At 39.1% G+C, this 72089-nt stretch overlaps 1 protein-coding gene across 2 annotated transcripts; it reads left to right on the top strand.

Annotated features, from left to right (window-relative positions):
* Positions 1-28571: 28571 nt before the first annotated feature.
* Positions 28572-56405, top strand: TRA2B (transformer 2 beta homolog). Of its 2 annotated transcripts, none has more exons than XM_079921845.1 (9): positions 28572-28779; positions 40144-40277; positions 41324-41486; positions 43089-43277; positions 45910-46025; positions 46366-46449; positions 47613-47672; positions 48383-48453; positions 48912-56405. In XM_079921845.1, exons 1-9 carry the CDS (start codon positions 28744-28746, stop codon positions 48920-48922), a joined length of 864 nt encoding a protein of 287 aa, XP_079777971.1. In that variant the 5' UTR covers positions 28572-28743; the 3' UTR covers positions 48923-56405. The 2 variants fall into 2 exon arrangements, with proteins under 2 accessions (XP_079777971.1, XP_079777970.1); XM_079921844.1 differs by having other exon boundaries at positions 48380-48453; positions 48912-56404.
* Positions 56406-72089: the final 15684 nt, after the last annotated feature.

Here is a 72089-nt window from a genome sequence, read left to right as displayed (position 1 = left end):
TGGGCTTCAGTAGTTGTGGCACGCAGACTCCGTAGTTGTGGCTCACAGGCTCAGTAGTTGTGGCGCATGGGCTTAGCTGCTCCACAGTACACGGGATCTTCCCGGACCAGGACTCAAACCCTTGTGCCCTGCATTGGCAGGCGTATTCTTAACCACTGCACCACCAGGGAAGTCCCTAATTGACTCTTTAAAGGTCCTGTCTGTAAATACTGTCAATTCAGAGGTACTGGGGCTTAGGGCTTCAACATATGAATTTGGGAGGGGACACAATTCAACCCACAACATTGACTGTTGTAATTATTTCCTCATAACTGTACTATAACCTAAATAACATTCTCCTTGAAGAGAGAAACTCTTTATTCCTGTTTACCAACCGTGTTCTGAGACTAGTGCCTGGCACATTGCAAGTTTCCAATATCTATTTATTGAATAAATGAATGAAGTAGAAAAAACGAAATCTCTGTGCTCTCCATTCTCAGCTTTGGGGGTGGATAGTCCTGCCTGGACCCACCAGGAGATGGAGATGGAGGACCAAATGATATAGACCAGTATGAAAAAATAAGAGGAGTTGGACCAAAACCAGGACTGGCTCTCCTAACTACTCCCACGTTAATATTTCATTAAGATCCAAACCAGAAGAGGAATTCATCCATCTTGGCCCTTTTCCTTTAAACTAGCAAGGACACACCAATAAACCTATCAGCTTGAGAAAGCAGCCCCCAAAGCATCCATTTTTGTTGTACTTAACTGTACTAGACCCTCCTTGCTTTTTCTGGATTGTGCCCTTTTGGACCCAGTTCCCCTACAGGTGAGTCCATGTTGAGAGTAGCATTTGAATGGCAGGCATTGGAGATACTGCTCAAGAGTTTGACGTGCAAACACACACACAGGTAAAGGTTAACACGTCCCCTGTCAAATTTAATTAGGCATCTAGTATTTTTTGTTTTAAATTTTATTTTATTTATTTTTTTATATAGAAGGTTCTTATTAGTTATCGATTTTATACATATTAGTGTAATATCATATTTAGAAAGTAGTAGCACTTCCTTTTATATCTCATCTTCTTTTCTTTTTTTTTGAATTTCATTTTATTTATTTTTTTATACAGCAGGTTCTTATTAGTCATCAATTTTATACACATCAGTGTATACATGTCAATCCCAATCACCCAATTCATCACACCACCACCACCCCTGTCCCCGCCGCTTGTCCCGCTTGATGTCCATACATTTGTTCTCTACAACTGTGTCTCAATTTCTGCCCTGCAAACCAGTTCATCTGTACCATTTTTCTAGGCTCCACATATATGCATTAATATACGATATTTGTTTTTCTCTTTCTGACTTACTCACTCTATATGACAGTCTCTAGACCCATCCACATCTCAACAAATGACCCAATTTTATTCCTTTTTATGGCTGAGTAATATTCCATTGTATATATGTACCACTTCTTCTTTATCCATTCATCTGTCAATGGGCATTTATGTTGCTTCCATAACCTGGCTATTGTAAATAGCACTGCAATGAACATTGGGGTGCATGTGTCTTTTTGAATTATGGTTTTCTCTGGGTATATGCCCAGTAGTGGGATGGCTGGATCATATGGTAATTCTATTTTTAGTTTTTTACAGAACCTTCATACTGTTCTCCATAGTGGCTGTCTCAATTTACATTCCCACCAACAGGGCAAGAGGGTTCCCTTTTCTCCACACCCTCTCAAGCATTTGCTGTTTGTAGATTTTCTGATGATGCCCATTCTAACTGGTGTGAGGTGATACTTCATTGTAGTTTTTTTTTTTTTGCGGTATGCGGGCCTCTCACCATTGTGGCCTCTCCCATTGCAGAGCACAGGCTCCGGACGCACAGGCCCAGCAGCCATGGCTCACGGGCCCAGGTGCTCCGCAGCATGTGGGATCTTCCCGGACCGGGGCATGAACCCGCGTCCCCTGCATCAGCAGGTGGACTCTCAACCACTGTGCCACCAGGGAAGCCCCTCATTGTAGTTTTGATTTGCATTTCTCTAATAATTAGTGATGTTGAGCAGCTTTTCATGTGCTTCTTCACCATCTGTATGTCTTCTTTGAAGAAATGTCTATTTAGGTCTTCTGCCCATTTTTGGATTAGGTTGTTTGTTTTTTTAATATTGAGCTGCATGAGCTGTTTATATATTTTGGAGGTTAATCCTTTGTCCATTGATTCGTTTGCAAATATTTTCTCCCATTCTGAGGGTTGTCTTTTCATCTTGTTTGTAGTTTCCTTTGCTTTGCAAAAGTTTTAAGTTTCATTAGGTCCCATTTGTTTATTTTTGTTTTTATTTCCATTACTCTAGGAGGTGGATCAAAAAAGATCTTGCTGTGATTTATGTCAAAGTTTGCTCTTCCTATGTTTTCCTCTAAGAGTTTTATAGTGTCCGGTATTACATTTAGGTCTCTAATCCATTTTAACTTTATTTTTGTGTATGGTGTTAGGGAGTGTTCTAATTTCATTCTTTCCCATGTAGCTGTCCAGGTTTCCCAGCACCACTTATTGAAGAGACTGCCTTTTCTCCATTGTATATCCTTGCCTCCTTTGTCATAGATTAGTTGACCATAGGTGTGTGGGTTTATCTCTGGGCTTTCTATCCTGTTCCATTGATCTATATCTCTGTTTTTGTGCCAGTACCATATTGTCTTGATTACTGTAACTTTGTAGTATAGTCTGAAGTCAGGGAGGCTGATTCCTCCATCTCCGTTTTTTTCCCTCAAGACTGTTTTGGCTATTCGTGGTCTTTTGTGTCCCCATACAAATTTCATGATTTTTTGTTCTAGTTCTGTAAAAAAAGCCACTGGTAATTTGATAGGGATTGCATTGGATCTGTAGATTGCTTTGGGTAATATAGTCATTTTCACAATATTGAGTCTTCAATCCAAGAACATGGTATATCTCTCCATCTGTTTGTATCATCTTTAATTTTTTTCATCAGTGTCTTATAGTTTTCTGCATACAGGTCTTTTGTCTCCCTAGGTAGGTTTATTCCTAGGTATTTTATTCTTTTTGTTGCAGTGATAAATGGGAGTGTTTCCTTAATTTCTCTTTCAGATTTTTCATCATTATTGTATAGGAATGCAAGAGATTTCTGTGCATTAATTTTGTATCCTGCAGCTTTACCAAATTCATTGATTAGCTCTAGTAGTTTTCTGGTGACATCTTTAGGATTCTCTGTGTATAGTATCATGTCATCTGCAAACAGTGACAGCTTTACTTCTGCTTTTCCAATTTGTATTCCTTTTACTTCTTTTTCTTCTCTGATTGCCATAGTTAGGACTTCCAAAACTATGTTGAATAATAGTGGTGAGAGTAGAAAACCTTGTCTTGTTCCTGCTCTTAGAGGAAATGCTTTCAGTTTTTCACCTTTGAGAATGATGTTTGCTGTGGGTTTGTCATATATGGCCTTTATTATGTTGAGGTAGGTTCCCTCTATGCCCACTTTCTGGAGAGTTTTTATTATAAATCGGTGTTGAATTTTGTCAAAAACTTTTTCGGTGTTGAATTTTGTCAAAAGCTTTTTCTGCATCTATTGAGATGATTATATGGTTTTTATTCTTCAGTTTGTTAATATGGTGTATCACATTGATTGATTTGCGTATATTGAAGAATCATTGCATCACTGGGATAAATCCCATTTGATCATGGTGTATGATCCTTTTAATGTGTTGTTGGATTCTGTTTGCTAGTATTTTGTTGAGGATTTTGCATCTATATTCATCAGTGATATTGGTCTCTAATTTTCTTTTTCTGTAGTATCTTTGTCTGGTTTTGGTATCAGGGTGATGGTGGCCTCATAGAATGAGTTTGGGAGTGTTCCTTCCTCTGCAATTTTTTGAAAGAGTTTGAGAAGGATGGGTGTTAGCTCTTCTCTAAATGTTTGATAGAATTCACCTGTGAAGCCATATGGTCCTGGACTTTTGTTTGTTGGAAGATTTTTTTTTTTTTTTGCGGTACGCGGGCCTCTCACTGTTGTGGCCTCTCCCGTTGCGGAGCACAGGCTCCAGATGCGCAGGCTCAGTGGCCATGGCTCACGGGCCCAGCCGCTCCGCGGCATGTGGGATCTTCCCAGACCGGGGCACGAACCCGTGTCCCCTGCAACGGCAGGCAGACTCTCAACCACTGCACCACCAGGGAAGCCCTTGTTGGAAGATTTTTAACCACAGTTTCAATTTCATTACTTGTGATTCGTCTGTTCATATTTTCTATTTCTTCCTGTTTCAGTCTTGGAAGGTTATACCTTTCTAGGAATTTGTCCATTTCTTCCAGGTTGTCCATTTTATTGGCATAGAGTTGCTTGTAGTAGTCTCTTAGGATGCTTTGTATTTCTGCAGTGTCTGTTGTAACTTCTCCTTTTTCATTTCTAATTTTATTGATTTGAGTCCTCTCCCTCTTTTTCTTGATGAGTCTGGCTAATGGTTTATCAATTTTGTTAATCTTCTCAAAGAACCAGCTTTCAGTTTTATTGACCTTTGCTATTGTTTTCTTTGTTTCTGTTTCATTTATTTCTGTTCTGATTTTTATGATTTCTTTTCTTCTGCTAACTTTGGGTTTTGTTTCTTCTTCTTTCTCTAGTTCCTTTAGGTGTAAGGTTAGATTGTTTATTTGAAATTTCTCTTGTTTCTTGAGGTAGGCTTGTATTGCTATAAAATTCCCTCTTTGAACTGATTTTGCTGCCTCCCATAGGTTTTGGGTCGTCGTGTTTTCATAGTTATTTTTCTCTAGGTATTTTTTGATTTCCTCTTTGATTTACTCAGTGATCTCTTGGTTATTTAGTAACGCATTGTTTAGCCTCCATGTGTCTGTGTTTTTTTTCCCTGTAATTCGTTTCTAATCTCATAACGTTGTGGTCAGAAAAGATGCTTGATATGATTTCAATTTTCTTAAATTTACTGAGGCTTGAATTGTGACCCAAGGTGTGATCTATCCTGGGGAATGTTCCGTGCGCACTTGAGAAGAAAGTAATCTGCTGTTTTTGGATGGAATGTCCTATAAATATCAATAAAAACTATCTGTTCTATTGTATCATTTAAAGTTTCTGTTTCCTTATTTATTTTCATTTTCCATGATCTGTCCATTGGTGTAAGTGAGGTGTTAAAGTCCCCCACTATTATTGTGTTACTGTTGATTTCCTCTTTTATAGCTGTTAGCAGTTGCCTTATGTATTGAGGTGTTCCTATGTTGGGTGCATATGTATTTATAATTGTTATATCTTATTCTTGGATTGATCCCTTGATCATTATGTAGTGTCCCTCCTTGTCTCTTGTAACATCCTTTATTTTAAAGTCTATTTTATCTCATATGAGTATTGCTACTCCAGCTTTCTTTTGATTTCCATTTGCATGGAATATCTTTTTCCATCCCCTCACTTTCAGTCTGTATGTGTCCCTAGGTCTGAAGTGGGTCTCTTGTAGACAGCATATATATGGGTCTTGTTTTTGTATCCATTCAGCAAGCCTGTGTCTTTTGGTTGGAGCATTTAATCCATTCACGTTTAAGGTAATTATCGATATGTATGTTCCTATGACCATTTTCTTAATTGTTTTGGGTTTGTTTTTGTAAGTCCTTTTCTTCTCTTGTGTTTCCCACTTAAAGAAGTTCCTTTAGCATTTGTTGTAGAGCTGGTTTGGTGGTGCTAAATTCTCTTAGCTTTTGCTTGTCTGTAAAGCTTTTGATTTCTCCATCGAATCTGAATGAGATCCTTGCCAGATAGTCATCTTTGTTGTAGGTTCTTCCCTTTCATCACTTTTAGTATATCATGGCACTCCCTTCTGGCTTGTAGAGTTTCTGCTGAGAAATCAGCTCTTAACCTTATGGGAGTTCCTTTCTATGTTATTTGTCGTTTTTCCCTTGCTGCTTTCAATAATTTTTCTTTGTCTTTAATTTTTGTCAATTTGATTACTATGTGGCTTGGCGTGTTTCTCCTTGGATTTATCCTGCCTGGGACTCTCTGTGCTTCCTGGACTTGGGTGGCTATTTCCTTTCCCATGTTAGGGAAGTTTTCGACTATAATCTCTTCAAATATTTTCTTGGGTCTTTTCTCTCTCTGGTCTCCTTCTGGGACCCCTATAATGTGAATGTTGTTGCATTTAATGTTGTCCCAGAGGTCTCTTAGGCTGTCTTCATTTCTTTTCATTCTTTTTTCTTTATTCTGTTCTGTGGCAGTGAATTCCACCATTCTGTCTTCCAGGTCACTTATCTGTTCTTCTGCCTCAGTTATTCTGCTATTGATTCCTTCTAGTGTATTTTTCATTTCAGTTATTGTATTATTCATCTCTGTTTGTTTGTTCTTTAATTCTTCTAGGTTGTTATACATTTCTTGCATCTTCTTGATCTTTGCCTCCATTCTTTTTCTGAGGTCCTGGATCGTCTTCACTACCATTATTCTGAATTATTTCTCTGGAAGGTTGCCTATCTCCACTTCATTTAGTTGTTTTTCTGGGGTTTTATCTTGTTCCTTCAACTGGTACATAGCCCTCTGCCTTTTCATCTTGTCTATCTCTCTGTGAATGTGGTTTTTGTTCCACAGGCTGCAGGATTGTAGTTCTTCTTGCTTCTGCTGTCTGCCCTCTGGTGGATGAGGCTATCTAAGAGGCTTGAGCAAGTTTCCTGATGGGAGGGACTGGTGGTGGGCAGAGCTCAGTAAAACTTTAATCCACTTGTCTTCTGATGAGTGAGGCTGGGTTCCCTCCCTGTTGGTTGTTTGGCCTGCGGCAACCCAACACTGGAGCCTACTCGGGCTCTTTGGTGGGGCTAATGGTGGACTCTGGGACGGCTCACACCAAGGAGTACTTCCCAGAATCTCTGCCACCAGTGTCCTTGTCCTCCTGGTGAGACACAGCCACCCCCCACCTCTACAGCAGACCCTCCAACACTAGCAGGTAGGTCTGGTTCAGTCTCCTATGGGGTCACTGCTCCTTCCCCCTGGGTCCCGATGCACACACTACTTTGTGTGTGTCCTCCAAGAGTGGAGTCTCTGTTTCCCCCAGTACTGTCAGAGTCCTGCAATCAAATCCCACTAGCCTTCAAAGTCTGATTCTCCAGGAATTCCTCCTCCCATTGCCAGACCCCCAGGTTGGGAAGCCTGACGTGGGGCTCAGAACCTTCACTCCAGTGGGTGGACTTCTGTGGTGTAAGTGTTCTCCAGTCTCTGAGTCACCCACCCAGCAGTTATGGGATTTGATTTTATTGCGATTGTGCCCCTCCTACTGTCTCTTTGCAGCTTCTCCTTTGTCTTTGGATGTGGGGTATCTTTTTTGGTGAATTCCAGTGTCTTCCTTTCGATAATTGTTCAGCAGTTAGTTGTGATTCTGGTGTTCTCACAAGAGCGAGTGAGAGCACATCCTTCTACTCCGCCATCTTGGTTCCTCAATTAGGCATTTGTATTTTTATCTGCTAAATCTGGCAACCCTTCCTCAAATGCCCAAACACACCCTGAGCTCCAAGGTTACTGAACTAAGGACAAGAACTGGGAAGTAAAGCAATCAGGGCACTTCCTTAGCTAACTGTGACTCAGCCTTCTTCAACTCTGACACATCTGACCTGATTCCTTTAGCAGCCACCCCCCTGCTCTTATCCAGCCTCCTACTCTGGATGCTTAGCAGCAAGTCAGGATTAAGGAGACTAAAACAGAGCTCCTGACCTGCCTTGACCTGCTTCCCCCATGATCTTTCCCATTTCCGTGAATCACACCTTTATTCTTCTAGTTGCTCAAGCCAAAATGCTTAGGAGTCATTCTCTTCTCCCGCCTGGTAACCTCTGATATCTGGCCTATCAGAGAACCCTGTCAACTCTCTTTAAAACATATTAGGGAACTTCCCTGGTAGCGCAGTGGTTGAGAGTCCGCCTGCCGATGCAGGGGACGTGGGTTTGTGCCCCGGTCCGGGTGGATCCCACCTGCCGCGGAGCGGCTGGGCCCGTGAGCCATGGCCACTGGGCCTGTGCATCCGGAGCCTGTGCTCCGCAACAGGAGAGGCCACAACACTGAGAGGCCCGCGTACCGCAAAAAAAAAAAACCAAAAGAGACCACATATTAGGAATCTGACCACTCCCTGGTCTAAGCCACTATCATCTTGCCTGGTTTAGGGCAATGGCCTCGGCCTCATAAGAGGTCTCCCTGCTTTAGCCCTTGTCTCCTACAGTCACTTCACAAAACAGAAGCTAAAATGAACCTTTTAACACCAGGTCTTATCATGTCACAACTCTGCTCGAAACCTTTCAACGACTTCTCATCTCTTTCAGGAAAAACCAACAACTTCACTATCACCCTAATGCTGTATACAATCAACCCTCCTCGCATTACCTTTTTTTTTCCCTTTTAAAGTTAATGTCATACCTGGCTGTTGGTTTTTGAGATTTTACTTCTCTCTTGTCTCTGCTCTAGCCTCCCTTCAGACAAAATCCCTGTCCTCACAGAGCTTCTATCCTAGTGTGGAGAGACAGATGGAAACAGAAGAAATCAAGCAGGGAGGAGAGTCAGACAGTGGCAGGGTGGAGCAGAGTTGCAATTTTTTAAATTAATTAATTAATTTATTTTTGGCTGTGTTGGGTCTTTGTTGCTGTGTGCAGGCTTTCTCTAGTTGCAGCGAGCAGGGGCTACTCTTTGTTGTGGTGTGTGGGCTTCTCATTGCGGTGGCTTCTCTTGTAGTGGAGCACAAGCTCTAGGTGCGTGGGTTTCAATACCTGTGGCACGCAGGCTCAGTAGCTGTGGCTCATGGGCTTAGTTGATCTGCGGCATGTGGAATCTTCCCAGATCAGGGCTCAAACTCGTGTCCTCTGCATTGGCAGGCGGATTCTTAACCACTGCGCCACCAGGGAAGTCCCCGGAGTTGCAATTTTAAATAAGTGTGTCTGGAAAGCACTCACGGAGAGGGTGACATCTGGCTTGGAAGACACGAGGGAGAAAGCAGCGTGGGTAACTGGAGGAAGATTACTCTAGGTTGAGGGAGTAGCCAATGCAAAGGCCTTAAAGTGGGAGTGTGTTTGAGGAACACGCAGAGTGAGCGAGGGAGAATGGTAGAAGACAAGGTCCGAGAAGGGTCTTGCAGGTCATTAGCTGGGCTTTGCATTTCAGTTGGAGTGAGATGTGGGGGAGGATTTTGAGCAGAGGCATGCCATGATCTGACACTTTCAAACAGATCATCGAGAGGCAGAAATGAGAATAGATTGAAGGAGAGTACCTGATTGGAACAACATTTTGCAAGGATAGGTCTGGCTGTTGGAGAACAGATTGTGAGGGAGGCAGAGGGGAAGTAGAGATGCCAGTTGAAAGGCCGGGGCAGCTCTCTGGTGAGAGAAGTCCCGCCACACGTTCTCCTAATCCCCACCCACTCCACCCTTTCAGAGTCGCTGGAGTACTGGTCAGGCATGTGGATATCTCCTACATACCCACGGGCCTCTCACACTTGCTCCCATGCTTGTCAGGAAGCGAGTGGAGAAAAGTCTCTAGCATATAACTTATGCTGAAATGAAACTTACACCAACAAATCAGCACATGCTCAAGAACACGAGAATGTGTCAGTTGTCCTTGTCCCGCTGAGATCATTTCTGACAAATCAAGTCAAATCACCCTGCCCCTTTACCACATCAGAAATTCAAGCAAATGATACTTTTCTCAGTTTCCTCCAAAGGGCTCTTTGTTCAGTCCATGCTTGCAGGCTCTGAAGTTAAAAACAGGAAGACAAGAAAGTAAGTAAAGTCAGCATGCACTTTAAAAGTAAGGAGTTTTTTACCTGTTGCTCCAAACATTGCAATTATTTTCTTACTGGTTATGTTACTGAACAAAGGAAGAGTCAGTGCAGTAGCAGGACTTTTCTCCCAGCAGCGACAGCAGCTGAAATGCAATTTCTGTTCGAGTGTGAGAATTATAAACCACGTCTGATTACCACACCCACCCCTAATTTTGCCTCTCCCTTAAAAAACTTTTGTTCTCACCAGCTAGCTTACTCACTCTAACACTGCAATTTTCTACCGGAGGATTCATTTATTCACTTACTCATGTGTTCAGCAAATGTGTATTGAGTGCCTTTGGTATACTAGGCATTGAATTAGTAAGTAAATAAGTAAAAGTACAGCAGAGAGAAATGCAGAGGGAGCATAGGTCTTGGAGTAAAGACACAAAACCCAGACTGGGGGTGTTAAGGAAGGCCTTTTAGAGGAGATGATGCTGGAGCTGGCCTGAAGACCCCATGAGTTGTTCAGTCAGGGAGAGGAGGAAGAGAGACCATCCCAGGCAAGAGGAACCACACGTAGTCAAGGTCAGAGGCAAGGCAATCATGACAAAGGGCTCAACGATGGCTGCAATAATGCTATACGAATGGTAGGAAGTAAGACTAGGAAGGATGGCAGAAGCCAGAACACAAAGGGCTGGTAGGCATTGGCAAGGAGCTTGAATTTTCCTGGCAGCCACAGCAGGTTTTATGTGGTCCTCTGGCAGCAGAGTGGAGGGTGGGTTGAAAGAAGATGATGCTGGAAGCAGTGACTCTCCTAAGGAGACTAAAGAAATGATACAGGTGAGAAATGGCAAAGGCTTGAACAAAGGCAATGTTTTGGGTTGAATTGTGTCCCTCCAAAATTCTTAACTCCCAGTACCTCAGGATGTGACCTTATTTGGAGAGACAGTATATACAGAGGTAATCAAGGTGAAGCGAGATCATTACAGTGTGCCTAATCCAATATGACTGGTGTCCTTACAAAAAGGGGAAATTTGAACACAGAGATAAGTACAGAGGGAAGATGATGTGGAGATACAAGGAGAACACCATGTGAACATGAAGGTGGCCATCTAAAAGCTAAGGAGAGAGGCCTGGAGCAGATCCTTCCCTCACAGCCCTCAGAAGGAATCAACCCTACCAAAATCTGGATTTCCAACCTCCGAAACTATGAGACAATAAATTTCTGTAGTTTAATCAACCCACTTTGTGGTACTTTGGTATAGCAGCCCTAGCAAACCAATGGAGGCAGTGACAATGCGGGTGAAGTGAAAGATATTTAGGAGGTAAATTAAGGAGGCCTTCATGATTGATTGGATGTGGAGAAAGGGAAAGTGAGAAAGGACTAAATATAATTCTGCCAACTGGAGGGATTGGCAATAGAGGAGCAGGAATGGGACTCGGGGGCGGGGGGAATGAGCTCAGAACTGGAACTATTGGGTCTGAGGCTGCAGCTGGTTGAGAGATTGGGAGGTGAGGAAGTGACGAAAGCAAGTGTCAATGTCTCCTTTAAGGAGACTCCCTATAAAGGAAGTGAGAGTGAACTATGGTTACAAGATGCAATAAAGTTTTATTTCATCAGGAAACACTTGAACGCATTTGTGGATTAAAGATGGGTCTCTCCTTCCCTGATACTCTGCTTTATTTTTCTTCATAACGTTTATGACCTGACATGTTACAGGTGTGTTTATTTGCTCATGTGTTTATTTCTGCTCCCCGCCCCTCCCCACAACTAGACTGTGTACTCAACAAGGGCACTGACTTTGTTTTATTCACTTGTGTATATATCCAATGCCTACAGCTATATCTGGCACATGGCAGGTGCACATTAAATATTTGTTGAATGAATGAATGAATAATTGGTGGAGTGAGGTTAATGGGAAAGATGTAGGGCACAGACTCTGCAGCACAGATGAAGAGGAACTGAAAATAGCAGCTACCACAGGAATACCCGGGGCCCTCTGCCAAAAGAATATGAAGATGGATCCGAAACGGGGCAGATCGTGGGTCTGCAGCCTGTCTGCCCCTTGCCTGTCCCTCCACCCTCATACTCATATCACCTGCTCCTGCCTGATTATCCTTGCAAGAGGAAGCGATTCTCCCAACTGCCCCACTCTACTGCATAACCCATAAGGAAACTGAGGATAAATTCTGGAGTTGTTAGAGACTGGAAGAGTTGATCATGCACATCTGTCCATTTCATGTCACAGGAAATATATATGGTACCTCTGCTACCCTAAGCTACGTACAGCCATACCCTAGCCATATGGAGAGCTCTCAGTGCCATTCCAAACAGATGTGCAAAATGGATAAAAATTCATATTCAAGGGAGTTTATCCATAGCATTATTCGTATTGAAAACAACTGGAGATGATCTAAATGTCCGCCACTAGGGAATTAATTAAATACATGACGGCAAAGCCATAAGACACAATGGTATATCTCCATTAAAAATTACATTTTCTAAGAATTTTCACAATAGGGGAAAATGCTCACAATATAAAGTTATACGAAATCAGCAGAATAGAGAACCACATCTATGTTGTGATTCCATGTTGTAAAGAAAAATATGTATACACACACACACTCATGCATATACAGCCTAAGAGTAGCTGAGTGATTTTACGCAATATGTTGGTGGTAGAGCCAGAGGACTTGGCATGACAGTGATTGCTCTCACACTTTGATTACAGCATAGTACTATGACATGCACATCCTAAGAGTTGACTGCAAAGAAAATTAAAAATCTATGAGGAGGACTTCCCTGGTGGTCCAGTGGTTAAGAGTCCACCTGCCAATGCAGGGGACACGGGTTTGATCCCTCTTCTGGGAAGATCCCACATGCTGCAGGGCAACTAAGCCCGTGTGCCACAACTACTGAGCCCGCGCACCTAGAGCCCGTGCTCCGTAACAAGAGAAGCCACCGCAATGAGAAGCCCACACACTGCAATGAAGAGTAGCCCCCGCTCGCTGCAGCTAGAGAAAGCCTGCACACAGCAACGAAGACCCAAAGCAGCCAAAAATAAAATAAATAAATTTATTAAAAAATAAATTAAACAGTAAAATTTTTAAAAAAATCTATGAGGACATAGAACACAGTTCATGGTACCCAAAATTTGGAAACACCCCAAATGTCTATCAAGAGTGAGTTGGATAAAGTGTGACATATTCATACACTGGCATACCTTACAGGAACAAGAAAGAATGAACTATTGCAACAGGCAACAATCTGGAAGCATCTCACAAATAAAATATTGTCAGACTCAGACTTAGAGAAAGAACTTATGGTTACTGGGGGGGAAGTCTGGGGAGAGGGATAGACTGGGAGTTTGGGATTGACATGTACACACTGCTATATTTTAAATAGATAACCAGCAAGGACCTACTATATAGCACAAGGGGAAAAAAAAGACAAAAGACAAACACTGGCGACAAGGATGTGGAGAAAAGGGAACACTTGTGTACTGTTGGTGGGAATGTAAATTGATGCAGACATCACAGAAAACAGCATGGAGGTTCCTCAAAAAATTTAAAACTTCTGGGTGTATATCCGAAGAAAACAAAATCACTATTTTGAGGAGACATTCATTCAGCATTATTTACAATAGCCAACACATGGAAACAACCTAAGTGTAAATCGATGGACGAAAGGATAAAGAGAATGTAGTATCTATACACAATGGAATGTTATTCAAGCACAAAAAGGAAATCTTACCATTTGCGACACCATGACAGCAGGGATGGACCATAAGGGCATTATGCTAAGTGAAATGTCAGAGAGAGAAAGACAAATACTGTGTGACCTTGTTTATATGTGGCATCTAAAAAAACTGAATTCATAGAAACAAAGAACAGATCCGTCAACAGGTACAAACTTTCATTTATAAGATAATAATTTCTGGGGATATAATGTACAACACGGTTAAAAAAAAAGGTGAATGAACAGTGTTTGGGGACTTCCCTGGTGGTGAAGTGGTTAATGCAGGGGACACGGGTTAGATCCCTGGTCCAGGAAGATCCCACATGCCGCAGAGTAACTAAGCCCGTGCACCACAACTACTGAGCCTGCGCTCTAGAGCCCACAAGCCACAACTACTGAGCCCACGTGCCACAACTACTGAAGCCCGCTCACCTAGAGCCTGTGCCCTGCAACAAGAGAAGCCACCGAATGAGAAGCACACACACCACAATGAAGACCCAACACAGCCAAAAAAAAAAAAAAAAAAAATCATCTTTAAAGAAAAATAAGAAGTTTAAAGTGACAGAACAGGAAAAGCTAAAATGGGCATGTACCAGCCTGTAAACATTTATGATGGGTGGGAAAAACAAAACAAAACAAAACAACACCCTGTGGCTTTTTAACTAGGCTAATCCCTACCAGGGCAAGTAGCAGCCCGTTAAGAGACTCTGTGCTCGGGGGTTCCCTGGTGGTGCAGTGGTTAAGAATCCGCCTGCCAATGCAGGGGACACGGGTTCAAGCCCTGGTCCAGGAAGATCCCACATGCCTGGCAGCAACTAAGCCCATGTACCACAACTACTGAGTCCACATGCCACAACTACTGAAGCCTGCACGCCTAGAGCCCACGCTCTGCAACAAGAGAAGCTACCACAGTGAGAAGCCTGTGCACCACAACGAAAGAGTAGCCCCCGCTCGCTGCAACTAGAGAAAGCCCGCACACAGCAATGAAGAACCAACACAACCAAAAATAAATAAATAAATAAAATTTATTTTAAAAATAGATTATGTGCTCGAAGAGTCAGTGATGCCTTTTTCTTTGCAGTTTGAAGTTTCATTTAGGGTCCCCTTGATGGAAGGAGTCTGCTTTTTCCGTCCACCCAGCAAAGAGAATGGGCAGGACTCTCTGCTCCCAACATTCAGCTGTGCACATCCTTGCCTAAGTTTGCTTCATACTTCCAGGTGTAATTAACTTGACCCAGTAAAACCTCAACTAGAAAGCTGCTGCTGTGTTGCTACCACTTCCAGAATGTACTCTGTACAAACTTAGTTTCTTTGTATCACTAACTTCTTTTTTTTTCTTCACATCTTTATTGGCGTATACACTGAAATATTACTCAGCCATAAAAAGGAACGAAATTGAGTTATTTGTAGTGAGGTGGATGGACCTAGAATCTGTCATACAGAGTGAAGTAAGTCAGAAAGAGAAAAACAAATACTGTATGCTAACATATATATATGGACTCTAAAAAAGCAGTACTGATGTATCACTAACTTCTGATTCCAAGACTGGGGTGGTTGCTGGCTGCAAGGAAAGCAGAGATCTGGGATCCATGGCTTCTATAATGGGAGGCAGATGCTGCTGTGTGTGACGATTCCCCCAAACATAGGGAAGGAATTCAGATGCTAAGTGAGAGACAAATTTCCACGACGGTCTACCCCTTTGGCTTCCCAAAATCAACATGTATGTTTCTTCCCACACTTACACTTCTTTAAAGAAAATAACATCTAACATAATGCAACAACCTCTTATGTCTTTAGCCGCTCCTAAAAGTGCTTAAGCCAAAATCTCAATTATTGCACCCAGGATCCAGGATCTTGGAGTAATGCTTATCTGTCTTTTAAGTCTCTTAATTCTCTTCAATTGTTTAATTAAAGAATTTGACTAATTCTTTTGAAAATTTGTCCACTATTCTTTAAATTATAAAATTAACAGGCATCTTTTTCTATATAAAATATTGGGGGAAAGGGAGAACAAAGACAAAAACTATTCTAAAATATATAAATATATACCTGAAAATACCAGTAGATTTTAAAGTTCTCAATTTTGCAAGTGAATCCAAGGCCACAGTTGGTATTTATAACTTGACTTCTCAACTACCCATCCTTATCTTTGTCTATAGCCAGCAGAATCTCAGCTGATCAAACTTTTATTCCTCAGAGACTTGAAATCTTAGTGGAATTAAATTACATCTTAGAATTACATCTGCTTAGGTAAGATTACTGAAGTTTTCCATGAACTTTTACCACTAATCTTAGAATTACATCTGCCTGTGTAAGATTACTGAAGTTTTCCACGAACTTTTACCACTAAACATGGCAGCGCTGGTCAACAACCAACCAAGAATTTTTCCTCTTTCTTAGTGGCGCAACAATTAGTCCTTCCATTTAGAAAGAAACCATCTGGTCCCCAGAAACTTCACTGAGACAAACTGTTGTAATTTCATGGGATTTTTCTCCCACCATCTGGCATATTTTTTTTCTTTTTTTTTTTCCAAAGGCATCTAGGGTAACTGCTTACAGTTCTATAGGTCATTGCAGCCAAAAATCATCAATGTAATAGACTAGTGTGTACCAACCTGTGGATTGATGAAACAATAGTTTCCTGTAGCACACAGCCAGTTGACCTAATCTCAATGGGAGACAATAAAGGTATATTGCTGTCCCTTCTAGGTTAAAGGTATCCTCAGTTTATTGGAATCAAAAATAAATATAACTTGCTAGATAAATAGCTATATACCAGTCACCAGGACTTGTGTGATTTCCTCCCCAAAGAAGCTCCCATGTGGAATAGCAATTCCTTTGGTATGGGCACTAATGCCTGTGATTCTACAAAATTCCACATTTTGATAGGAAGCGAGAGTTCCCGGGGCTTCCACTGGCTCTTCTTCCCATAATAACTCTTAGTCTATAAGTCAGAAATCCAGTACAGGGTTCATGTCACTTGCTAAATATGGTAAAATTGCGATGGTAAAGCTCCAACAAAACACTGTAAGTGGAGTGTTTGGCAAATTATCCATTGCCAGAAATGCAGAAACACGTTACTGAGAAGCTAATAAAATGTTTGGGGTAAAATGAGCCGATGTAAATCTAGGCATCTGGATCTCGTGCTTTCCAAGCATATCTGTTCTGGTTAAGGTTTGGCACCACATGGTAGAAATGATCTATTCTGGTTTAAATGTTGATGGTGTGATTCTGAATCCTGTGAATGGCCAGTACCTCCAGAACAACTGTAGTAATTCCAGGAATATCTTGACTAGTTGGCATTCGTTTTATTGGCCCATATTAGGAATATTGGGGCATCCTCTACCTTATATTATCCACAAAAGCTTTTACTGACAAAGAACAGTCACTATACCTCTATTTTTTGAAGTCAATATTCATTTCATGAAAGTATTTCTCCTTTAGTGAGAGAACAATTTTCTGGGTTCTTTCAGGACATAGCTAGAAGGTAGGTGAACAGATTGAAAAAGAGAAATCCACTACAAGGTTCCCATTTCTTTAAATCTTTAGATCTCTCCTTCTACCTTTTATCAAGTAATGACAAGATATAAGAGGCATAAAAACAGGAAAGGAAGAGATAAGACTACTGCTATTTGTAAATGAATGTATCACCTATATAGAAAGAGCAATAGAATCTAGATACAAACTGTTAGAACAAATAAGAAAGGTCAATAGTTCTCTGCATATTAAAATCAACCTTACAAAAACCCAATAGCATTTCTCACAGCATCAATAACCAACTAGAAAATATAATTTAAAATAAAATACTATTCACAATAAGCCCCCAAAATGTAAAGTATGTGGACATTAATGAAGACTGCATAAGATGTGAAAAAAAAAACACTTTTATGAAGGATATATAGAAGTTCAATAAATGCAAAGGCAGCCATCCTCTTGGAATGGATAACAATATTATAAAGATGTCAGTTCCTCCCAAGTTAACCAGTAAATCTGATGCAATCAAAATTTCACATGGATTTTTTTAGGAACTCAGTAAACATCTCTACAATTTGTTTAGAAGAATAAAGTTTGGGACTTCCCTGGTGACACAGTGGTTCAGAATCTGCCTGCCAATGCAGGGGACACGGGTTCGAGCCCTGGTCCAGGAAGATTCCACATGCCGTGAAGCAACTAAGCCCATGCGCCACAACTACTGAGCCTGTGATCTAGAGCCCACGTGCCACAACTACTGAAGCCCTCACGCCTAGAGCCCATGTTCTGCCATAAGAGAAGCCACTGCAGTGAGAAGCCCACACACCGCAACAGAGTAGCCTCCACTTGCCACAACTAGAGAAAGCCCCACGCAGCAACAAAGACCCAATGCAGCCATAAATAAACAAATAACTTTATAGAATAAAGTTTTACAAATAACTAAGGCAATCTTTGTTTTAAAAAAAAAAAGCATAAGAAATGAAGAGAGAAAAAAACAAAAGAAAAAAAAAGAAATTTAAAAGCATAAAGAGGATGTATCAGTCAGGCTTAAACCAGAGAAACAGAACCAGTCGGAGATATATATTAAGAAATTTATTGCAAGAAATTGGCTCACATAATTTTGGGTTTGCCTATACAAGTCTGAAATTCATAGGGCAGGCTGTCACAGAGGACAGGCTGGGACTCTCAGGTACAGCCTGAAGCTGCAGTCCAGAGGACAAATGTCTTCTTCCACAGAGAAGCCCCAGCTCTGCTCTCAAGGCCTTTAAACTGATTGGATCAGGCCTACCCAGTTTATCTAAGATTATTTTCCTTACTTAAAGTTAACAGATTAATGGGCTTTAATCACATCTACAGAATATCTTCACAACACCACCTAGATTAGTTTTGACTGAGTAAATAACCAGCCAAGGAAAGTGCATAGTGGTTAAATAATAAAAAAAACAGCCAAGGTGACACATCAAAAAGACCATCACAAAAGGGGAATTGTCCTACCAGTTTTAAAGATGTACTATGCAAAACAACAACAACAAAAAGATGTATCGTGAAGCCCAATATTTTTTAAAAAAGCAATATTGTTGTAAGCCCAGTCAGATAGACCCATGGAACAGAATAGATAGCTTCAAGATAAATATGTATGGGAATGTAATATACAATGTCAGCAGCACCACATAGGAAAAGACAAGTTATTTAAATATCCAATGTTGGGGAAACTGGTTATATCTATATGGGAAAAACAAAATGATCTATATCTCACAGCACACACAAAAGTAGACTCCAGATGGAATTCAACCTAAATGTGACAGATGAAAACAGTAAGTAGAAGAAAGTATAGATTATCTTTGTAAATTATGAGTAAGGAAAGACTTCATAAACAAAATCTCTCAGTACACTTGTGGCCAGTTTAGGACCTTAATAGGGAGGGTATCAAAAAAGCTATAGCACCAGAGTCTCCATAAGAAAACTGAGAGGTGGGACTTCCTTGGTGGTCCAGGGTGTTACAACTTCACCCTTCCACTGCAGAAGGCATGGGTTTGATCCCTGGTGGAGGAGTTAAGATCCCCTCAAGCCACACAGTGTGGCCAGCCCCCCACAAAATATATCAGATTTGTCTGATATGTCATGTATCAGAATACAAAGAGAGTTTTACTCTCTCTTTCACTTCTATCCAGTTCAGAAAATTTATTCCTGTATGCCAAACTTTGTTTGTGTTTTTTTTCTACATTTTCATCATGAGAACTGTCCAACTGCTATCAAATGTTTAAAGGAAACCATAAAAAGGAAATACCTAGAGGAAAATTTTACTCAGGATGAGATAGAACCTTTTCAGCCTATATGTAATAAAGATTTTCCTAATAAAGAAAATCTGTAGTTCTGACTACAAGAAAATTTAGAATGTCTTGTGGTCAGTACAAATTGGGACAGCTGCCCAGCTCACAGTAATTTCCCATTAACCTTATTTGTGCCACTGCTTCTTTTCTCAGTAATAGACCTGCCTCCCAGCACAGGGGTAGGCACGTGACCCAGGTTACCCAATTATAGTGCCTCTCTCTTCCCACTTCCTATTCATTTGTTTTGTCTATCAATTCATTCCACAACTGTTTATGGAGTGGGGATTCAATGATGAACAAAATATTCCTGCACTTTCTTGAAACTTAGGATTTGGGGGAAAATAAGCATTAATCAAACACTTCTGCTAATAAATATATAATTACAAGCTGAAATAAGTTCTCTGAAGGAGAGGAACATGGGTCTATGAGAACATAAATCAAAGAAAATAGACATACACAAGAGGCAGGAAGGAGGGCAGTCAGAACTGAAGGAGTGTCACTGGAGATGAAAGGTGAAGAATTGGGTAGGAATAAACCAGGTGAAAGGGATAATGAGGGCAGAGAGAAGACTGCATGCCAGGAGAATCACAGCCATCTGTCAGTGGTAAAAGCAATAGGAGATTAGCAGAGATAATCCTGTCACTGGTTGTTAAAGAAATGCAAATTAAACAACTACCAGATGTCATGTTTCACCTCTTAGTTTAATGAATATTTTAATTTTGATGAATGATATGGTGAACTTTCATATATTGTGACTAGGAGTGTAAATTAGTACAATTTTTCTGGAAAGTAAGTTGACAATATGCTTCAAAAGTCCTAAAAAAGAGAGATCTAATGCACAGTATAGTGAATATAGACAATAATATTGTACTACTAAAACAAAAGAATACTAAAAAATATCACACTTGACAAATTATTTTCCTACAAACCTATCCTAAGCGAAAAAAAAAATTAAGATCTCAGATATAGGTTTATGTACAAAAAATATTCATTGAAGCATTATTTCAAATGTTGAAAAATTAGAAAAAACAAGGAAAGGATTAAATTATGTGCAGCCATATGGTAGAATATTATAGTCAATAGTATACATGCAAGATACATCACTTTTCTAATTAAAGAATCCAATTAAAATGATCCATTGTCAACAAAATATTTTAGTGTTCAATGCATAATTTGTTGCTTAATAACTACCTGCAGAATAAAAATTCATGATTGACAACAAATACGATTTATGAAGTCCAGACGTATTATAAGACTTTAATGTATATCCAATTTTGTATTTGTATATCAAACTGCCTACTTGACAACTTCCACTTTGATAGTTCATAACATCTCAAACTTACTGAGTTCAAAATCAAACACTAATCCCCCCTCCCCTTCCCCCCTCCCCCTTTCCCCGTCTTTAACTCTTTCCCTTTCAGGCTCCCGCATCTCAGGCTGGAGCACCCACAGCCTTTCTTGAGTGCTTCTTCATGTCTCCATCCCCTCACCCTCCTACAAGTCAGCTCAATTCTGTCTCCAAAATAGATCTAAAATCTGTCCATTTCTCTCTGTCTCCTTTGCCACCACACTATTGCAATGGTCTCTTTCCTGGACCAATGCAATAGCTTCATAACTGGTCTAGTTTTCACCTCCCTCCAACCCATTTTCCATCCAATGGAGAGTGTGGTCCTGTAAAAATAAAAACTGAATTAAGCCATTCATCTGCTGAAAACATTTCAATGCTTTCCATTACATTTAAATAATATCCAGGGACTTCCCTGGTGGTTCAGCGGATAAGAATCTGTCTGCCAGTGCAGGGGACATGGGTTCGATCCCTGGTCCGGGAGGATTCCACATGCCACAGAGCAACTAAGCCCATGCACCATAACTACTGAGCCTGCGTGCCACAACTACAGAAGCCTGCGCGCCTGGAGCCCGTGCTCCGCAACAAGAGAAGCCACCTCAATGAGAAAGAAGCCTTCCTACCACAGCAAAGAGTAGCCCCTGCTGACCGCAACTAGAGAAAGCCTGCGTGCAGTAACAAAGACCCAGCGCAGCCAAAAAATAAAATAATTAATTAATTAATTTAAATTGCATATGTTAAAAAATAAATAAAATAACATCCAACACCCTTTCTATGACCTACATAATAATCGCTAACTTATTATCAGCTGGACAATTACTATAAATGTTTTATATTTACTAACTCAAGGAATCCTAACAAGAAGCCTGTGAAGTAGGTATTCTTATAATTTCCAATTTACAGACAAGGCAAACAAGGCACAGGGTTTAAATTCACCCAGCGTCTCTCAGTAATGGTGGAGGCAGTGTTTAACCCCAGACAGTCTAGACCCTGCTCTCAGCACCACCAGCCCCCTCCGGTACTCAGCTGTGCTCACAGGGATCCCGTGATCTGGTCTCTAGGCTCCTGGAAACTGACAAACGTTCTCACTTTAGTGCATTTGTGCCCTGGCTGATTTCCTCCCAGGAACACTGTTTTCACTGCTCTTTAAATAGCGGCTTCTCATCTTCATAAAAAGGGAATAGTAAAATAGATCATGGTACATGTTTACAATGGAATAACGTAACTATTTTTAAAATTTGAGCTAAATCTGTATGTACTAATATGGAAAGATATTTAGCGTACTTTAGATCGTTAAATGAAAAAAGCCAAGTTTCAGAATAGTATGTTAAAGGAATATGTATACCATGATATCATGTGTTTTTTTTTTTTAAATAAATCTATTTATTTATTTATTTTTGGCTGCGTTGGGTCTTCGTTGCTGTGCGCGGCTTTCTCTAGTTGTGGTGAGCGGGGTCTACTCTTTATTTTGGTGCGCGGGCTTCTCATTGCAGTGGCTTCTCTGGATGCGGCGCACAGGCTCTAGGTGTGTGGGCTTCAGTAGTTGTGGCACACGGGCTCTAGAGTGCAGGTTCAGTAGTCGTGGCACACAGGCTTAGGTGTTCCGCGCCATGTGAGATCTTCCCGGACCGGGCGGGGATCGAACCCGTGTCCCCTGCATTGGCAGGCAGATTCTTAACCACTGCGCCACCAGGGAAGTCCAGATATCATGTGTTTTATCAAAACTAAAAAAAATTTTTTTTACCTATCAAAGGTCTAAAGGTTTATACACTAAATTTTTAACTGAGGTAACCTCTGAGGAGTGAGCTGGAAAGAAAAAAGAATAGGAAAAAGGATTTTCACTTTTTTTTTGCGGTACGCGGACCTCTCACTGTTGTGGCCTCTCCCGATGCGGAGCACAGGCTCCGGACGCGCAAGCTCAGCGGCCATGGCTCACGGGCCCAGCTGCTCTGCGGCATGTGGGATCTTCCCGGACCGGGGCACAAACCCGTGTCCCCTGCATCGGCAGGTGGACTCTCAACCACTGCGCCACCAGGGAAGTGCAGGATTTTCACTTTTTACATTGCACATTGTTTGAATTTTTTATCCTCATCCTACATTAGTAATGTAATAATAATTCTAAGGCAAATGTTTTCTTTATATGCTAAATATCTGATTGCTACATTTTGTTATTTTGGTATTCTAATTTTTGCTACTTTCCCAGGTTTCTCTTAGGTAGCTGGAGAAGGTGTCTAATTTAATTCTTTTATTTTTTCATAGGCTGAATTTTCCTTTAGTGCTCAGGACTCTCCAAAATGATTGGTTGTTTCACCACAATTATTTACATTATACAGCCATAGCCATCATTACTAACTAAATGTTTTCCTAGGGGCTTCCCTGGCGGGCCAGTGGTTAAGACTCTGTGCTTCCACTGCAGGGGGTGCCAGTTTGATCCCTGGTCGGGGAACTAAGATCCCGCATGCCACGTGGTGTGGCCAAAAATAATAATAATAAATGTTTTCCTAATTTCCTCGCAGTTCTAAGCTGGTTCATGGACTTCCCTGGTCGTGCAGTGGTTAAGAATCCGCCTGCCAATGCAGGGGACACGGGTTCGAGCACTGGTCCAGGAAGATCCCACATGCTGCGGAGCAACTAAGGCCATGTGCCACAGCTACTGAGCCTGTGCTCTAGAGCCCACGAGCCACAACTACTGAAGCCTGCACGCCTAGAGCCCATGTGCTTCACAACAAGAGAAGCCACCACAATGAGAAGCCCACTCACCACAACGAAGAGTAGCCCTCGCCACAACTAAAGAAAGCCTGCGTGCGGCAACGAAAACCCAAAGCAGCCAAAAAAATAAATAAATACAAATAAATAAATAAATAATAAGCTGGTTCATGAAAACCAGCCTTAACTAAGTCTCCAACTTGTGATTTCCATATTCATGTTTCCAAGCAATGAATGAGCGTTCAGTCACTTTCTCTGCTATTAGTTCTCTGTTACCGAATCCAAGCTCATACTGCTAGCTGCATGATAGGTCAATAAATAGAGAGATGAAGCGTTGGGGTAAGGAATAGCAACTTTATTCAGAAATTCAGCAGACCAAGAAGACGGCAGACTAGTGTTCCAAAGAATCATCTTACCCAAGTTAGAATTCAGGCTTCTTTATGCTAAAAGGGAAGGGGGTGTGACTGGTTGTTGCAGACTTCTTGGTGCCAGCCAGACCCCAGAGGGGATGTGATAATCCTTTGATCTTGATCTTGTAGCTGTCCATGTAGCTCCAGTCACTATGTTCCTGAAAACCTCCAATAAGACAAATGTTATTTTCTGTTCTACAACTTTTTCTCTATATGAACGATCTACAACTCTTTATATGAATGAAAAGTGTTATGGCTTTAAAGGTCAAGCCTGGGAGACAGAGCCTTGAGACAGGGCTATCATGTATATTTCAGGCAATAGGCAACATTCTTTTAAACGCAGGTACAGAGCCAGCATGACTAAGCACAGGCACCAGAGCACAAAGGTTAGAGCTAAAAGAATAGATCCAATATGGAGTCAGGTTTGTTCTTCTCTGTTACATGAGGACACCCTCACATGTCTCCTTTGAGGATCTTGCTTATTCAGTGTAAGGTTTTCTTGACCATCTCTATATTGGTAATTCTAGTTCTGGTTGTATATTCCACCCAAATCTACCCTGAGCCCCAGACTGTTATAACCAGTACTCACTAGATATCTTCATTTGGATGTCTCAAATTGAACTCCTCATTCTGCCCCACCTTCCCTTATTTTCCCTTAGTTAATGGTACCATTGTCCTTCTACCTGGTCACCCAAGCCAGAACCCAGAATTTGGTCTAGATTTTCTCTCTCCTTCACTTCCACATCCCAGTAGTATCTTGGGGGACCCCTCCTGGGAGCAATTCTGAATCAGTCAGGGTCCAATCAGGAGAGATAAGCCACATAGTAATATGAATAGAGAAAGTTTAATATAAAGGGACATTGGGGGAGAGGGCCTAGATTCTATAAAGGGACAGGATAATTAAATTTGGGGCCAGCCTCTGGCTTTCCCCTAAGTTGTAGGAGTAAGCCTCAGAGAGTACTCCCAAGTGGGCACATTATTTACTCCTGTATATATCTCCCCAACCAAGACATAAACATTTTGTAGTCATTTTTTTTACTATCTCTTTTCCTTTTCTCCTCGTATTCCCATCATCAAGACCAGTCAAGCCCACCCTTTCTGAGTCTCCCCACCCACTGCTTAATCTCCATTCTTGCTGCCATGGGAGTCCAGTCCTCCTCACCTCATAGTTACCGTACAGGAACCATGTTCCACAAGGTCACTCATTCAACAGCCTGGCCCTGTGCAAGGTGCTGAAGATATAGACATGAATTGTCACATAAACCCTCCAGCCTGACGACCATATCTTTGCCAGGACAATCTTCCCTCCTCTCAGCAACTCAGTCCCCTCCTCAAGGACGTATAAAGGCATGCTGTTGCCTACCCAATAAATTTTAAATTCATACTTTGCTTTCTTTCATTCACTCAAGTGTTACTGAAGGGTTACTACGTGCCAGGTACTGGTACTAGGTATAAAGGTGGACAAACGAGGCATGGGCGCTGTCCTCAAGGAATTTAGTCTAGTGGGGAAGACAGACGTAAAAGCCAAAATCACAAAAATAATTATATAATTACTATTAATTAAAATTATTATGAACAATATGAGGGGTGCCTATAAGAGTATATAAACGAGAGATCTGATCTATTCTAAACCAGGAAGCAAGACAAGGCCTGAGATCTGAGTAGGAGCGCAGGTTTAGGTGTGTGTTGGGTGGAAGGTAGTTGTTAAGTGTCCCAGGAAGAGGGAACAGCTCATTCAGAGGTCCAGCTTTGAGCATACATGGGGCATGAGAAACTGTATGCCTACAGCATAGCAAACAAGGGAGAGAGTGGCAGATAAGGAATGAATCATGCAGTGAATTGCAGATTGTATTAAGCTTTTTGGACTTTGTCCTTCCTAAAAGTTATGAGAAGCCATTGATGGTTTCAAAGCATGTTATACCATGACCTGACTTACATTTTTTTCTCTCAACATTTTATTATGAAAATGTTCAAACAGTGAAGAGAATTGTACAATGAACACCCATATTGCTGACTCACATAGATTTTACAATTAACATTTTGCTCCTGACTTAATTTTTAAATTACATCACACTGACAAGTATGTAGGTGTTAAAAAGGAGGAAATAAATTTAATCTCTTCATCCCAGGGAGGATACAAAAATGTTTAGAAATGGTACAGCCTAGCTGATAAAATGATTAGAAATTATTAAATGCACAAAAGCACAAGGGATCATTGCAAAATTCCAAACACAGTTATTGGGGAAAAGTGTACTAGAGTTGTTTTCAGATACACCCTTTATCATTTCATCTTTGTGGACTATGATTCCAGGTCCCAGGTTATATTTTTATTTTTTTATAACCTGATTTCCTCTTATTAGAACTTGAAATACAGTGTTTAAAGAGATAAAAACTCCACAAACACTTTAGTTTCTAAGATAATTTGCACTTCAGATAAGTGAGTTGATGAAGCTCTGACAAATGGTGACAAGAGGAATAGAGAAAAAAAAGATAAATTTTAAAAATGTATGGGAAGTGGAATTGATGAGAAGTGTTAACTAATTAAATTAGGGAGAGAGAGAAGAAAGTTTTAGCAGAGATGTTTCAAGGGCAAAGGAGGAATAGACTATTAAAACGCTTAATTTTGGATATGCTAATTTTTCTAAGCCTCTGAAATATCTGGGTAAATATTACAATAAGCAACTAGAATTTAAACATGGAACTGGAGGGGTGGGGGATGTTCAAGTCTAAAAATACAGACTTGGAAACCATAATCATATAGGTCCCTGATTGAAACCATGAAAGCAGATGAGGTTGGCTTTGGAGAGTATGCAAAAAGAGAGGACAATTGTCACCTTGAGTCATCACGAAATCTCTGGGTCTCAGGTACCTTAAAAACTTGATACTGTTCCAGATGACTATTTATTTATTTATTTATTTTTGGCTGCATTGGGTCTTCATTGCTGTGCATGGGCTTTTCTCTAGTTGCAGCACACAGGGGCCACTCTGTTGCAGTGGGTGAGCTTCTCATTGTGGTGGCTTCTCTTGTTGCAGAGCACAGGCTCTAGGCGTGCAGGTTTCAGTAGTTGTGGCACACGGGCTCAGTAGTTGTGGCTCGCAGGGTCTAGAGCACAGGCTCAGTAGTTGTGGCACATGGTCTTAGTTGCTCCACGTGATGTGGAATCTTCCCAGAACAGGGCTCGAACCAGTATCCCCTGCACTGGCAGGCAGATTCTTAACCACTGCACCACCAAGAAGTCCCCAGATGACTATTTTAAACAAGGAAGAATCAAACTGCCACTTTTTACAACCCAATAATAAAAGTAATAATGGGCAAGGTATCTGAATACACATTTCCCTAAACAAGATCTACAAATGGGCAATAAACACATGAAATATGCTCAACATCATTATTAGGGATAGGCAAATCTAAATCGCAATGGCATACCACTTCACACCTATAATTAAATGGCAGTTCCTCTAAAAGTTAAACATAGAGTTACCATACAACCTAGCAGTTCCATTACTAGGTATATTCCCCAAAGAACTGAAAATATATGTTCATCCAAAAACTTGTACATGAATGTTCACAGCAGCATCATTCATAATAGCTAAAAAGTGGAAACCACCCAAAAGTCTACCAAACTGATGAGTGGATAAATAAAATGTGATACACTTATACAATGAAATATTATTCAGCAATAAAAAGGACTGAAATAGTAATACATGCTACAGCACAGATGAACATTGAAAACTTTATACTGTTAAAGAAGCCAGTCACAAAGGATTTCATATTACATATATGATTCCATTCTTATAGGAAATGTCCAGAATAGGCAAAACTATAGACAAAGCAGATTTTAGAGTCCTTAGAGCTGGGAGGGTTGTGTGTGTGTATGTGTGTGTGTGGGGGGGAATGTGAGGGGGAAGATGTACCAGGACTATTAATGACAGGTTTCTTTTTGGGGGTGATGAAACTGTTCTGAAATTGTGATGGTTGCACAACTCCGTAAATACGAAAACCACTTGAATTGTACACCATAAACAGGAGTATTGCGTGGTATGTGAATTATATCTCAAGAAAGCTGTTTTAAAAAATCAAATGGCCCTTTACAGGTATCAAAGTACCTCATCAGCTGGGTACCATACTTTGTTTTCTCCAAAGGGAAACAACAGGCCCAGAGGAATGTCTGAACTTCCAAGTTTGGACTCTTTCCACTATGTCATGTTGTTGAGTGATGGCATAATTAATCTTCACTCCTTGTGACACGGCTATAGCTGTACATCTCTCTAACTCAAAATCTTAGTTTTCAAGTGTATGTTTAACAGTTCTCCCTTATTAGACCACTAACTTCAGATGAGAGATTGTGGCTGATTTCAGTACATCAAGATCTGGTAAAGTGCTTTGGTATTTAACAGATGCTCAAATGAAGGGTTTTCAGGTAGGAAAGATCCACAACTGAAACTACAGAAAACCAAAGGAAAGCACGGAACCCAATATACGGACCTCCTCCCTCTCCAACCAAATCAAGACACAAAAAAAGAGAAACGAATAAAGCGGAAGAACGGAGAGAAGGATGGGAGAAACGGCGGGCCTCTCCTCCCTCCCTTCCCCCACGCTCCACGACAGCTTCCCAGAAAGTTCCAGAAGAGAGTCAGGCGTGGCCGGTGACATCACGACGCCCCGTGGCGACCCCCACTGAGGCCACTGGCGCGCTTTCTTTCCCGCCTCAAAAAGACCCGGAGACGGGGTTAGCGCGGCGCGAGGGGCGGGGTTTACGTCACGTACAGCTCGGGACGCGCCACTGCTGTAAAGGGAAAGCCGAGCGCGGAGGGGCGGAGCCAAGAAAGCGCGCCTTCTGGGAGGGGGTGGGGCCTGGTTAAAGAGCGCCGCGTCACATCCGGGAGACTTAGAGCCCGAGCGGAGGCGGTGCGGAGCGTTTCTCGTCTCAGCGGCTCGGGAACCAGTGCGTGCTACGGAGCTGCGGCTGAGCCTCTAGGTAGAAGGCGCAAGAGGTTGGCAGCTTCGATTGAAGCACGTCGGGCGGCGAGAGCAGCTAGAAGTCATGAGCGACAGCGGCGAGCAGAACTACGGCGAGCGGGTACGTAGCGGTGGTGCAGGGGGCGGCTGTGTGGTCCCAGGTTCTTGCATCTCTTTCCAGGCCCGTCGGCCTCGGACCGGGAGACTGGGGCGATTTCGACTCCGAAGTCTGAGACCGGGAGGGATGGGAGTCAGAGGTTTAAAAGCCCTAGTGGATAGTGTCTTTATCCGTGAAGGAGGCCGCCGGCGGGTTTAGGTGGCCCTTTACTCGAAACGGCGGTTTTTTCCGTTATGGGGGTGGGGGGGAATTAAAAATGGCCGCTGCGTCCCCTCCGTGGTGGGGGAGGGGAGCGGTATCTCGTTTCGCCGTTGCTCTCCTGTGAAGCCTCGCCGCAGCCATCTTGGGCTGGCGGACTGGGCGCGCTGCCAGAGGCACAAAATGGCGGAGGAGCCGCGCGACAACCTCCAGGCCGCGGGGGACGGGGCGGGCAGAAAGGCAGCGTTCTTTGGGATTTTTTTCCTCAGAATTTAGGTTAAGACAGGATCGTATTCTGGGCCCCGAAAGAATGGGAATCTACGGTGTTCTTGGGGCCTCTTTTAAAATGGGGAAACTAGGTAGACTAAGTTCTGGACCCGTTAGTTTGAGGGGGTTGCGCGCCAGCTTTGTGTTCGGCCTAAATGGAGTGCTTTTCTTTGATACCGAAAGGGCTTTCAAACCCAAAATCGTTTTCGGTATCCAGAGTAGACCACGGGTTCGCTGAGATTTTCTTGTTTGAGGGAGTAGATTTTTTTCTGCGAGATGGTGGAGGAGAAATTGGCGGGCAGCAATTTACGGCGCCGTTGTTTTCTTTGTTTTGAGGCATTCCTACTCTGAAGCACAAGTTGTGTTGGTGCACTTTTTAAAGTTTCCACTCCAAAATGTGGAGTTTGGTGAGGGTTGGATAAACTGCAGAAATAAGGAAGTTCCCGGGCTAAGAAAGCATGATGTAAAGCTTGGTTGCGGGTTCGTGAGTACTAAGATGCAGAAATGTCAGTCTTGCCAGAATCTTGCATATTTGGAGGTTTGTTAGAAGGGTAATAAAAAGCACCATGGAACTTGACTTTTTTTTTTTTTACTTGATGGGATTAAGTTGGGTGTTTTTACAGTTTATCTGTAATTGTCAGGTAAATCTACTTAAATATCTTCTCAAACTCCTGAAACAAATTTTAGTTGGTTCATTAGAAGGGCGTTTTTATAGAGAAACTCCTTAGCTCTTGGAGTCTTAGTGAATTTACTGTGTAACTTTGGAGCCAAGACTGATTAATTTGCCTTGAACTAATCAGGCCCCGCCTTTACCTGTGCAGATGAGTATTGGCTTTATATGTTTTTCCGTAAGACGATTGATTGCCACTGTCACCAGTGTGTGTGTGATTATTTTTTAAGCTCGCTCTTAGGGTGAGAAAGCTTGGATCAAGTTCACAAGTTGTTAAAGCTGTGGGTTATGGTTTCTGCCGGTTGAATATACTGTCGAAACTAGGCGTCAGTGTTCGGACTGGAAAGCAAATGATAATTTTAGTCTTCAGCTATTAAACAAAACAATTATAGGATACTTTTGCATTGTTTTGAGACTACAAAATGACTGGTCTCTGACTAGAGCTGTCAGTTGAATAAACCTGAGTAAGTTACTTGTGATGGTGGGCTTGAGAAGATGAAAAATTCCCCAAAGGAAAGTTAGGGTATTTTTTTAAGTAAGGGAGGAAACAATTTCAAGAATTAGGTCCTGGTTTGAGACATCTCAAGAGACATTGTCATCCCATTAATCAAGTTTTTGAATTGGTACTTTCTGTTAGTAGAATATACATCCTAGTTATATCACAATCCCGTTACATAGAATGGTGATTCAATAAATTCTTATGGAAGGAGACAAAGTAATAAAAAAATTTAAAGGTACATGTTAAAAATTGATATTTTGTCTTACATAGAGTCTTGACTTCTTGGAAGAGTTTTTCTGAACTCTGACGTTGTGGAGTACTTCCACATTCTTTTCTTTGGCGTTTGTTTTGTATGTAGATTGCTTTCCAGTCGGTTTATTGGAACCTGAAGTGGTTAGCCTATACCTAAAACAAATAGGTTTGGGACTCCCAAAGAATGCGTGGCAAAACCGTAAAGCTCAGTGGGATGATTTAAATATAATGCCATTAAAAACACTAGGTAGAGCACTCAGGTCTGATTGGCTAGAAACTTCCTTTTGGAAGTGCCTGAAAACAGTGGGAAAACCGTTGCATTCCATCTTGGACATGGCCTGCTATGAATAGCTTATCTGGAGCCTGAAAAATTAACTTTCATTCCACTCTGAGTTTTCAGACATTACAAATTGTTGATGTAAATCACTAATACTAGTCTAATCAGCTAATGTTAATGTAATCACTAAAATCTTATCAGCTGGAACCACCTCCTGCCCCACCATAGCCACCAGCCCCGCCGCTCTAGACTATTATAAGTTCGATTCCTATACAGACTGGGGTGGGGTGCGAGCAATAAATTATCCTCGACTTGCTTGTTGATAGTGTGTTTACTTTATTGCGTGAATATTGACAGAGTCGTGGTTCCTTATGTTCCTTTGTCTTGTTTTAAATGTGCAGCTAGGGTGCGTTCCTGAATTTTTGTGGTTCGTTTCACACTTTCAGTTATGGCAGAATCTACCTTTTACCTGTATCTGGGATTTTTCATGTCAGAGTTGATAGATTTAAATTAAAACCTGTTTCGAATTAGAGCTGACTTCCCTGATCTGGCCAAATCCATGTTAAAGTAAGATATTCATTTCAAAGTTCTAGTTTTTTCCAGTCATTTCCCAAAATTGGTCACGTTTTTTGCAAAGCACCTTTGGAAAAAAGAGAGGTGCTTTTAGCAGATATGTCATGTCACAATTTGGGAGAATAAGAACATGATAGAGTCATGTAGCCAAGTTTAGAGGTGCATGGTAATGGTGAGAGGGGGGTGGTAAATAAATCTTGTAAGGCCCAATTATGGTCACACTCTTTAGGGTGTGGTGACGTTTGTTTGTTCTTGGCACTGGTTTAATGTTCAACCCTCATAACTAATTTCTTTAGCTTGTATAAATGGGTCTTTAACTAGAGAAACCAGAAACTAAGGAAACGCTATTTGTATGGACCAAATCATTTTAATTTGTCTGCTATCAAGATTGCAATAACTACTTTTGATAGTGTTGCCTATTTTTGTAGAAGTAATGTGTATACAATATAGGTATATTATCTTTAGTCTTATTCTTTGTAGAGATGAATAGCATCTGGATACTATCCCATCAAACTGCCTTTCAGATTCTGCAGTTTATTTCCTCTTCTGCTTAATCTTGGGTTGTCTTTTTGAATTGTTTTTAGCTTCTAACTCTAAATCCAAATTTTCAAAACTAAAATATCAATCTCTTTCTTCCTAGAGGATTAAATTAATGTTGGTGGGAGGAAATAGTTTTGTTTCAGTGTGAGTCTGGTTAGGCACAAGTCTCTTGAAACCAGGTTGAAGAATATTTTTCTTGGTCTTAACTAAGAATGATTTAATGTTACGGATATGGCCTGGAACTAGAAGGTGGCATGTTCATACTGAAATTACAAGTGTTTATAAGGTAAGTACTACTGGTTTTGTGAAAAGATTGAACAGGAATTCAGAAGATGAGAGGTGTGTTAAATGGAATTTGCCTTGTGCAGCTTTTTCCCATTCCTTATCTCCAGTAAAATCCAAAGCCTGGTAAATATTAATACTTGCATAGTTGTTGACATTTTGCCCAAGAGGACAATGCTACAGTGTGTATATCTTTTGAGCCTTAGCATTGCGTGTTATGTTGATCAGTGTTTTACTCATAATTGTATTATTTTCCTATGACCTACAGTGATGTGATTGGGAATTTTAAGTGTTCACCCAATTTAGTTTTTTGGGGGGAGGGGGTCAGGCTTGTTTTTAAGCTGGGGTTGGGGAGTTCTTCATTATAGCAAATTAGTCTTCAAATTCCCCCAAAATCTTTGCTTTGAATTGGGTTTTGGAGGTTACATTCTGATTTTTATCAACAGGATTGCTGAATATGACAGCATGGATGAGGACCCTTTTGGGGTTGTTTTTTGTTTGTTTTTTTTGCTTAGATATTAGATTAAAAAGTAGTCTTCTGAAACAGTAAAACATACTTGCGCTTGAATGTTTTATGAATGTAAATTCAGAGTCTGTATGTATTTGCAAGAGATCCTTTTAAAAGCTTGGGCTTAGAGCTCATTTAGGCATGTCAGATGACAGTTTTTTCAGAAAATTTCAGTCTTTGAGGATTTTTCTATCCAACCAACCTTCCGGTAGAGTTTAGCTGCAGAAAGAAATAGTATAGTCCGTACGCTGATATGAGCATTGATCTTTATAGCAGATTCAATGAGTTTTTCTTTATCTCCTCCTAGTTTTTAAAATACTACCTTGTCGATCAACCTAATGAGTTTGCACGTTTTTAATGTTACATAAATTCCAGCTGTAGTCCCTAGAATTATTTTAACAAAAATTGTGTTGGTTATGGGACAAATTTCTGCTTATTTGTAAGTAGGATCTCTTAACCATATGTATATAACATTAGCCCAGTAGTTCTTCTGGTTTTATGAAGTGGCCACTTGAACTTAGCTGAGGTTTGAATGAACCTAGTATTTATATTATCTAGCAGTGTGCTTTGTTCTTCAAATATGGAAGAAGGGAGAATGTTGGGAAGGAGTAATGAAATAGCAGGAAGGCGTCCATATTGAAAACTTGTGGTATCTAGAGCTTTGGCCTCTTCCAGCATCTTCTGCACCTAAGCCCTGTATTTAAACTTTAGGAGGCCTTAAGAGGAAACCTGCTTGGGCATTCTGATTCCACGATTACATTTGTGCTGGCAGTAAACATTTCCCATTACATTTTAGTGATGGATATTAAAACGAATTACTGTGACTCCCTTAAATAAAAAGTTATTTAAATTTTTTCCTGGATTAAATAAGCAATAATTAACATTGAAAAACTAGACTGAAGGTTATGGTTGTCTTTTTGATCAGATAGGTATAAAGACTCATCTCTCACTCTCTCTCTGGTTCCCCCCCCCCCCAGAAAGTTTTATTTTCAGAAAAACTAGGAGAGGAAATTGTTAACAGTGAAAGATCATAAGGTGAAGTTCAGGGAAACTAGGATGTTTTATGAGGGCAGTTATTTTGATTAAGGTGTTCAGTAGACACTATTATACTTTATTGATCTGTTAGGTGATATCGAGTCTTTTTAATAATTTCAGGAGGTGAGCTGTAATTTTCTCCCAATATTGCCACCTTTCAAAGTAGAATTGCTCCTTTGGACTGCAGAAGATTTTAATACTTTGTTCATTGAGGGGGGAGATTTCACCAAAAATTCTTTGAAAACACCACTGTTGGATTCAAGTTTGTTCTGCTTTCTTCATAGCTACTCGCATGTAGTAGTTGGTTGACTTGATCTTTTTAATGATTTTAGTTCTAAATTTAGTAAGTTGGGCCATTCATATTATAAAATCTCACTAGAGCAGCTTTCTAGCGGTGGGTTGAACACTATAGTCCAAATTTTCAAATTCCCTAATTGTTTTTTTACAGAGCTACTTTTGCAGTTAAAAAAATGTGTGACGTTAAATACATATCTTGCCCTTAGTCACAATTTGTAAACCTCTTCAACCCTCAGCCTTGTCATCATTGTGCAAATGAATTGTCCGTGCTTTCCTTTCTTGCACTTTGTATTTACGTGTCACTTTTTGACTAGAGATGTGCTTTTGACACTGAACATACTTTCTATTGATGAATACGATAAGAAGTGTGAAATGTAATTACAGTTCTTAAAATGTCAGTTGAACAGTAAATGTTCAGTCGTGCACTTCACATTCAGCTTAAGCATGATAAATCTACTTTGAGTAGACAAAAGAGATTGATTATATATTTTAGAGCCAGCAGGAAACTAGTTTCAGTTTTTTGAGCTGCGTATTCTAGCTTTTCTAAAAATCCAAAACAACAAGAGGGATTTTTTTTTTTTTCTAGTTTCAGTTTTGGCACTGGATTTTATCCTGGAGTTTTAAAATATTCTTCATCCTGTTCTTTTTCTATTAAGGTTAATGTTGAAGAAGGAAAATGCGGAAGTCGTCATTTGACAAGTTTTATAAATGAGTATTTGAAGCTCAGGAATAAGTGAAGCTGAAATTTGAAAAAATAAAAGAAAGAATGCATGCTAATTATCAGACCAGAAGTCCCACTTGTAGAATATTGAGCAATTTGTGTGAAGTGGGGAAGATGAAAGAAGTCAGAATTTGAAACGGAAGAATGAAGAAAAGAAATAAAAATGAAGTTAAGATAAGAAGTAATCTGGAATCAGAAAGCACTACGCTAAGTAATTACTAGTCTGTTTATGTGTCCCTGTATATTTTGCTAAACATGCATGCATTATTTGTTTAATAGAAGAAATATATACAGGGAAAAGAAGTGCCTTCCAGGGGAAACGTTTAAATTAGGTAATTCTAATTTTAACTTCTTAGTCAAATGATTGAAATGCAACTTTAAAAAATAATAATAACCCTTTGTAGTCAAATAGGAGGCAGGAATGAGCTCTTCAGTTTGGGTAACAGCCAGCTTCATGTTGTCTCCTGGATTTTTCATCTCTAACTTTGCTGGTCCTGGGGCATGAGTGAGTACCTCCAGAGTTGGAGTTGGTGGTCTGTCTTTGCCACCCCCCTGGACTCTTAATGCACAGACCCCTATTCAGTACAGAGCAATATATAGTAGAATGTTTTCTTAAGTCTGTCAGAGTTTTCCTAAAGAATGTCACCAGATTGGTTATAGAACCAAACCCCGAAAATCCAAGCAAAGAATTGGACAGGATAATTCCTTTTGGCGTTTATGAAAACATTAATTTCTTTCTAGATGGCAGTAGTGGAAAGCTATGACCATTTAGGGCCTAACTTTAAGATGCATGTGTGCTAAATTCACAAGATGATTCTTAATTCTTTCTGTTTAATTCTTATTCCAGCTCAATGACTGGGGTTACTGCTAGGGTTACTGCTAAAAAGTTATAGGGGGCTTCCCTTAGAATGAGGTGGGTCACATAAGTGAACAGGATATCTAACTGAAAAGTGGCAAAAATAGTAGTAGGTGCTTTTTTCCCTTTTCTCATTTTCTGTTATTAACACTTAACCGTTAAAATGTGAGAGATATAGATCATAAAGTAGCTTTATTCTGGTTCCCTACTCCCTCCACTTACTGGGAAAATAGACGCCAAAGTTCTGTCATTTTCCCTTCTGTGTGTTGTGTTTTAGCTGAATAGAAAAAAATGGTGCAGTCTTGTTACTTTCAGTTGGATGGGACAAATGCATGTGTCAAAATAATGCCCAGTAGTAGCCAACCAACAGATGGCTTCTACCCTATTGGGAAAGCCAAGGCTATCACTTGTCCCCGAAATGAAGATAGCCTAAAAAACTTTGAGAGTTGTCAGACTTTACAGCTTTTGGAAAAAGTGGTCTAAATGACATTCTAGAGGAATCCATTTTCTGAGATTTTAGGGCCTGTTAGTGTCAGATTTGTGGTTTTTGTAATATTTCTGTATCTTGCAAGCAGAAGAAACTTAACTTCCATTTATAGGCAATAGTTTCCAGTATTTGTCCCGATTATTGCTTTGTAAAACTTGGCACATGTAAACTAATAACATTAAATTGGTAATGTTGATTTTGCATTCTGAATTACAGTTTAGGCAGAGAGCTGAGGCAAGTGATGTGAATGGATGTTTTTCTATTTAAGCTCATGGATTCTTCTATCAGGAGATCTGAAAGGTCCTTGGGGTCCAAAAGAGAAAAGACCTGTTAGTCATCTAAGGGGAAGAAGCAGTTTGGAATTCGATTATATGGCACAAGCTGGAAAGATGTAAAGCAGAAATAAACATTGATGCTAATGGAGCATCTCATCCATTCAGGTTCCTCTCCTGCCCTGGCCAAAGCATCTTTGAGTATGAGAGTGCATCCCTCTACCCCTTGTCTGGAGACTATAGGGGAGACAGGCCTCTTATCCTGGGGCAGGTGTAAGTGTAAGGTACATGTCCTCAGGAGGGCTGATTAATGCCAGGGGGCAGGTGGGGGCAGAGAAGGTGACAAAAAACAAGGTTTCAGGAAAATGACTTTGTTGGGGGAAAAAAATCAGATAGGTAAGAAGTATAAAGCTTGAAATTGATTAAATTAGTGAGACTTAACTAAGCATCATAAACACCTATGGTGTTTTTAAGAAATACAGACGCCCAACTCCAGACCTACTAAAATAAGCGCTAGTTAGGGATGTGTTTTTAAGTGCTAGGTACGTTTACTGCATACCTCTAAGAGCCACTGTTCAAAATGTAATTTAGTGCATCTAGTTTTTAAAATGTATGAGAAACCTAGTGATTGGATGGTTTTTCCCACTTCTTTCATTTCTTTCAGAAAGTTTTTCTAAGATATTGCCATTCTCAGAATAGGTAGACACTGGTTGGTATTTTGTTGGAAGGCTGAGTTTGTTTTTCTCTGATGTGTTCCGTATAGATTGTATATTAGTATATGATTAAGACCCAGTCTATAAGAACTTGATTCCCTGAGCAGTTTTCAGGGAATTTTGGCTTTGTTATTCATGCTAACTTTAAGTATATGACCCTTTTCCTTGAGATACTGATATTCAGAGTAGTGCTTCTTTTGGTAGGATTTTAATGTGTTGACATTTATTGTTCTGACAGCCCTGAAAGTGGACTTAGAATTTTCCTTGCGTGTAGGGGCTTTTCCAGCTGGTTTTACAGATTTGACCATGGACCAAGGTTTAAAGCTAACTTTATGCTTTTAGATTTGGCTAATTTAGGTGTCATTTCTTCTAGACAGGCTAAATATCCTTGCACATAGTTACAAACCAGCTAATGGCCAATGTAACTGCAAAAAGGTTTAACTTTAAGACTACCCCTGACAAGAAAGGTAGGAGGTTAGAGGCATTGTTTTCTATGTTAGCCTAACAAGTGTCAGTACAGAATGGAAAAAATCTTAGCATTCTGGTGGTTTCTCCTATTCCTGGTCTGAGAAGTGATTACTCACAAAATGCATCTGCATGTAGCCAATTAGTTGTAGAGGTTGAGTGAAAAGTCTTATGATAATTTCACAAATACTGTATCTTTGACCCTTGATCTGCTAGAATTTCGTGGGAAAACCTCATTAAGGTTTATTCTGAGGCTAGAAGTACTTTCTTTTCCCTCTTGGTGGACAGACTGGTAAAGCATCTCAGCTTGGAATAAGGCTTTTCTGTTTACTGAAGCGAGAGGCTTAAAAGAGGATCTTGACTTTTTCTACTCTTCCTTCCTTTTTCAGATCCGTAAACTGATTTCTGTTAACTACAGTTACTTTATTGGGAATCTTTTAACTCTTATTGTGAGGCACCCATATTCTCTTCCTGCCAGAGCAAATTGTTTTCGTTGGTTTTCATTAAAAGTCATAATCATTCCATGAAGTAATCTTTCTAGCATTGGAGTAAACAAAGGTATTTAGTAAATAGCTTTTAGGTCCCTGTTTCTTCCTTCTCTTCTAGATTAGCTTTTGCCTGTTGAAATGATGGCAGAAAGTGCATCCCCAATTTGAGAACTTCTTTGTTCGAGGAGGAGGAGGTGGATTGTGCTTTAAAATGTCTCTTCAGAATATTTGCCAGAGAAAGCCAAGGGATTGTTGGTTGGGGTCCCCAAACCACTTCTAACCACTCCTTGATGGTAAAAGCAGCTGTTTTCACTAATAATTAGGGACCATCTTTGAATCTCTTTACTAACTTGTGGCAGGAAGGAGAGGGGGGGCTGTCATGTTTCATGTCACTTTACACCATGTTTCATAATGACTGAAATCTTACTGTAAAGTTTCTAGAGTTGTTTTGGGTGCAGAGACCAGAACTCCTTTTGCCCACTGAGTTAACTCTTATGTTCCCTGTTCTAAACTTTAAGCTTTAATTTGTCTCTTCTGTGTTGCATCATAGGAAGGATCTTCCAAATTTTCTCCATTATGTTCTTAAGTCACAGAACATTCTAAAATGTTTTGGGCTGTGATTTAAAAGAATTTCGTATCTTCTGTCCTTTGAAGAATGGCCAGTGTATTTATTCTGAGGGTCTACCACACAGGGAGGTCTCTTGTGATAACTTCTATGCAGCTTCAACATTGATTCTTACCCCTACAGTGACTTACCTGTAATGTTGATTCCTTTTGAGTCTGGCTGTTTATCCTGTGTTGGGCAGGAAGTTCATTAGACTAATGTCTTTTAATTTGCTGAAGATGGATAACCTGGAATAAAGGTTGTCTTGGTTTGATGATACCTTGGTTAGCTATCAGACTGAGTGGATTCTCTTGTCCATTCCACTATTTTTGTTTTGGTGTCTTGGCAGAACCTTTCCCTAGGTCCAGTTCTTTCTATACATGTTTGCTTTTTCCACTAATTATATGCCTTTGGTTCACTGATGAACTAGTTATCCTGTTTACCCATTTCTTTGCTAGTTTCTTTTAGAAATCTTTTTTGTATTACCTACCTACCAGCTAGTTCCAGTTATGATAGGGGAAAGCTTGGGTATACAGTATATACCTAGATTTCCTGAACTTCCCTTCCTAAACCTAGATAAGGAACCCATGATCTAAACTGTTTTGGTTTTAATATGTCCTTTATGTAACTTTTCTAACTGCTTATTCTCAGTTCCCCATCAGTTGGCACTGGCTCATCTACACTTAGCTGAGTAAGATCTCTGGTACCCTCTTAATTCTTACCTCTGCAGTTAATTCACTGCCTCTCTGCTATAGCTCCATCTGGTTGCTTTGAGCTTTTTAAGGGCTTCCTACCATGGTTAGGTGGACAGGCTCTACAGATCTAGTGTCCTTCAAGCTGGTCCTTGCTTTCCACTAGGTTTCTACCTTTCTCTGGGACTTGAAACAGTTACCGTCCTTGTCTTTTTTCCCACTCAACAGTAAATAAAACTTGAATATACAGTAAGTTTTAATTAATTTCATAGGGTTTTTTTGGTTGATGGCAACTTGGTTGAAATAGGTGTGAGGTATAGGTGTCATAGTTAATAAGGTTCTTTCTCACCCTAGTCTTTATGGAGTAACATTCCCAAAACAATCCTTGGGCAGTTCCCTTAACTGCTTGGCTTTGGCACCCATTTCTGAAGAGTGGGGTCAGTTAACTCTTACCCCTGCTCCCTAAAAAAAGGTGGAAGTTCAAGTTAATTGGCTTATGTCAATTGGAGCAACGTAACTATTATACCAGGTATATTCAGTTCCTGCCCTTACCTATGTTTTCTTATCTTGGAAGGGGATTGCTTTCCCTCACCATTTATCTCACCACAGCTTATTTGTTTTTAAAGTTGCCCAGAAAGTATACAAATTAAACTTTTGACATCTACGTGTAGGAATCCCGTTCTGCTTCCAGAAGTGGAAGTGCTCATGGATCTGGGAAATCTGCAAGGCATACCCCTGCAAGGTCTCGCTCCAAGGAAGATTCCAGGCGTTCCAGATCAAAGTCCAGGTCCAGATCTGAATCTAGGTAAGAAAGACTGTCTTGGGATTTTCTTGTTACTCTTAGCTTTCAAATTGGTGTGTGCTTTTGTAAACTAGGAAGATAGAGAGGGTCAGTTCATTTGTTGGCTTATTTAATATTGGTACTAGAAATGAACTTAGTCGTTAAGATCTGGGAGATAGAAGACTAAGTGGTTAAGAGCCTGGGTTTTTGGAGTTAGGGTTCAAATCTTACCTCTATTTTTTTCTGGCTTGGGCAGATTACTTAACCTTTTTCAGTCTTAGCTTCCTTATCTATAAAAGGCGAATTAGTAATAGTACCAGTTCTTCAGAATTGTGAGGATTCACTATGAGTTTTAAGTGAACTGCTTATTAGTATGGCAAATAGACTGCAGAATATTGGCTTTCAGTAACTGCAATTCTTGATAAATAGGTATAGTCTAGTATGACAAATGTATGTATAAAACAAAAACACCTTAATGCAGCGCTATTTTTTTTTTTTTTTAAATGTTCGTCAAGAGTAAGCTATACATCTTGGTTTGCCCAGGTCAGCCCCAGTTTATGCCGATTGTCAGGCATAATTAACAGCGCCCCCTTTCTCTCTTACAATGTATATCCTCCTTGGTTTAAATGACAGTTCATATAATCACTGTAGTTAAGAGCAACTGGTTTTAAAATACTGCTGGAGAAAACTGTGATGGTGATTTTATCTTAAGTGAATAGTGGGCATAATGCAAGAAGCAGAAAAATAGAGGGTGGTATTCTGAGGGGTAAAGGTGGGTGCAAATCAAGCTAGTATGAAATGCATGTTTTATGGTTTTCGAAAGATAATTGTGTTAAGTTTAATCTCTAAATTATTTTAAGATATGATGGAAGGGAACTTTAGCTGGTAGTGGTTTTTTGGAACTCTTCCTAGCAGAGTAGAAGTGACTATATACAGAAGAAGAGTATCGATCCTGCTATATGCCTGAATTGTGTGTTCCAACTTTTGTAGTATAACTCTAGAATAGAGTATTGAAAGCCATATCTTACTGTTAGTTATTTAGTCATAACCTTGAAGCCTTTGTCTTTCAGGTCTAGATCCAGAAGAAGTTCTCGAAGGCATTATACAAGGTCACGATCTCGGTCCCGCTCCCATAGAAGATCCCGTAGCAGATCTTACAGTAGAGATTATCGAAGACGGCATAGCCACAGTCATTCTCCCATGTCTACTCGCAGGCGTCATGTTGGGAATCGGGTAAGATGAAAAATATGTTTTTAAAGCAGTGGACTGTTTAAAGCCACTTTATAATAATACATAATATGTTCCCTTTTTTTCTTTTGTTTGATGTTAGAACTGATATTATTTGACAGTGGAGCTTTGGCATGAGTTACCTGTAGTGCCTTTTTAGTGTTTCGAGATTGTCTCTTTTTAAAAGATACCACCCATGTAATTGTCTATATTTGTGCTATTGATCACATTTAAGATATTGTCACATTAACAAGGTATTGTCATATTAACAGCACATCAGATTAAAAAAATCTCCATTATACATTACTATTATTACTATTAGTACACTAGATCATAGGTCTGTATGTTTCATACTAATGTTAATTTACGTTTTCTGGGTTTGTTTTAATACACTTTACAGAATGCTGTCCTGATTTTCTCATTTACTTTTTTTTTTTTTTTTAATTCTTGGCTGTGTTGGGTCTTTGTTTCTGTGCGAGGGCTTTCTCTAGTTGCGGTAAGTGGGGGCCACTCTTCATGGCGGTGCGCGGGCCTTTCACTGTTGCAGCCTCTCGTTACGGGGCACAGGCTCCAGACGCGCAGGCTCAGTAGTTGTGGCTCAGGGGCCTAGTTGCTCCGCGGCATGTGGGATCTTCCCAGACCAGGGCTCGAACCCGTGTCCCCTGCATTGGCAGGTGGCTTCTTAACTACTGCGCCACCAGGGAAGCCCTCCCATTTACTTTTAAGCAAGTTTCTTTCAGGTATTAAGGCTTTTTTATCTTCCACAAGAAGTTCCAAATGAGATGGCATTTAGTGTGTTCATATTGTGGTTTCATTGTATAATGTAATGCAAGTAGATGTAAAGGGAGTGTTTGTTTTTGAAAGTGCGATGGAATTTGACTGCAGTAAATGTATGTATGACGTAAATGAAACCTTTTAGGCAAATTCATTACGGCTACTGGAGTGTCAGCGACATTTGGTTCATTATTTTCCTTACGGTAATAATTGCAAGCTACTTATTAATACCTGTTAAATACAGTTTGGTACTCATCTTTGGTCACATTTATGTGTGTGTGTGTATATATATATAAACTTAATGTATACAATGTTTCTATAGAAATAAAATCGGGCTGAACATGCTCTTCTATATCTTTTTGGCAATTTAGAGCCTCCTATTGCGTGAGTGGTATATCATAACATTTTAACAGTATGCTGTTTTCCCCCCTCTGGCTTATAGAGACAGTGCTATTCTGATTATCAATATGTGTGCATATTGTTGAGTATGTGGCCATTTCTTAGAATAAAGCCCTAGAAGGTGAATCCTTTGGGCAAATTGCCCTCCAATCTCCCCCCCCCCAAAAAATGTCATGTGCTTTTCACTAGTATGAGCTGCTGTTTCCCGTCCACTTACTAAGTTGAACTTACCCCTTTTGCGGTCTTTTTTACATGTTCTTAAACATGCTTATGGTGTTGCTGTAATATTAATTTTAGAATAGCATTTTATTTCGTCGTTTATTATCTTTTAGGGTTAGTGTGACGTTTTTGGCTAATTTATGCATAGTTTCCTTTTTTTTTTAACTTTGATTTATGACACGTTTTAAAGTTGAAAATCCATTTTTCTATTTCTAGGCAAATCCTGATCCCAACTGTTGTCTTGGAGTATTTGGATTGAGCTTATACACTACAGAAAGAGATCTAAGAGAAGTGTTCTCTAAATATGGCCCAATTGCTGATGTGTCTATTGTATATGACCAGCAGTCTAGACGTTCAAGAGGATTTGCCTTTGTATATTTTGAAAATGTAGATGATGCCAAGGAAGTAAGTAAAAGTCTTGTATGTTTGTAAAAGTACCAGTCCTATTTTTAACTATTTTTACTGGGATAAGGACAGTTTTTGCTTTAGTAACTATATATAGCTTGAGCTAAAGGAAATGCATTCATCTGGGAACATACACTGATCAATATTGAATTTTTTAAAAAACCTAATGTGGACATTTTCAAATATTTGTACAGTAACAGAAAAGTATGACAGTTTGGTTCTATATTCCAACTCAGTCCTCTCCACCACATTTGAAGTAAATCCCAACATAGTCAACTGTTTCCAGGTGTGGTATGTGTCTAGATATAGATATTTCTAAAGTATAAGAATATTAATACTCATTTGGAATATTTAATCACTGTTTATATCAAATTACTTTTTAAATTTTATTTATTTTTGGCTGCGTTGGGTCTTCGTTGCTGTGTGCGGGCTTTCTCTAGTTGTGGCATGCGGGGGCTACTCTTCGTTGTGGTGTGCAGGCTTCTCATCCCAGTGGCTTCTCTTGTTGCAGAACATGGGCTCTAGGCATGTGGACTTAAGTAGTTGTGGCGCACAGGCTTAGTTACTGTGCAGCATGTGCGATCTTCGTGGACCAGGGCTTGAACCCGTGTCCCTTGTATAGGCAGGCAGATTATTAACCACTGCACCACCAAGGGAAGCCCCCAAATTCCTTTTTTTAAAAAAAATTTTGGCTGCATTGGGTCTTTGTTGCTAGGCACAGGCTTTCTCTAGTTGCGTCGAGCAGGGGCTACTCTTTGTTGTGGTGTACAGGCTTCTCATCGCAGTGGCTTCTCTTGTTGGCAGAGCACGGGCTCTAGGTGCGCGGGCTTCAGTAGTTGTGGCGCATGGGCTAGTTGCTCCGTGGCATGTGAGATCTTCCTGGACCAGGGATCAAACCCGTGTCCCCTGCATTGGCAGGGGGATTCTAAACCACTGCGCCACCAGCAAAGTCCCCCCCAAATTACTTTGTAAAATGGAGAAGAACATTAAAAAGTGATAAAGCTATGACTCTGACTCAGGAGAAAGGAACTGGTTTTGAATGTATACTAGCAAGTGATTTTATATTTAGAGTTAAGTTGACTTGAGGCAAAACATAGGAAGTAATTTTTTGGGGGGCTGTGCTGCATGGCTTACGGGATCTTAGTTCCCCGACCAGGGATTGAACCCAGGCCATGGCAGTGAAAGCACTGAGTCCTAACCACTGGACTGCCAAATTAAATTTTTTTATTATGTAGACTAAAGTAAAAATTCAGTGTGAGAATCTAGGCCACATTTAAGAAATCTGGACTTTAGATACATACAGTATAAGGAAAAGTTGAGAAACTTAAATGACAAGCCATCTGAGGTCAATGTTGAGATGAGTAACTGAGTTCTAAATGAGATTATATGGTTATACATTTTCTTTTATATGTATATATAACTTTGTCAAGATTATACTAATTTTTAAAAACCATAGATTTTAAAATAAAAAGCTGATCTACTAAAGGAAGAATTGAAAGCTGAATGCAAGTAATTATAATTTAAGAGATTTAATAGATTCTTTAAGATCTCATTCACTTCATTTTGGTAATAATTGAACCGTATAGGCTTCCTGGTTTCCCTAAATTTTTTTTTCTTTCTTTTTTTGCTACAGGACCAGAGTTCACTTTCTGAAAGATAGCATATTTTGTATCTGAATCAGTAGTGCCAGAAACTGTCTTGAGGCAGAAACGATCAAACTAGAAAATAGCATACTTGGAATTAGACGTTTAAATTCTATTTAGGTGGAGGGGTGTTTCTTTAAATTGTGAACAAACTGCTATGTCTTTGGGATATTTTTTCCTTAAGTACATACTGTTTTATTTAGTCTGTGTTCTAGATAAAAGAACTATATGTAATTCAAGCTTTCTTCATCCCAACCTTTTGCTTCCATAGCAGGGAGCCATAAACTTCTGTAAAGGATTAGACAGTAAATATTTTGGGCTTTGTGCACCATAAGATGGTACGCGGGCCTCTCACTGTCGTGGCCTCTCCCATTGCGGAGCACAGGCTCCGGACACGCAGGCTCAGCGGCCGTAGCTCACGGGTCCAGCCGCTCTGCGGCATGTGGGATCTTCCCAGACCGGGGCACGAACCCGTGTGCCCTGCATCGGCAGGCAGACTCTCAACCACTGCGCCACCAGGGAAGCCCACCATAAGATCTTAATGACACCTTTTCAACCCTGTCAAAGTAATGTAAAAGTAGCCATATAATATGCAAATTAATGAGTGGAGCTATCTTTCGGTAAAACATTTATGGTCACTGATTTTGAATTCCATTTATGATGAAATACTATTGATTTTCTTTCCCCTCACCCATTTAAATTCTTAGCTCATGGGTCATAGGTTGACAGCTATGTACTGCTTTAGAGCTACAAGCACTGTGTTAGATAAAATATTTCATGGGTTAAATTGGCTTTTGTGGTTTTTTTGGGTAAGCTTTTCTGGGCTAGCTTTTATAAATAAAGATTTAATAGGCGGAAAAGCCTATTAATAAGCTGTCAGGCATAATGTTCTGGCCTAGCTGAAACATCCAGTTGGACCCTGTTTATAGCTGTTGGATAATTTGGGGCTTTGTCCAGGGTGTATATAACAACTTACATATCTTTTGAAGGCGAAAGAGCGTGCCAATGGAATGGAGCTTGATGGACGTAGGATCAGAGTTGATTTCTCTATAACAAAGAGACCACATACCCCAACACCAGGAATTTACATGGGGAGACCTACCTAGTAAGTTTATTTTCAAGGTTGTTAAAAATACTTGACAGTTCAGTTTGTTCAGTTCCTCCAAGAACTATACGTAGTTAGGGGTGGGGGGGATCTGGCATTTCAAACTGTCTAAAACTCAAAGTCAATACAGTATATTCAGTGGAAACATTCTGTCGGTACCACACATTTTGATTGGTATCATTTAATAGATCACATCCCATTTTTATCATAAATAAATGCCATAAGATTTGGCTTTGCTGGGTAATTGATTTTCACCAGACCATTTTTCCCATGCTGGAAACTTAACCGTTATTATAGGTAAGATTTTTTAAGTTCGAACAAATCTTACTGTTGTTCATAGTGGCAGCTCACGCCGTCGAGATTACTACGACAGGGGTTATGATCGAGGCTATGATGATCGGGACTATTACAGCAGGTCATACAGGTAAGTTAAGCATAATACTAAGTTTAAGTTGCCAAAAAGTTGAAGGTCACGCCAGGTCTTCTCCTGAATCAGTTGCAACATAATTTAAGGCAGCACTATACATACCTGAGTTTTAGTCTTTGATACAAGTCATTACCTTTAATACTAAGATCCAGGCCCAGAGTTTACACTAGTTTGTTTTGGCCACACCATGCGGCATCTTAGTTCCCTCACCAGGGATCGAACCCGAGTCCCTTGCATTGGCAGCACGGAGTCTTAACCACCGACTGCCAGGGAAGCCCCTAAACTAGATTTTATGATTATGTGTCTTTTTAATTTATCTTTGTATGTATATTTTTTAAACACCAAGTTGTAAACCAACTGAAATCCTTGGTTTCAGAACATGACAGTGAAAACAATTATAGACCATACTTCAGTTTTTTCCCCCTTTTTTGTTTTTAAAGTGAGTTTCATAAGCTGTGTTTTGAATGTCATTGCTTTATAAAGCAATTTTTCGTATCTAAGGAATCGTGCACTGAAGGGCAGGGGAAATTGATTCTTGGAAGAATCAAAGAAGTAATTATTTAAGGACAATAATTAGTGAAACAATGGTAAGAAGTTTATTACCAAAAATATTGATATATATTTTGGGGTTTGGCAGGGAAATGTTCATGACACTGGGAATACTTTGAAAGGCAAAAATGAAGTAAAGTTCTCTATTTTATTAGCAACAGCAGGTAATTCAGACCCTTCCTTGCTTGTCAAAATGTAAATTGTGTAAAGTATTGACCACAACAGTTAATCCTTGACACCTTATTTTAGTGTGGTGTTTAGGTGTGGATGTCGTCTTTTGCACACTATTCAGTAATGTTTTAAGAAGTTGACAGTCTGACATTTAATACTGACAAAAAGAAACTTTCTTAAAACTGGCATTTCTGTACTGAGTGACACTTAAGGGATTGATTTTTGGAAGCTGCAAAGATTAGGGTCTTAATATTTTAATTCATGAGCATTTACTTTTAATGATATTCATTTTAACCACCAGGGAGAGCTCTATGCCAATTTGTAAAGAGGTGGCAAAAGCAGCTAGCTTTCACTTCTGCGAGTTTTAATTTTATTGCATGAATTGTGTGTACTTTCAAAAAATTTTTAAATGAATATATGTTGCTTTTCTGCCTTCACAGAGGAGGAGGAGGAGGAGGAGGAGGATGGAGAGCTGCTCAAGACAGGGATCAGATATACAGGTATGCCAGGAGAAGATTTAAAATCTGTACAATAGTAGAATGGCTCACATAAAGACATCTTCGTTATTAGTATTTTGGTAAATTATAGTTGGCATTACACAGAATTGGATTGCATGAAGTTTATGAATATACTGTAACTGAAGCCAAATGACAATGTGTACATGGCTTAATTTGTGTGTTCATAGAAATTAATTGCGCTTACACTAGGTCATTTACTCAGTGGTACCATTTTGTACCTTAACATGAGATATGGCAAAACTAAGTATTATTCCTGATAGTTTTATTAGCTTTTTATAAGTATTTCAGAATAGTAAGTGAGTATTCAAGTTGATCTTTCTTACACAGAACTAAATCACTTTGAAGCACTATGAATGAAATTTTGTTTTGGGTGCTCATAGGGTATAATTAGTGGTAAAGTTTTTTTTTCTCCTTCTCTAAGCCATTTTAAATTCTGTTAAGTATAATGTTAATTAGCAGATGATCAGTGGATCAAATATAGCAAGGAGTATTCAACCTCTGATAGTTTGAGGGGTTATTTGGTACTGGGCCTGATAGTGTGCTTCATTCTCAGGACTAAAACAGACCTTGAAATCCTGTGACTAATGCAATATTTTTCAAGGTCAGTGAGGGTCTTTTAGTTTTGGAAAGTGACAAAGGGATCATATATAATCTCGGTAGTCTTAGATGGTGTTGACATTTGTTTACAGAAGACGGTCACCTTCTCCCTACTATAGTCGTGGAGGATACAGATCACGTTCCAGATCTCGATCATACTCACCTCGTAAGTTTTTATTGACTTACATGATTGTTTATACGTTGTAATAGCATGGCTTGCTGTGACTTACCAAACAGCAGATAATGGGTTAATTCAATTAGTTTTATCTGTATTTCTCTCCAACTTTTGGTTTAAGGAAGTATAGGAAAACAACCCTTGGATCTTACTGTTGTTGCTTATGTTCTATCATCATTTGTAGCTTTTCTTTTTAGGAGTCCTTGTTAATGTTTGTACAGCTTGGAAACATTTGAGTGACTTAAAACCTTAGCTTTCAGCTGTATACTCCCAGCTATTTCTGTTTAATATTGGTCGTCTTAGTGAAATCTTTATGTGAAGGTTTTCCTCTATTTTCACAGGAGAGAATCTGGTACATAGGAATTTCCTGATGGCAGAGTAGTTTAAAATGCTCAACATTAAAAGTACACACTTGAGTATTGAAGAATATTTATTTCTTTTCTTCCTAGGTCGCTATTAAAGCATGAAGTTGAAGACTTTCTGAAACCTACCCTAGAGTTGGGATATTGTTTGTGGACAATATTTTTTATTGTCTCCTGTTTAAAAAGTGAACAGTGCCTAGTGAAGTTAGGTGACTTTTACACCTTTTATGATGACTACTTTTGGTGGAGTTGAAATGCTGTTTTCATTCTGCATTTGTGTAGTTCGGTGCTTTGTTCAAAGTTAAGTGTTTTCAGAAAAGTATGTTTTGCATGTATTTTTTTACAGTCTAAATTTTGACTGCTGAGAAGTTTCTATTGTACAAAACTTCATTTAAATGGTTTTTCTACTGAATCCAGGGTATTCTGAAGATCGAAGCCTGTGTGTAAAATGAGCTACCAAATGGCAAAAAGCAACAATAAAGTTTGGTTTTTACTTTTCTTTCTAACATATCAATGGTTAGCAGAACTGTTCAGAATAGACTGTCAGTAGTAAATTCAAGACAAAAATGCCCGTTTTCCTCCAGTCCATAAAACATAACCATACTTAATATACCTGCAATTAAGTGATAAAAATTATGCTCTGTAACTCTATACTGCTAGTATTAGGCCTAAAGATCTTTCAATACAGCTAATGCTTAATATAAATGTGAATTTGTCGGCGTTTATATAATCTGTGTTATATATATAGCAGGGAATAAGATAAGAGTTACACAATGAATGCCTTTAAAAGGCTATTTCTTAAAGCTGTTACAAGGGGATAATGGTATTTCAACTAGTTATCAGCAAGTGACAATACATTCCACCACAAATGTACTCTTGTTCTTCTAGCTTTTAGATTATATGGAAAAACTGGGTGCTTTAGGGTTTGAGAAAGAGAGAAGGGAACACTACACCTGTTGTGGATGAACTAAAGACTTTGCCTGTTCATTTTTTAAATATTATTTTCAGGTCCTTTGCTTACCAAAGGAGGCCCAATTTCACTCAAATGTTTTGAGAACTGTGTTTAAATAAACGCAAATGAAAAGAGTAAAAGGCTGGTACAACTCAGTTTATAAAGATTTTGTTTTAACCTTGCTACATATATAATTAAGAGTTCTTTTGGACTCAGTTGTATTCTTTTTTGTTGTTATTGGTGTTCTAAATAGATAAATTGTGTATTCCTGGCAGATAAATCGAAGTGAGTAACTAGGTATTGGAGTGATCATCTCCACTTGCAGATGGTGTTATATTAAAATAACTCTAGTCTCCACACTTGCCCTGAAGTTACCTGAAATGCACATTCTTCTTAGTTTATTTTCATGGTCATTTCTAGCGAAATTGCTATAGGCAGGTAATTAAACTTTGTTAGCCTGCTGACCTTTGTATTATTACTTAAATACAGTATACTGTGTCCCAGGTACTTTGTAAAGCACTTCCCATATATTAATATGTTCAGTCTGCATCAGTCAAAATGGTGTAGTAATTTACCTTAGGTCAAACAGCTGTTAAAACAGCAATGCTGGGATCTGAACTTGACCAGTCTCAATCCATACTCTGTACTCTTAATCATGATGTCATTCTGCCTCTAACCTGGGTAACCAGATGATTAAAAATACTGGTAATGGAGTGTAGGCATTATTTGTAGGCCTAAATTTGCCAAACTTACTGGACAGGTAGAGATAGGCTGAAGAGTGGTGAGACTCCTTTCCTCTTCTGAGATAAGAAAGCAAGTAGTAATCTGTTAGTGTGCTATGATGGTAGTTACCTGGTTTACAAAAAGGGTTTTTGTAAGCCATAAAACAGTGTATAAGCATAAGAATTGAAGACCATGCGTATGGAAGGTGTAAATGGTCACTTCCTCACAGTAGAATTTGGTACAAACAGGTCCCTTTAAGACTTACTGTTCACACTATGGAACATTTTGTTCCCATAATTAAAGCTTTCTTACATTTAATTGCCAACCTTTTGTCACTTTTGGGGGGATCTCAGAATACTTTCCGAGTGTATCTGATCAACTGTTGCTGCATAATCAGTCATTAAAACTCAGGCACACAACAGGTACTTCCACTGCTGATCTCATCCAGGCTCTCATCTGTAGGACAGCTGGGGTTGACTGATAGACTGCAGGTGTGTGCATTTGTTCCACATGGCTTAGCCTCCTTGGAAGAGTGAGCAAACCAGCACATTTCTCACTGTGATGTGGAAACACAAGATCATGACGTTCAATCATCCAAGTACATTTTTAAGCCTCTGCTTGTAATAACATTACATCTTTTCTCATAGGCAAAAGCAAGTTTTCCAAGCTGGTATTAGATAGGTGTCATTTTCTCAGCTTCCCAGCATGCAGACCTGCCATTCGGATATTCCCCAAGCTGAGTCCTGCTGAGAGGCAGAGCCCACCTAACACCATAGATGCCCCAAATCCCAGATGCTTGTTTACCCATTCTTTGCATCTACAGCATATGCCTGTGAACTAGGCATGGTCAGTCAGGTGTATGCAAACTTTAAACCTTAAACCCAAGAAGTAGGGATAGTAGAAAATTATTCAAGTGAGTAGAGTGGATAGTAAGCGCCTTAAAGATGTCAGCAATATGTGAGAGGGAGTGGAACTAGGGGATAGGGAGGTGGTTATATCTCTAGCCAGCAGATTCCTTATCTGGTGTCAGTGGCAGCAGTGGGACAGGCTGGTGTCCACAGTTTGGCAGTGGTGATGACCTCACTGGACTGACTTCATGGTGTGGCTAAAACTTCCTTCCAAGCCTGACTCTCCTTTCCTCTTGCAGTCTGCAAACTTAAAAAGACACCAAAAATTTCCTGTATCTGCTTAAGTCAGCTGGCATTTTTTATTTATAATCAAGAATCTTGACTGATAAGTAACTCCTTGTCATTTTGTGATGCTTAATTGGTAGCCATCTCTAGTCTCAATTTGTATTCCCTCTAATCCATTCTTCATTAAGCGGTCAATGTTTTAAGAGGTATATCAGATCACATCATCCCTTTGTTTTAAAATCCTTCAATGGTTTCCTCTTGCATTTAGATATAAATCCAAATTTTCTTTTTTAGTGACCTGCAAGGACCTTCACTAACCCCTCAACCCACCAGGTCTCTCCAACCTCATCTTGCAACTTTCCTTTTGGATACTAGAAGCAGGAGCTTCCTCAGCTTTAGTAAACGAGTAGAAATTCCAACAATAAGCCACTTGTGAAGAGGAGAGGAGCAAGGAGGAGGCAAGATGGAGACAAGACTTGGAACTGAGTATCTATTATGGTACTTTTTAGGCTTGGGACCAATTCCCTAATGCTGATTCTTGCTTATTGCCTGCTTGACCTTTATAATTACAGTTTTTTCAAAACATAGTTTAAAATGCAAGCAGCTTAAAATTTTTTGACCTTTAAAATATTTTTAAATGAATTTCCTGAAGCTATTAAAAGCTGAGTCTCCTTAAGGTTAAGTTGATATTATTTTTTCAGTGTAATGGCTATATAGTTTATTTAAAGCTAAAAATTATCTGATTGATAAGACACATACTGTATCTCTCTTCTTTCCCCAGGCAAAAAGATTGTCCCATTAGGCAATATAAAGCAAATTATCTGATAATTGTATATCATGATAATTCTCTCCAGTCTAAAGGTGCTATTTGAATTTAAAGGTTGTCAAATTACTTCTGATTTCTAGTTCTGCATGTAAGGAAACTGGAAGTCACCACTCCATCCTAACAAGTAAAAGCTGAACAACAACAAAAAGTCAACAGCTCTTTTTCCATCTGTAAGAGAGGTAAGGTCATAGGGCAAACTGCTGCCCCCCAAATTGAAGAGATGGGCAAATACATTGGAATCTCAGCTTAGTGGAGTTGAAACCCACAAGCAGAAATCTCTGCAAAAACCATTCACCAGAGCATTCTGTACCTCTTAAAGATCTGGCCCCAGGAGAAACTATTTAACCAGAGCCCAGCATGCTGGGATTTTATCAGAGCCTAGCTGACGTGGAAAAGGGAAATACCCAACTCCAGCTTGCTCTAGCTATCTTGTCCCACATAAGAGGCCAGGAATGGTGGTGGTGTGTCGGGGCAGGGGGCTCAGAAGCACTTGTGAAGTTTACAGGGCAGAGGCACAGACACACTAGAAGACTGACACTAATCACAGGAGTATAGATGGTTTCCCCTCTACCCATACCTTACCACCACATTTCTAAAGGCTTACGGCAATTCCTTATAGCCAGTACATTATGTCCAGCTAACGGGGGGAAAAAAATACAAGGCGTATTAAAAGGCAAAAGCCACAGTTCGAAGAGACAGTAGGCATTAGAACCAGACTTAGATATGGCAGGGATGTTGGAATTAACAGACTGGGAACTTAATTAAAACCACTGTTTAATATGCAAAGGGCTGTAATGGATAAAATAGCATGCAGGAACAGATGGGCAGTGCAAGCAAAGAGATGCAAACTAAGAAGAAATCAAAAAGAAATGCTAGACATCAAAAACACCGCAGAAATAAAATGCCTTTACCAGATAATAAAACAGGACACAGCTAAGAAAGGAATTGCTGAGCTTAAGGAATTCTCAATAGAAACTGCCAAAACTGAAAGAAAAACACCAAAAACCCAAGAACTAAGACAACTGCAAAAGGTATAGCTCATATATAATGGTAATACTAAAAGACGACGAACAGAAGAAATATTTTAAACAATAATGATTGAGAATTTACCCAAGTTAATGTCTATTGCAGACTGTTGCCCTCGGAATAATATGTTGAAACTTCATCTCTAATATTAGTCATGTTATTTGGAGCTTTGGCCTTTGGGAGGTAATTAGATCATGATGATGGGGCCCTCATAAATGGGATTAGACACCAGAGAGCTCCCTTGCTCCTTCCACCATGCAAACACAACAGTGAATCAGGAGGTGGATCTTCACCAGATGCTGAATCTGCCAGTGTCTTGATCTTGGATTTTCCAGCCTCCAGAACTATAAGAAATTTGTTTATAAGCCAATCCAGTTTATGATACTATGTTAGAGCAGCCTGAACAGACTGGATGCCAAAGCACAGATCCAAAAAACTCAGAACACCAAACAGGGTAAATGCCCCAAAACCACAACAAGGCATGTCATTTTCAAACTACAAGTAATTGAAGATTAAAAATGCTGGAAGAAGCCAGAGGAAAAACGCATTTTACCTATAGAGGAGCAAAGATAAGAATTATATTTGACTTCTCAGAAACCATGAAGGAAGAGTGGTGTGTGAACAATGTTGAGAGAAAAAAACCAACTTAGAATTTCTGTGCCTTGCGAAATTATCCTTCAAAAGTGAACAGTGGGACTTCCTCGGTGGCGCAGTGGTTGACAGTCTGCCTGCTGATGCAGGGGAAGCGGGTTTGTGCCCCGGTCCGGGAAGATCCCACAGGCCGCAAAGCAGCTAGGCCCGTGAGCCATGGCCGCTGAGGCTGTGCGTCCGGAGCCTGTGCTCTGCAATGGGAGAGGCCGCAACAGTGAGAGGCCCGGGTACAGCAAAAAAAACAAAACAAAACAAAACAAAACAGTGAAGACTCAGAATCAGAATTGAAGGAATTCGTTGCTAGTACACCTGTCCTGCAAGATAAGCTCTTGAGAGAAAAGGAAAATAATACAGATTATAAAGATATCTACATAAAGGAAGAGCATCAAAGAAAGATTAGTGAAGGTAAAATTTTTTATTCTTAATTGACCTAACAATTATTTTGAACAAAATGTTAACAGTGTGTTTGATTACGTATGCTTACGTATGTCATATATGTGTATATTTGTATATTCTTACATGTAAATGAATGATAGCAATGATACAAGGGATGCTAGGGAGGAACTATTATTAAAAAGGACACTACTGGTGAAGCAGTGTAGTAGCATTTTAAAGTGGATTTGGATTAGCTGTATATTGCAAACTCTAGGATAACCACTTAAAGAAAGTAAAAAAGTATAACTGATATGCTAAGAAAATGGAAATATGCTCAAAACCACAAAAAGGAGAAAGAACAAAAATAAGGAACAAAACAAGTAGAACAAAAATAGAATCAAACATGGTAGATATTAATCTAACTATATCAATAATCACTTTGAATGTCAATGGTATAAATAAAGGAGATTATCAAAGTGAATCAAAAAAAGTGGATTTATTGTAGACAAGACACATACAGACTAAAAGTAAATGGATGAAGAAAGATATACCATGCTAATAATACTAATGAAAAGAAAGCAGGAGTACAGTAAGTCCCCTACATACGAACTTTCAAGTTATGAACTTGATGCAGATGCAAATGTGCATTCGCATGTCCAGTCACGTTAGTTCATGTGTCTAGTGTACATCGTCATGTGTGTGCATCCTCTACAAGTGGTTGTGCTTCTGTATACTTTACTGTATAGAGCACAGTATCTTTATATCAAGCCCATGGTGTCTGGAAGCAAGCGTAAAAGCAGCAGTGATACAGCTGGTACACTGCAGCCTATTGTGTTAGTTGGGTACCCAGGTTAACTTTGTTGGACTTGTGAAAAACGACTTACAGATGTGCTCTCGGAACAGAACTTGTTTGTATGTAGAGGACACTGTACTCTTATTAATTTCAGAGTAGACTTCAGAGCAAGGAAAATTACCAGGGTTAATAAAAAGAGGCATAATGATAAAGGGATCTTCAAGAAGATATAGGAATCCTTATGCACCTAACAACAGAGCGTCAAAATATGTGTAGCAAAAACTGATAGAACTGCAAGAAGAAATAGATAAATCCACTAGCTTGGATAGAAACTTCAGCTCCCCTCTCAGAAGTGAACAGATCCAACAGGCAGAAGATCAGTAAGGACATAGCTGAACTCAGCACCACCAACAATCAACTGGATGTAATGGACAGCTATAGATTGCTTCACCATTGCTTCACCACCAACAGCAGAATACACATTTTTCTCAGGTTCACCTAGATAACATTCTGGGCCGTAAAACTAAACTAAACAAATTTAAACAACAATACAATGCCTGCTCTCATTACCACAATGGAATTAAAGTAGAAATCAGTAACAACTGGAAAAATCCCCAAGTAATTGGAGATTAAACAACACACTTCTAAATAACAGGTCATTGTGAAAATCTCGAGAAATTTTAAAATATTTTGAAACGAAAATTGTGAGATGCAATGGAAACAGTGCTTAGAGGGAAATTTATAGCATTGAATGTGAATATTAGAAAAGAAGAAAGGTCTAAAATCAATTTCCTAAGCTTCCACCTTAGAAAATTAGGAAAAGGAGAGCAAGTTATATCCAAAGTAAGAGAAAAGGAAATAATAAAAATTAGAGCAGAAACCAATGAAATTGAAAACAGGAAATCAATAGAGAACAGCAAAAGAAAAGCTGGCTCTTTGAAAAGTTCAATAAAATTGATGAGCTGCTAGCAAGGCTAACTTAAAAAAGAGATGGGACACAAATTACTAATATTATAAATAGAAAAAGGAACATAATCTCAGACCCATGGGCATTAACAAGGATAATCAAAGAATAGTATGAACGACTTTATGCCCACACATTTGATAACCTAGATGAAATGGAGCAATTTCTTAACAAGAGAAAAATAGAAGATTTGGGCCCACAGATGGCTGGTCTACTTCTGGGGACTCTGTGTCTGAAGCCAGCACACCAAGACCACAGGTCACCATGGCCACACCATGGGTGTGTCCAAGAAGAAATTTGTGGGCATTGTCTTAATAGTTTATACAGTAAAAAATAATTGGCATAGGCCTATATCAAAGAAATTGAATCACTAACGAATAACCTTCCGAAACAGTATCCAGGTGGATTCACTGATGAATTGTACCAAACATTTAAGGAAGAAATTGTACCAATTCTCTTCAAAGGAAGTACTTTCTAACTATCCTCCCTATCCTATGAGGATAGCATTACCCTAATACCAAAACCAAATACAAGAAAATTACAGATCTCTCATGAACACACATGCAAAAATCTTCAACAGAATATTAGCAAATCAAATCCAACAATGTATAAAAGAATTATACACCATGACCAAGTGGGATTTATCCCAATTATGAAAGACTGGTTCAGAATTCAAAAATCAATTAATGTAATCCATTACATTGACAGGGTAATTGAGAAAAATCACATGATCATATGCAGAAAACGCATTTGATAAAATCTAACACTTATCCATGATAAAAACTCTCAATAAGCTAAGAATAGAGGGGAACTTCCTCAGCTTGATTAAGAAAAAAACTACAAAGACCCTTAGAGCTAACATTGTACTAGATAAACGGAGCTTTCCCACTAAGATCAAGAACAAGAAAAGGATGTCTCACCATTCCTTTTCACCATCATCCTCAAAGTCCTGGCTAAGGCAATAACACAAAAAAAGGAAATAAAAATATACAGATTGAGAAGGAAGAAACAAAACTGGTTTTGTTCACAGATGGCATGATTGTGTAGAAAATCTTAAAGAATTGACCCCAAAAACCCTCCTGGAACTAATAAGCAATTATAGCAAGGTTGCACGATACAAGGTTAATAATACAAAGGCCAACACTCCTATATACGAGCAATTAACAAGTGGAATTTGAAATTAAAACTACAGTACCATTTACAGTACCACCCCAAAATTGAAATAATTAGGTATAAATCTAACAAAATACATGTAAGAACTATATGAGGAAAACTATGAAACTGATGAACAAAATCCAAGAATAAATAGGTGTTCCATGTTCATGGAGAGGAAGACAATATTGTCAAGATGTCAGTTCTTTCCAAATTGATCTATAGATGCAATGCAATCCCAATAAAAATTCCAGTAAGCTATTTCATTGATATTGACAAAATGATTCTAAAGTTTATTTGGAGAGGCAAAAGACCCAGAATGATCAACACAATATTGAAGGAAAAGAAGAAAACTGAAGGACTGATACCACGTGGCTTCAAGACCTAACAGTAATAAATATAATGTGGTATTAGAGAAAGAATAGATCAATAAAACAATAGAGAACGCAGAAATAGACCCATATAAATAAAGTCAACTGATCTTTAGCAAAGGAGCAAAGGTAATGCAATGGAAAAGATAGTCTTTTCAACAAATAGTGCTGAAACAACTGGATATTCTCATGCAAAAAAACCCAAAAAACACGTAGACACAGACCTTAAACCTTTACAAAAATTAATTCAAAATGCATCACAGACCTAAATGTAAAATAGAAAACTTCTAGAAGGTAGCATAGGAGAAAATTTAGATGACCTTGGATATGGTAGTGACTCTTGAGAAAACAGTAAAGGAATAATCCATGAAAGAAATAATAACCTGGACTCATTTAAAATTTAAAACTTCTACTTTGTGAAAGATAATGTCAAGAGAATGAGGAGGCAAGCCACACCCTGGGAGAAAATATTTGCAAAAGGCACATCTGATAAAGGAGTATTATCTAAAATATACAAAGAACTCTTAAAACTCAGCAATAAAAAAATGAACAACCGATTAACAAACGGGCCAAAGAGAGCTTTACCAAAGGGAAAATATACACAAGGTGAATAAACATGAAAAGATGCTCACATCGTGTGTCACCAGGGAATGCAAATTAAAACAAGATACCACTACGCATCTATTAGAATGACCCAAAAAATCCAGAACACCAACAGCATCAGATGCTGGTGAGGATGTAATACAACAGGAAGTCTTACTGCTGGTAGGAATGCAAAATGGTAGACATTTTGGAAGACAGTTTGGTAGCCAGCGTCTTACAAAACTGAACATAATCTTGGATTGTATAATCCAGCAATCACACTCCTTGGTATTTACCTAAAGAAGTTGAAAATTTAGGTCCACTCAAACCCCTGTTTCTGGCAGTTTTGTTCATAATTCCCCACAGTGGGAAGCAACAGAGGTATCCTTCAGTGGGTGAATGGATAAACTGGTACGTCCAGACAATGTAATTTTATTTAATATTATTTATCACTAATGAGTTATCAAGCCATGAAAAGACATGGAGGAAACATACATATTGCTAAATGAAAGAAGCCAATGTGAAAAGTCTATATGCTGTATGATTCCTACTACTAATATGACATTCTGGAAAAGACAAAACTATGAAGACAGTAAAAATATAGTAGTTGCCAGGGGTTGGGGGCAAAGGAGAGGGATGACTAGGCTAAGCACAGAGGAGTTTTAGGGCAATGAAAGTACTCTGTATGACACTATGAGGGTAAATACACGTCATTATACATTTTTTTAAACCCATAGAATATACACCACCAAGAGTAATGTAAATTGTGGACCTTGGGTGATTATGATGTGGCAATGTAGGTTCATTAATTGTAACAAATGCATCACTCTGTTGGAGGATGTTGATAATGGGGGAGGCTATGCACATGTGGGGGCAGGAGGTATATGAGAAATCTCTGTACATTCCTGTCAATTTTGCTGTGAATGTAAAACTGTTCTGAAAGGATGAAGTCTTTTTTTTTTTTTTTTTTTTTAAGTTAAACAGAGTTATACAGCCCGGCAATTCCACTCTTAGGTATTTATCCAAGATAACTGAAAACATATGTTCATACAAAATATAATATATGAATATTCATAGTAGCATTATTTATAATGTCCAAAAAGTAGAAACAACCCAAATGGCCCTCCATCTGGTAAATGAATAAATAAATCTTTATAATCAATTAAAAGGAATGGAATACCAGCACATGCTATAACATTGATAATTCTTCAATACATTTTGCTAAATAGGTGAGTCAAGAAAGAACTTATTATAGGATTTAATTCATATGAAATGTGTAGAACAGGCAATTTTATATCCAGAGAAAGTAGATCAGTGGCTTCCTAGGGCTGGGAGTTTGCAGAAGGAATGGGGAGTGACTAGTGATAGGTGTGGGATTTCCTTTAAGGATGATGAAAATATTCTAGCACTGAATGTGGTGATGATTGTATAACTTTCTGAATGTACTAAAAGTATTGAATTGTACTTTTAGGTACAATTTAGGTGGATTAATTTTAACATAGCTGTTAAGAACTTCTAATAATCAAAAGGCAGTATTAAGAGAGTGAAAAGGGGGGACTTCCCTGGTGGCACAATGGTTAAGAATCTGCCTGCCAATGCAGGGGACACGGGTTTGAGCCCTGGTCTGGGAAGATCCCACATGCCACGGAACAACTAAGCCCGTGCACCACAACTACTAAGCCTGAGCTCCAGAGCCCGCGTGCTGCAACTACTGAAGCCCGCACACCTAGAGCCTGTGCTCTGTAACAAGAGAGGCCGCCGCAATGAGGCCCACGCATCACAACGAAGAATAGCTCCCACTCGCAGCAACTAGAGTAAAGCCCGCACACAGCAATGAAGACCCAACACAGCCAAATACATAATATATTAATAAAAAAAGAAAGTGATTATTTCTTAGGGGGTTGTATTCCCTGGGAAGGTAAATGAGGGAGCCTTTTGTATTACTGGAATGTTCTGTATCTTGATCTGGGTGCAGTTATATGAATGTAATGATATGTAAAATTTGTCAAGCTGTATAACTGAATTCTCTATAGATTTCAGTAAGTGAGTTATACCTCAATTAAAAAGCTAAACTGGAGTGGGGGGCAATGAAGGGGTAGGAAAGTGGGAGGTACAATCTACTGGGTGTGAGATAGGCTCAAGGATGTACTGTATGGCACAGAGAATATAGCCAATATCTTGTAATAACTATAAATGGAACGTAACCCTTAAAATTCGTGTAAAAGTGTTTAAAATTTAATAAAGGTTTAAAATCATGATGGGGAGTATGGGAAATGGGACAGCCTGTTTGAGGGACCCTTGGTGGATCCTTGGTAAAGCAAAGGTTCTTCTGTCATGTCAAAATGTGTTCCTGAAAGTTTCCATTCTATGATTATAAATTGTTAAATAATGATTTGTCTTTAATTAAGACACAGCTGTGATAAAAAAAAATCACCTTGTTTTGACCTGCCATTAGGAATGTCTGGGGAAGAAAAGCTAAAGTGGGGGGGATCTATATAAAAGACGAACTATACAGGGAACAGAAGAAAAATATTTTAAAATTATTACTAATAGCATCAGAGTAATAAGATAATTACTGCATCTATGAAGTAAGAATATTACATCTAAAACCAGGAACAATCAGACAACAAGATAGAGCTCTTCAAAATTAAAAACATGATGAGTGGAATAGAAGTTAATAAAAGGTTGAAGGGTAATGTTGAGGAAGACCTCTGAACAGTATAACAGAATACAAAAACCAAAGAGGTGGAAATTATTGATGATAAGAAAAAAATTGAACAGTATTCCAGAAGATTGGGAATCACAGAAGTTGCAGAAGGAGAGACCAGAGAATATGGAGGGAAGAAAATTATCTAAGATATAGTATAAAGAAATTTCCCAGAGCTAAAGGAGGTCTTCGTATTGAAAAAGCCCACTCAGTACCGAAGCACAGAAATCCACGTAGAAGCTTAAAAATACTAAAAAGAAAAAAAAATCCTAAAAGGGTGGAGTGGGGCAGAAGGAGAGGGAAGGAGAGAAACAAAGGAGGACATGAGAGAGAATAGGTGTACCATTCAAAGATACATATAACTGAGTCAGAACGACATGGAACTTTTCAAAAACAATGCTGAATGCCAGAAAATAGTGGGTAAATGCCTTTAAATTCTGAGGAAAATTATTTTCAACATAGAATCCTACACTCATTCAAACTTAATTAACTATGAGGATTGAATAAAGGTGTTTTCAGACATACAAAGACTCTCTTTAAAGAAAAATTTCCCTACATGACTTTTAAGGAGTCCCCTAGGAGATAGGCTTTGGCAAAATTAGGGCATAACCCAAGAAAAAGAAATGGAATCTAAGAGATTGAGGATTCCAGCCAGAAGAATGGCAAAGGGAAGCCCAGGATGACAGCTGTGTCTCCAGTCTAGAGATACCCATGTCCACTTTGGAGGGAAGTCTCCACAAAGAAATGGAACTGTAGTTTTTGCATTCGGAAAAATCATTGAGAGATGATTTGTTATTTTTCCAAGTAATTGGGGGAAATTAGGTATATGCATATGAAAAACTTAAAAAATGAAAAGATAATTTTCAACTCCAGGATAAAAACAAAATTTGTGGTAGATAAAGCCATTCATTCAATTCATCAAGCGGATATAACAATGTATAAATGTGCACCCAACATCAAAGCACCTAAATATACAAAGCAAATATTAACAGATCTGAAGGGAGAAATAGACAGCAATACAATAATAGCAGGGGAGGTCAATAACCCACTTTCAACAATGGATAGATTATCCAGATAGAAAATCAATAAGGAAAAGTTGGACTTGAACCACTCTTTAGACCAAATGAACATAATAGACATCCATGCAACAGCACCAGAATACATATGCTAAATCACACACAGAACGTCCTCCAGTACATAAGTCATATGTTAAGAACACAAAACAAATCTGAACAAATTATCTTTTCCAACTACAATAGGTGAAACTAAAAATCAGTAACAGGAATAAAAGTTCTCAAAATATGTAGAAATTAATACACTCCTAAACAACCAATGGATCAAATAAGAAATAAAAAGGGAATTTTAAAAAATCTTGAAACAGGGCTTCCGTGGTGGCGCAGTGGTTGAGAGTCCGCCTGCTGACGCAGGGGACACGGGTTTGTGCCCTGGTCCGGGAAGATCACACATGCCGCGGAGCGGCTGGGCCTGTGAGCCATGGCCACTGAGCCTGTGCGTCTGGAGCCTGTACTCCGGAATGGGAGAGGCCACAACAGTGAGAGGCCCGCGTACCGCAAAAAAAAAAAAAAAAAAAAAAAAATCTTGAAACAAATGAAAGTGGAAACACAATATACCAAAACTTATGGAATGCAGCATAAGCAGTTCTAAAAGGAAACTTTATAGCAATTAATGTCTACATTAAAAAGGAGAAAAATCTCGAATTAAAAAAGCAATTTTACATCTCATGGAACTAGAAAAGGAAGAACAAAGCTCAAAGTGAGCAGAAAAAAAGCAATAAAGATCAGTGCAGAAATAAATGAAATATGGACTACAAAGACAACAGAAAAGATCAACAAAGCTAAGAGAGAAAGGCTTTTTGAAAAGATAAACAAAATTGACAAGACTTTAGCTAGACTACCTAAGAAAAAAAGAAAAGAGACCCAAATAAAATCAGAAATGAAAGAGGAGATATTAATAACTCATACCCATGGAGATACAAAGACTCATAAGAGAATATTATGAGCATTATATACCAACAACCTGGATAACCTAGAAGAAATGGATAAATTTCTAGAAACATACAACCTACCAAGATTGAATCATGAAGAAATAGAAAACCTGACCAAACCAACAAAGAGGAGACTGATTCAGTAATCAAAGAAAAGCCCAGGGCCAGATGGTTGAATTCTACCAAATATTTAAAGAGGAATTAATGCCAATACTTCTCAAACGCTTCCAAAAAATTGAAGAGGAGGGAACATTCCCAATCTCATTTTATGAGATAAGTATCATCCTGACACCAAAGCCAGATAAGGACATTAGACAAAAAGAAAACTATAGGCCACTATCCCTGATGATTATAGATTCAAAAATTCTCAACAAAATATTAGCAAATCAAATTCAATAACACATGTAAAGGATTATACACCATGACCAACTAGGATTTATCTTGATGCAAGAATGTTTCAACATATGCAAGTCAATACATGTGATTCACCATATTAATAGAATGAAAGTTATCATCTTATTACGATAAAAATCATATTATCATCTCAATAGATGCCGAAAAAGCCCTTCATGGTAAAAACTCTCAACAAATTGGGTATAAAAGGAATATACCTCAACACAATAAAGGCCATATATGAGAAATCCACAGCTAACTTACACTCAACAGTGAAAAACTGAAAGCTTTCCCTCTAAGATCCCCCAATCTCACCACTCTTATTCAACATCATACTGAAAGCTGTAGCCAAAGCAATTAGGCAAGAAAGAGAAATAAATGGCATACAAATTGGAAACAAAAAAGTAAAATTGTTATTATTTGCAGATGACATAATTTTATATTAAAAAAATCCTAAAGACTCTACCAAAAAAATATTGGAACTAATCAACAAATGCAGTAAATTGGCAGGATGTAAAATAAACATACAAAAATCTGTTGTACTTCTATACACTAAAGACAAACTATCTGAAAAATAAATAAAGGAAACAATTCCATTCACAATAGCATCAAAAACAATAATGATATACATAGGAAAAACTTTAAGGAAGTGAAAGATCTGTACAATGAAAACTACAAGACCTTGATAAAAGAAATTGAAGAAAACACAAACAAATGGAAAGATATTTGTGTTCATGGATTAGAAGAATTAATATTGTTAAAATGTCCATACTACCCAAAGCCAATTATATATTCAACACAATCTCTATCAAAATTCCAAAGGTATTTTGAACAGAAATAGAAGAAAATGATCCTAAGATTTTTATGGAATTGTGAAAGACCCTGAATATAGTTAAAGCAATCATGAAAAAGAACAACAAAGCCAGAGGCATCACAGTTCTTGATTTTAAACTACAGATCTTCCTCAACTTATGATGGGGTTACATCCTAATAAACCCACTGTAAGTTGAAAATATCAGAAGTTAAAAAGCATTTAATACATCTAACTTACTGAACATCACAGTTTAGCCTAGCCTACTTTAAACATGCTCAAGACACTTACACTAGCCTACAGTTTGGCAAAATCATCAAACACGGGCTTCCCTTGTGGTGCAGTGGTTAAGAATCTGCCTGCCAATGCAGGGGACATGGGTTTGAGCCCTGGTCTGGGAAGATCCCACATGCTGCGGAACAACTAAGCCCGTGCACCACAACTACTGAGCCTGAGCTCCAGAGCCCGCGAGCCACAACTACTGAGCCCATGTGCTGCAACTACTGAAGTCCGCACGCCTAGAGCCCATGCTCTGCAACGAGAAGCCACCGGAAATGAGAAGCCTGCTCATCATAACGAAGAATAGCCCCTGCCTGCTGCAACTAGAGAAAGCCCATGCGCAGCAATGAAGACCCAATGCAGACATAAATAGATAGATAAATATATTTTAAAAATCATCAAACACAAAGTTTATTTTGTAATAAAGTGTTAAATATCTCATGTAATTTATTGAATACTATACTGAAAGTGAAAAAGAAAATGGTTGTATGGGTACAGAATGGTTGTAAGTGTATCATTTGTTTACCCTCATGATTGCATGGCTAACTGGGAGCTGTGGCTTGCTGCTGACGCCCAGCACCATGAGAAAGTACTGAACTGCATATTGCTAGCCCCGGAAAAGATAAAAATTCAAAATGTGAAGTACAGTTTGTACTGGGTAAGTATCGATTTTGCACTATCATAAAGTCGAAAAATTGTAAGTCAGAGACCGTCTGTATAGCCCAAAGTTATAGTAATTAAAACAGTATGATACTGGCATAAAAATAGAAACATAGACCAATGACAGAATAGACTAGTAAACCCCTGCATACATGAACAATTAATATTTGACAAGGGAGCCAAGAATACTCGATGGGGAAAGAATAGCCTCTTCAACAAATGGTGCTGAGTAAGCTGGATTACCGTATGCAGAAAAATTGGACCCCTATCTTACAACACTCACAAAAATTAACTCAAAATGAAATAAAGACTTAAACATAAGACCTGATACCCTAAAACTCCTAGAAGAAAACATAGGGAAGAAGCTCCTTGATATTGGTCTTGGCAGTGATCTTTTTGGATTTGACAACAAAAGCATAGGTAACAAAAGCAAAAGTCAACAAGTAGGACTACATCCAAGCAAAAAGCTTCTGCACAGCAAAAGAAACAATAAAAAAGTGAAAAAGCAACCCACAGAATGGGAGAAAGTATTTGCAAGCCATATATTCCATAGGGGTTAATATCCAAAATATATAAGGAACTCATACAAATTAATAGCAGAAAAACAAATAACCTGATTTTAAAATGGGCAAAGGACTTGAACAGACATTTCTTCAAAGAAGACCACAAATGGCAAATGGGTACATGAAAGGGTGCTCAACATCTCTAGACATCCGGAAAATGCATATCAAAACCACAATAAGATATCATATCACATCTGTTAGGATGGCTGTTATCAAAAAATCAAGAAATAACAAAGTGTTGGTGAGGATGTGGAGAACAGGGAACCCTTATGCATCGTTGGTAGTAATGTAAATTGGTGCAGCCACTATGGAAAACAGTGTAGAGGTTCCTCAAAATAATTAAAAATAGGACTTCCCTAGTGGCACAGTGGGTAAGAATCCGGCTGCCAATGCAGGGGACATGGGTTCGAGCCCTGGTCCGGGAAGATCCCACATGCCATGGAGCAACTAAGCCTGTGCGCCACAACTCCTGAGTCTATGCTCTACAGCCCATGAGCCACAACTACTGAAGCCTGCACGCCTAGAGCCCATGCTTTGCAACAAAGAGAAGCCACCGCAATGAGAAGCCCGTGTACCGCAACGAAGAGTAGCCCCCACTCGCCACAGCTAGAGAAAGCCCATGTGCAGCAATGAAGACCCAATGCAGCCAAAAATAAATAAATAAATAAATTTATTTTAAAAAATTAAAAATAGAACTGCCCATATGATCCAGCAATCCTACTCCCGGGTATTTATCCAAAGGACATAAAATCAGCACTTCAAAGAGATACCTTCACACCCATGTTAACTGCAGCATTATTCATAGCAGCCAAGATATGGAAACAATCTAAGTGTCCATCAACAGATGAATGGGTAAAGAAAATGTGGCATATGTAATGGAATATTATCCAGCCATAAAAAAGAAGGAAATCCTGCCATTTGTGACAACATTGATAAGCCCAGAGGACACTATGCTAAGAGAAATAAACTAGACATAGACAAATACTGCATGGCATCACTTACACATGAAATCTTCAAGTGTTCAACTTAGAGTAACAGTAATAGAGAATAAAATTGTGATTATCCGTGGGTGGGCGATGGGGAGAAAGGGGGGATGTTGGTCAAAGGGTACAAACTTTCAAACACAAGATGAATAAGTTCTGAAGACCTAATGAACAGCATGGTAACTATAGTTAAAAATGTACTATAGGGGCTTCCCTGGTGGCGCAGTGGTTGAGAGTCCGCCTGCCGATGCAGGGGACACGGGTTCGTGCCCCGGTCCAGGAGGATCCCACATGCCGCGGAGCGGCTGGGCCTGTGGGCCATGGCCGCGGGGCCTGTGTGTCCGGAGCCTGTGCTCCGCGGCGGGAGGGGCCACAGCAGTGAGAGGTCCACGTGCCACAAAAAAAAAAAAAAAGAAAGAAAAAAGTACTATATACTTGAAATTTGCTAAGAGAGTAGATCTCAAGTGCTCTCACCCAAATTAAATAAATAAATAAATAAATAAAGGTAACTGTATGAGATGATGCATATGTTAACTAGCTTGATTGTGGTAATCATTTCAAAATGACTACGTATATTGAATCATCATGTTGTACACCTTAAATATATACAATATTTATTTGTCAATTGTACCTCAGATAGACTGGAAACAATCAGGACAATGAATAAACTCATTCATAATATATTGTAGCACTTGGCTCAGAAGTGAACAATACTGACACAGTCAAAATAAGAAAAACACTGCATATTAATACACTGAAAATTGTGATATACCTATACTGAGAGGATGGGGAGGAGGAAAAGGGTGTGTGTATAAGAAAAGGGTGCTAAGATCTCAACTTCCATACCAAGAAATGGATAATGTCTAAAACTGAGAAAGTAAGAAATAAAAATATAAGCATAATATTTAGAATAGAGGTAGATACTAGAAGGAATACTTGAATAAAAGGCAGAAGGGGTGTTGGTAGTTGTCGCTGGGGAAAAGAACTGAGAGAGGAAGAAAGGGAGAGACTCCTGTGTTTTTAGTTATAAGTTTTTTAGTTTCATGTGGTTTTTAAATGATTTTGACAAAAATATCTTTTATAAAATAAATTATAAACAAATTAATTCTGTTCTCCCCTTATTTACTTATTAACGGGAATTCCATACATTCCAACTGAAGGAACTGATTTCACTGAATGATACAGAAATTTATTATGCCCAGCTTGAAGTAAAAAGAAAAATAAATGTGCAAAAAAGTGTGTGTGTGGGCTTCCCTGGTGGCACAGTGGTTGGGAGTCCGCCTGCCGATGCAGGGGACACGGGTTCGTGCCCCGGTCCGGGAAGATCCCATATGTCGCGGAGCGGCTGGGCCTGTAAGCCATGGCCGCTGAGCCTGTGCGTCCGGAGCCTGTGCTCCACAATGGGAGAGGCCACAACAGTGAGAGGCTGCGTACCGCTAAAAAAAAAACAAACAAAAACTGTGTGTGTGTGTGGTTGTGTGCTAATGTAGACATGCTTTTCATTACTTTTTCTGATTAAATTTTTCCTTCACCTTTAAATAAGTTAGTTAATGCTTCTGAATTTCATGTCATCTGGGAACTTTGAAAGCAGGCTCTTCTGTTTGATGCCCCTTTTGTTTCTGTTTAGAACTTCTGGCTCAGCTGTGTGGCATTTCAGGAAATTTAATCACTCTGCTAGTGATCAAAACTGACCTGTTGGGAAATCAAGAAATGGACAGAGGAGGGGCTTGTTATAGCTCAAAAGAACAATGAAAAAGAAAATGAAACTCTACTTAATAAGCAAAGGTTATGAGAAAATAAAACTCATTCTGGAGACTCCAGCTATGTTTATGAGCTGTGGTCTTGCTAGTGATTACAGGGATTGGCTTGTTCTTGGGAACTTACATGAACCAAAAGTGTGGAATTACAGATTAAACTAGAGAATACAAATGTTATGTTGTATACAGAGTCGTTCCACGAGCAGTGTATTTCTGTTGTTTTAATAGTGTGATAAAATGAAACAAAAAATTAATTTCTCTTACAGTCATTTATTCAATAAACAGTTGTGTTAAATATTTCACTAGGCACTGAGAGTGAGAGTAAGAGGAGAGGCAAATGGATGGATATAAAGAGAAATTGGCATATGCATGTCTCTGACTTCCATAGAGGAAACAAGACAGGTACTGAAATAAACATAGCACATGTAGAAAACAATAAAAGAGGCACGGATAAATGCTGAAAGAAGCAGCCATCATTTTGAATTGGGGGAATCAGGCCTGGTATGAGGAAAGAGATGCCACTTGAGCCTGTGCCTTGGAGGATGGTTACAGCATGTGGGCTGAACCTCATAAAAAGGAGTCGCATAGGGAAGGAATTACAGATATTTCTGACCCTTATTAAGGAATTAATAATATTCACAGAGTTAATGGTCCAGCCTGAATCTGAGCACTAGAATCAATTTTCTTGAGACACTCATTTCCATCCAGGAGAAAGCAGGAGGGTATCCAGCAGCCACTCTCTAACTGGAAACTGCTAACACCAGGCACCAGTAGGCCTGCTGACTCAGGGCAATGGGAACAGCCAAACCCTCATCACCCCTCGACATATGAGTCTTTACTACAGCTGTTGGAACAAGGCCAGCCTTACAAATTGCCTTTCATGCCACTTGCCAAGAGTGAGTGTTCACTAATTTTTTTTCCCCTGGGCAGAGGAATAAATGACAGTGATTTTCTTGACTTTCTCTCCTGAGGGAAGGTTAGTTCGAAATGCAGAGTCTGCTAAACTTTGTGCATTTCTGTACAGGCCCAAGACTACATGTTATATAAATATAATTATGTTTGTGGGTTTGCCTATTTATTATCACATCATTTAAAAACAGCTACATGGATGAAATTCAGTCAAGTTGAAAAGCAGTGAAAACAACATATTTGCTAAGATACAAAGTTAAATATATATTTACCTTTGTATCTTTGTGTGTTTATATATATACATATATGTATATGAAGCAAAATGATAAAATCAAGCATTAGGATAATAAACACAATGTTCAAGATAGTGGTTAACTCTGCAGGGGAGAAAAGGATACACAGGGAGCTTCTGGTTATATTTGTATTGTCTTATTTTGTAATCTGAATGATAACCATAAGGGCATTCCGTATATTATTCTCTATACTTATCTTTGCGTGCCTGAAATATTTAATAATATAACTTTGGCTCAAAAGTCTCTATTTTGTCTTTTTTTTTTTTTTTTTGCTGTACGCGGGCCTCTCACTGTTGTGGTCTCTCCTGTTGCGGAGCACAGGCTCCGGATGCTCAGGCTCAGCGGCCATGGCTCACAGGCCCAGCCGCTCCAAGGCATGTGGGATCTTCCCAGACTGGGGCACGTGCCCGTGTCCTCCGCATCGGCAGGCGGACTCTCAACCACTGTGCCACGAGGGAAGCCCTATTTTGTCTTTTTATGAGTTTTATTGAGGTATAATTTACATACAATAAAATTTACCAATTTTCGGTACACAAATCATGACAAAACATTTCCATTATCCCTCAAAATTAAAATATAAAATCAGCTGAGAGGCAAAGATTAATGTTTTTATTTATTATATTTATATTATATTTCAAGGATTTATGACAGAAACTGATATTCAACCAGTCCCCCCACTCTAAACAACTAAAAAACTGAACAAAACACATGACATAACTGTTTTCAGATATTGCATAACAGGCAATACAGGACTGTGATATTCCTTGAGAGAAGGGAAAAAAAATAAGGTGAGCCCCATATGGCCTCCCTTTTTATCTGTCATTAAATTCTGGACTGTGGTGTAAGGAAGAGTAGTCTAAACAGAGCACAGAAGTCTCCCTGACTTAACAAGACAGAAATCAGAGTTCAGGAACACTTAGTTATCTGGAATGTGTGGGGAAAAGTACCAAAGGTAAAGGAGTGATGCCAAAAGCTGCTCCAGAAATCCACATAGGACCCTCTTGAGTCTTTGGCCAAATACCAAACTGTACATGCACAGGACAAGACTCCAAGAGGACAGTCAAAGAACAATTATCAGGGAAAGAACAGCTTTCAGATACCTGTAAGCTAAATAATTACTGAACTGATACAAGGCTAGGATATATTCAAATTTAAACCAGCCAGAGTTAAAACACTTTACAAAAAATGATGCTTCAATAGAGGCTTCAGAAAGATCCCATCTTAGGAAAAGGACTAATCTAGCCCTCGAGTAAAGGTTTCTCTAGACCCACGCTACCTAACAAAGCTTAAAAACAAGTCTCAAAAGGGTTAAGCTAATTCCCAAGCAAATTAGCTCCATGACCAAAGAAAATCCCAAACTCTATTACGGAAGTTTAAAAAAAACCCTAGGCACTCAACAATGCATTCATAATGTCCAGCATATAATAAAAGGTTACTAGATATGTGAAGGAGCAGGAAAGTATGATCTGTAACCCGAAGAAAAATTAGTCAATAGAAATGCACCCCCAAATGATGGAAATTATGTTATTATCAACAAAGACTTAAAACAGTATTATAAACTGTTGTATTATATTTATTAAACTATTATAACATGTCAACTATTTTAAGAAACAGATTAACACAACAAAGGAACGATTAGGAAATCTCCAAAGTGCAAAAAAGAATCAAATACAAATCCTGGAATCCAAAAATAAAATATATGAATTGAAAATTTCATTGGATAGGTTTAACAGCAGTGACACAGAGAAGAAGGAGCAATGAACTTGAAGAGATGGTAACAGAAAGTATATAAACTGAAGCATACAGAGGGAAAAAGCCTAGAAAATTGTTAACGAATTCTCACTGATCTATTGGAAAATATCAGGCCATCTATTACATGTGAGATTCAAGCACTAGAAGGAGAGGTAAGAAATTGAGGCAAAAATATTTGAATAATGGTTGCAATATGACACTTGAATAATGATCAAAATTTTTTCAAATTTTCCAAAATATAAACTCACAGACCCAAGAATCTCAAAGAACTCCAAGGAGTATAAAAAAGGAAAACACACTGAAGAACATCATAATCAAATTTCTGAAAACCAATGAAAAAAGTCTTAAAAGTAGCCTGAGGGAAAATATATGTATTACATAGGGGAATAATGATAAGTATAACTTCTGGCTTTTCATCAGAAATAAGGTAAGGCAGAAAAATCATTTAAAGTATTGTAAGGAAAATACACTCTGTCAAACCAGAATCTACATTAAGCAAAAATACTGTTTAAAAATGAAGGTGAAATAAAGGCAAACAAAGCTCAGAAAATTCATTGCCAGGAGACATGCTCTTTAAGAAATTTTAGAGTCCAGGCTGAAAGAAA

This window comes from Stenella coeruleoalba, assembly GCF_951394435.1.
Source record: "Stenella coeruleoalba genome assembly, chromosome: 5".
In the NCBI taxonomy this organism is placed as follows: domain Eukaryota; kingdom Metazoa; phylum Chordata; class Mammalia; order Artiodactyla; family Delphinidae; genus Stenella; species Stenella coeruleoalba.
The sequence above is the reverse complement of the archived record's forward strand: the minus strand, read 5'-3'. Positions and strand labels throughout refer to the sequence as shown.

Excerpts from the sequence above, each read along its gene's own strand:
- TRA2B (XM_079921844.1), top strand. The coding sequence starts at position 28,744 with ATGAGCGACAGCGGCGAGCAGAACTACGGCGAGCGG. Across the intron at positions 41,487-43,088 it reads GGCGTCATGTTGGGAATCGG|GCAAATCCTGATCCCAACTG; the intron begins GTAAGATGAAAA and ends TTCTATTTCTAG. Across the intron at positions 47,673-48,379 it reads GACAGGGATCAGATATACAG|AAGACGGTCACCTTCTCCCT; the intron begins GTATGCCAGGAG and ends ATTTGTTTACAG.